This window comes from Vicia villosa, linkage group LG3 (assembly GCF_029867415.1).
Source record: "Vicia villosa cultivar HV-30 ecotype Madison, WI linkage group LG3, Vvil1.0, whole genome shotgun sequence".
Classification (NCBI taxonomy): domain Eukaryota; kingdom Viridiplantae; phylum Streptophyta; class Magnoliopsida; order Fabales; family Fabaceae; genus Vicia; species Vicia villosa.
In genome coordinates this window covers 33,307,777-33,379,865 of record NC_081182.1, presented here as the reverse complement: position 1 = coordinate 33,379,865, position 72,089 = coordinate 33,307,777, and the positions used below count along the sequence as shown (strand labels likewise).

Sequence of the window (72,089 nt, the reverse complement as noted above, 5' to 3'; positions counted from 1 at the left end):
GGATTTTTCGCTGGGGTGACCCTCATAGGGAGGTGGGTAAAGAAATTTTCAATCCAAAACCTTCAAAAACATTACTATTCTCTTTGTCGTTCCTAGTGTCTGGTTAGTGACAAATTTATACAAATCACATAAAAAAGATGCACTTTATGTTTTTCTTTTTACCACTTTTAAGCCTGTCTCTTTTTGGTCTCGATCAATATTAGTTTACAAGTATAAAATCGTTATTAACATTTACAATTAAGTAGGACCTAATTAATCTTCCTTAGGCAACATAGCTATACTAATAAGCATGGACGATTACAATGCTAATTACTGATTTGACAACAAGTAATAAAAAAAATTGGTCGTCAATGCACAATCATAAAATAATTAGATGATAAGTTATATAACTTTTTGAAAATTGAATATTACAATTCGCAATTAATGGTGAAGTGAAACGGCAATTTTCACTACTTATAAGCCATTATAATAAGCTAAACTTTAAAATTACAAATTATTTTTTTTGGGTGTCTTTTTTGTTTCTGTTTGATAGAAAAAGACATGGAGGATTGAAATTAAAATTAAAAACAAAATTAAAATTAAAATTAATTTAAAAAGTATTCTTTTTTATTGGTTGCGCCTAAGAATGTGGATTTAGGGTCGTGTCCATGCAAAAATTGCTTTATATTTTGTTGGGTTTTTCTGCGACAAACAATTTCATTAAAGATTTCAGCCATATATTAAATTGTGTATCGCGCAAGAATTAGAAATGATAGGGTGAATAGAGCGGCAAGATTAACACTCAACATTCAATTCAAGAATTCAATAAGAAGTAAGATTCTTCTAAAAATAAATAGAATATCTAGGACTTGAAGACACATGAACCGCTCCAAATCATCTTATGTATAATCCAGAAGACTATTTGATTAGATCTCACAACAGATATTATCTAGAGGCAATGATCGGGTGTTAGCCTCTTAATCAGTAGGACCACCCGTATATATGGATTGGACTTTTTTGTAGTTGGGCTTAGAGTTGGCCCAAAACAAAATGTTAAACTAAAATTGAATTTTTTATAAATTTTATTAAAATTTACATAATAGTAACATTATAAGATTATCAATTTAAGTATCTAGAATAATTTCCTTAGCATGGAATTTTGACTCATACCAATTTGTGGTTAGTCGTGAATTATGATCACGGTCAATTAATTGGAACATATGGTGACAATGTGTAAAACTTGGACCAATAGAAACTCTAGATCCATCCTTTAGTGCAATTAGTATTCCAAAATTTACTTAAGATCCCTTATTTCTGTTTTATAGCGGTTTGACCATAGATCACTATCATATTGGATACCCAAGAATCAACAAAGTTTTCAATCGTAGAATTTTAAATAAAAATCTATGATAAGTGTCTAAATATGTCAATTAACATGGGTTTGGATCCTCTCCTTCAACATTTTCTCTACAACTTTCTCCTTCATATTATGTGTCTATCTCTCTCTAACATTTTCTCTCTCTTATTCTATTTATCATTTTTTTCAATTCTCTCTATACAATTGCATGTGTTTTGATTGAAGGAGAGGGATGGATGGAAGGAGATGATCCATTGTGCAATTAACATTGTGGAAAATGTAATGTAATTACATTTCAGAGTATATCAATTTTCGATAATATTTGTCTGTAATTCTTTTAATGATTAAAATATGTCTTAAAATCTTAAATGATTGAAAATAAAGAAAATACATTTTAAAATAGTAAAATTCATAAATAAGACTCAAAGTCAAGAAAAGCCGATGATAGAGCGAGAGATTGACAAATATTTAAATAGATAGTAAGGTTTTCTTTAAAAATTTGAGTGACAATATTTTTTTTTAATTCATTTCTAATTTTTTGTAATAATTTTATAGTAAATTAAATAACTACTTTCGAGTAAACTCAGTAATTAATTTATTATCTTTTTTGTCTTTTTTTTTTTCACATGTCAAAAATTAGCTGTAAGATTATTTCGGTGGTTTTAAAATTTTCTACCAACAAAAAAGTCATCTGAAATTTTTATGTTGTTAATGTGTTCCTCCTTTTTCTCTATACTTTATTTTTTTTCCTAACAAATTTTTCCACAACAAAAAATCACAATGCAATCAATAGTATTATTGCGGTGTAAAACCCTGAACAATAGTAAAAAAATTGAATTTGAATTTGACCACAAAACAATAGTAACAAGGTTATTTTGATTTTCACTTAGGATACTAGTTTCTTGGATTCAATAGACAAGCCTTAGACGTGGTTGAACCGACGTGTAATATTTTTAAAAAGACACTTTAACACACAAATTTCCAACCCTTTTTCAATCTTTGAAATTCCACTTTTCATATATATACTCTCCCAACCAAAACTTTTTCATGCTTTTTCATCAACAGTCTCATGGTCGTGTGACTACAAAATTAAACACATTCACTTATTCCTTATATCTGCTTCATGTCAGTTCTTGTTCAAATTTCAAAGTCTATATTCCCACACTTTTTTTTATTTTTTAGCTAGTTTTAGAATATGATACCCTCTTTCTTATACCTTTTTCCTCACATCACATAGATATGGTTAAAAAAAGAGTCTTCTAATTCACTAATTGAGATTCGAGCCTTTCAGGCTAATGGATGGGGTATCATTCACAGACACATTATTATTATTTTTTACCTTTCTTTCTCTTGATTTCTGTTATCCTTTGCTACTTGCTACATGCCATGCCTTTGGTCAAAGTCAAAAATATGTGAAAGTGTTTTCAATTATAACTTAACTAACCTAACCACTTATTTACAGACATTAATTTATATATATGACAGTGTATATTTAACTAGCATTTTCGTATATTAGAAATAATTTCAACCTTAATCAGAGATTCTGAATTCAAACTCAGCCTCAGATACGCATTAGGGTTAAAGTTTTTAAAGAGATCGTTTTGTCACATATTGTAATCCACCCAACTTATAAGATTTATCACTGCATTTCAGGGGTGGTTCTAAGGCCCGGCGAATTCAGGCACGCTCCCGGGTTCAACCTCTATTTTTTTTGTACTCCCTCTAATTTAAAAGTTGATTTTTAGACAAAACTAGAGATAAAATTCTTTAAAGAAAAGTTTCGCCACTTACTGTGATCCATCCAACTTATAAGATTTATCACTGCAGTTGTACGCAAATGATATTTGATTTATGAAAAAATATAAAAAAGTTTTCTATATGAATGAATAGTGATGATTAAACTGTTTAGATATATAATATCTCAAGGGACAAAAATGGAAGGTGAAATATGTTATTTTGTGGTAGGCATGTGTGTAAATACATTCTGTCAGTGAGTATCGTTTTGTGTCATTGGGTTTGGAACATACGTGGTCACGTTTGAACATCACATGCAAAACAATAAACTTGGGTTGGGATATGGGTGTGTTCAATTTTTATGTCACATTGGATCCTAATCTCATTAATTATAATCAACCAAACTCAGACAGTTTCTAACGTTTCTCATATCTTCTTTTAACATGTTGACAATATATTATATTCCATATAATAAGACAATTTTTTTCACTCTTCTTACTTGATCCAATTAATATTTATTTGATTTGATATGAAGTGAACATGAACATATCGTTTTATACATCCATATATAATTTTATTTAAAAGATTTGATGCCTAAAGAGAATTTAATTCCTAAATATAGAAATAAACATGTCAACTAGTTTTAAACAAATGTTTGAGATTTAATGTAACTATATGGAAATACAATGATGCATAATGCCTCATCCTCTGCCACTAATGTCTAGAACATCAACCGTGTCTTCTGCATCAATAAGAAACTTATTTATTGATTATTTATTGATTAATTATTAAAGTTTACAAACTGCTCCGGTAGCAATGTATAAATTAATTTGTGATTAGTTGAAATTATTAGGACTAGTACATGGTTTTATTTTCTAACACAAATTAATACTACTAGTTTGAGACACTTAGAGAAAACTCTAAATAGATTCTCACGTGGGATGAGATTGGTCCTTGTACGGTAATGTCTCCCATTACTGCTTGCCTATGCATCATGATTCTTCCTCCTAACTCTTTTTTGTTTTAGTTGAGGAGTCATTAACACAACCAAGGCATATTATTGAGATGATAAGAAAATTTTAAAATGAGATTATTTTTAGAGCTTGGTGTTTTGGTATGGGCCAAAGTTTAAACAACTTTGTTCCAATTAAATATGTGTTCCTCTCTGCGAGCTATTTTGATAAAAAAAATTTAAGGATGGCTGGACGTGGTTATTGAAGAATGTTGACGTCAAACTAATAATATCACTCTTTTAGAGAACTTATCCATAAGAAAGTTTTAACGCCGTAAGATTTATGATTAAACTATCCTTAGAGAACACCAAATCAAAGTAATCAAAACGTGCAAGACCATCATAATGAAATGGAAAGGATCTTCTAACATCTTCCTTTCTTACAGTTGTCTAGAGCAAAATGTTTTAGATCCCTAAAACTTTGTCTATTATAAAAGTATAACGAATATTATAAAAGTATAACGAAGAGGTCACTTCAAAGTACACATTATTATAACTATAAATACCTCTCACTTTCAAACCTCACCGACTTAAGAGTCAAAGTGTTTGCAGATACATGACCTTTGAGCTGGAGCACCTAGACCTAAAACTACGTACCCGAGTTTGTCATCAAAGACTAGTTCACAACCTCATTTGTGAACCTTATCGATCGCTAGGGGTGGAAATAGGCTAGGTTAGGCTACGCTTTAGAAGGCCTGAGCCTGACCTACGTTAAATTTACAAGGCCCGAGCCTGGCCTATGACCTACTATAGACTCTTTTTCCGGCCTGGCCTGACCTTTTTAAAATTCTGGTATGACCTGAAAGCCTATTTAAAAGTTTGTTTCTCATTAATCCATATTACTTAACAAGCCTTATAGGTCAACCTATATATGCATATATAGGCCGATCTATTTAGTATTTTTTCTAATATATATGCATATATAGGCCGATCTATTTAGCATTTTTTTCTAATATGTAAGCCAGTTTCGTTAGACTATTTTTAATATATATGAAAATATAGGCCGACCTATAAGGCTTCATGGGCTTTTTAAATAGCATAAGCCTGGCCTATTTAATTAAATAGGCTTTAAAAAAAGCCTAAGCATGACCTTTTTATTAAATAGGCCTGGCCTGACCTGGCCTTAAATAGGCTAGGCTATAGGCCCCTGTAGGCCGACCTGACCTATTCCCATCCCTATCGACCGCTTCAAGTTCGTTTTGACACCATATGTGAGAATCGATCTTCAATGTTTATATTACACTAATTAATATCCATAATGGTAAACAAAGAGAAAATAATTGTGTTGGGTGAGAATATGGAGTAGGAAAACAGTCTAGAGGGGGTTAATAGAGTTAAAACAAAAAAATCAATCGATTTTTCAAAAATGAATTATATAAGGTTTTTTAGAGTTTGTGCGCGGAAGATTTAGAGAAAAAAATATAAGAATTATACTTGTATTGAAATTTGATCACGTTAACACTTAATCACTTCACAATTATCAAAGATGATTTAATGATGATACAACAAGGTATTCAATTGATACCAATTATATACTTCACGAGGTATGATTATACAACATTTCAATTTCAACAAATTCTAAACTCAATTTATCAAAATTGAATCACCACTAAAGCTCAATTAGGTACCAATTCTAACAAAACCTAACATTGGGTAATAAATCTCTACCAAAATGGATAAACGATAACAATCCTAAGAATTGAAAACCTAAGTGTTTTCGACTGGGCCGAGCAGGCCCAAGGATGGGCAGACCCAATTCGGGGTCTAAGCCCAAACACTCCTGCCTCCCTTGGTGACCGTTGGAGCTTCAGCCCCACGTGCTCCACGAAGAGAACGTGGTCACCCACCAACGGGAATCTCGGTCATCACCTCCGTACCCTACGGTCGGTTCAACCAGGATATGAATCATTTGCTGACTCTGCCCTACCACATGGGATCCTGACAGTTTCTTATATTTTGGGCCTCCAACAATCCAGCCCAAAATAAGGAAATCTTGGCCCCACGCGGTGGACTATAAATACCTTCTTTCACTAGAGGGTCAGAGATTCATTCATTCTCACATATTCTCTATACTTACACTTGTAACGCCCGTTTTTAGTTTAATTATTTATTTATTATCTGTTTTGTGAATTATTTGCTAATTATGTGATTAATTGACTTTGTTATTTTTGGGAATTAGTAGTAATGACATGGTTAGACTACTAGTTATTCGGTCTAACTTAGAGTTAGTGTTAGTAAGTGAGAGGTGTTAATTACAGCCTATTAGTAATAATAAGTTAGTAAGTTTAACAAAATATGAGAATTGGGAAAATAAAAAAATTAGAAGATCATTTGGTGAAAGAAGAGAAAAGAAGAGAAAGAAGGAAAAATGAGAGAAAGTTAGGTCAAATCCCAAAATTGAAGCTAGAGTTGTCTTCAATCTAAAACCCAAGGTAGGGGTGGGATTCTTTCATGATAAGGGTTTGTATGATGATAGGTTATGGTGGGATTTTGATTGTATGCTTTAATATTCATGGTTGTGTGAGAATTTCAATTTTTATGTTGTTGATGAATGTTGGAATTGGTGAATGATTTGTTGAGTATTTGATGAAATTGATGTGTGTTTTTGTATAACTATTTGATGCTAAGGTTAGACCTGAGAAATTGTAACTTAAAATGAGGTTTTGAGGGTTAAGAATGTGTTTTTGGGGTTTAAGGAGAGGAATCTCGTATGCAGGAAAATCTGGTTTTCTTTTGGGTTCTGCACAGTAGGAACCGGTTCCCAGTTTGGGGGAACCGAGTTCCTGGGCAGTCTGAGCGTGGGGATTGAGTTTTTATGGATGGGAACCGGTTCCCAGTTTGGGGGAACCAAGTTCCCGGACCACTCTGTGCGTGAAAATCATGTTTAATTGGATGGGAACCGGTTCCCAGATTTCAGGAACCGAGTTCCCCTGTGCAAAAATTTGAATATTTTGTTTTAAACTTCTATGAACCATAACTTTTGACTCGGGTGTCCGTTTGACGCGTCGTTTGAACCTCGGAAAAGATGAAATCAATGCCTATCTAATGAAATTGACTTGAATAATTTTTTAGAACTTTTCTTGAGTTATATTTTCAGAATATTGTGATATGTTGTGAAGTGAAATAATGTTGTATGATGATACGACATAGTGACGTGATTGAGAAGTGATGAATTACTATATTGTTGTTGTCGTTGAATTTTGGCATTGATTGATGTTGTGACGTGTTGTGAATGTGTATTTTGTGGATGTGCATCATTGAGTCGTATCCATTGCATAAATGACGATTAGTCTGAAAATGGCAACGACGATGGCCTAAAAATGGCAACAATGACTATTAGCCTGAAAATGGCAACGACGATGGCCCAAATGGTAAATGTTTGAGACGGAGTTTTACTCCAAATGGTACCACATGCATATGCATAATGTTGAGTTGCATTTGAGTTGCATTTTGAGTCGTTGTGTTTATGAAGTGAATGTTATAATTGGTTGATGACATAGTCGTGAATTTGAACATGTTGTTATGTATGATTAATAACTTTGTTGTTGTGATGCAATATGCTTAAAGATGATAAGTGGTGAAATGTGTATGATCTTATATTTGCTATGTGTATTATCATACGTTCCTTTATACTGTTTGATATCTCACCCTTTCTGTTTGAATGTTACCCTTTGTTGGTAACGTGCAGGTAACCAAGATGAGTAGCCGTTGTTGTTAGTAGCTCGAGTTGGTGTCCTTTACTCTGATACGTAACACTCGGAGGGATTGACGCTTGTTTTGTTTCGTTTTGTTATGTTTATGTTGGATTACGATGTTGTCTTTTGAAGAAGTTTGTGTCTTGTGTTTTCGTGATGGACCAAGATGCTATTGTTTGAAGTTTATGAGTTTATAAATTCCGCTGCATTGTTTTAAAGTTGATTTGGTTTTGAATGACCAATGGATTATGAATTCTCCCCATTGATATGTGTTACGTATCTTTATTAATGAGCTTGTATGCAAATATGTTTTAAGTTGATAAATGTGATGCCTCAAGTATGTTGTTTTGAGATTTTTGCACTTTGATTTCCTTTATAAATCGTTGGGTAGATTTGGGGTGTTACAACACTCCTTTGCTCTCTTTCTTACTTTGACATCGGAGTACCTTGAAGGTACACCCCCATTCACTTAAATTTCAACCGTTGAAGGCCATCGACGATTCAGTCTGATCAGGTACAATCACTAAGCATGTAATATCCCATGAAAATTAAATTCCAGAGTAAACAAGAGAAAGAATACACCGGGATTTATAGTGCTTCGGTGTTCGTCCTCGCTTTGCCTACTTGCACTCTTCAATGGTTTCTCATTGGAACCTGCATTGTTTCTTTGTATTTTAACAAATATTGCAAGAGTTCATACAATCACTTGTCCTCAATAATGCTGAGAAATGTAAATCTTCTATCTTGATCTTGACCTGTAAACAACTTAATTTCAAACTCTTTTAGGTAATCTTTAATCAATTCATGTTTCTTGAACCTTCTAGTATCACCAATCTTGAGCGATGAACTATCTGAAGATTTGAGAAGAATTCTACCTTCTCCGTAGTCTTTCACATAGTCACTACCAAGGAAATATGGAGAAAAGAAACTCCTTCTTTTCATTGGAATTTGTCAGTACTAATGACAACAACACCAATCTTGCAAGAACGTGAAAATCTTTACCCGATCTTCAAGAACGATTAGTTTCAAGACAACGTCTCCCTCAATCAATTACAAATCTCTCATTATCGAGTTCTAAAATCAAAACATAGTTTGAAGAAGAAATAAACTCAATTACAAGAGTTTTGAACTTTTTTAAAAGTGAGAGGAAGTTTGTTTCATTGAAAATCACTAAAAAAATGTTTTCACTTATGATTTATTACATGAAAAATGATGACAATGATTTTATATGTGCTTAAGATTAAGCATAAAAATGGATGAAAAAAGTTTGTTAGATTCGAGTCAAGTGCATTTCCTGATTTGATTCAAATGAGCAAGTAGAGTGAAACAAGATCTCATAAAGAAAGTGACTCATTTTCTTGTGATTTGACCGTGATTCGATTCACACATATTCATGATTCGAATCAGGTGTAATATTCGATTTGAATTAACTTGATTCAAGTCATGGATTGTGAGTGATTCGAATCACACACAAGAAATCTCAATTTTTTAAAATTTTCAAAATATTTTGATATTCCACTTTCCACGTGACTTGAATTGATATCACATATGGTTCTTGTTTCATTAACTCGGACAGTTGACTTAAATCATCATGACCGATTCTCAAAAATAACAATTGATTTATGCATCCTAAAAACGAATAAATGAAATGACTCAAACTTTATTTAGAGATGTGCAATCATGAGGGAGACTCAACAAACAATAATAAACAAAAGCGATAAGAAAAGTAACAAAATAACTGTATTGGGGATGCTCTCCCTGAATGTGTTAGGGACATGTAACTACATCATCCCCCCTTTTTGGTGTTTGGCAAGCTTTCACTTGTAATTGAGTCGGCTTTGAGCTAAAAGCAATCAATGCTTGTGCTCCCCTGAGACATTGCACACAAACCACATCATGAAACACATAAAACAATTCTAGACTCATATTAAAACTTTTTCCCCTTTGACAACATCAAAAAGAGTTACCAATTGTTTTGATTCTAAAAACCAAATAACCAACCACAAACAAATAATTCCAAATGAACACAAAAGCTAAACAGCTAAGAAGAATATACAACAACAAAGATCGGATACAGAACACGAAGATAGACATGCTACATGAAAAATAAATGCAAATAGATAAGAAACACCAACGTTCAGCAACATACAATGAAGTGATTAGAACTACTATATAAAGAAATGCATTGACAACATAAATAATGCATGAACAAGTATACAAAAATGCTCGAATGCACATAATTATGCAAATGAGAACAATCAAAACATGCTAGAGATATTAATGAGTAAAGTAAATACAATAATAAGCAAACCAATGAATAAATCTAGAACAAACACACACACACACAATGATATAAACCGAATACAAGAGTTATAAAGACATACCAATGTAGTCAGCAAAAGTATGATTTGCTACAAAATAGTATTCGTGAAAACAATATATATATATATATATATATATATATATATATATATATATATATATATATATATATATATATATATATATATAAAATGAAACTAAATATATAGAATTCTTATTCCATTTAAAGCATGAGGAATCTAATATTCTCAAATCCCTACGGATCTTATGAAAAGGTTATAATGACAATGGATTTGTAAAAAAGTCAGAAAAAAATATAATTATCTAATTTAAAATTTAAATAAAAATGATTAAAGTTTAAATGAAATACCGAACGAATTTAATTATCATATTTAAGAAATAATTTTGTAATTTAAAAAAAGGGTTAAATATACAAAACCCCTTGTAATATAGGGGAAATTCGCTTTTTCCCTGTATAAAATTTTTTTTGATCACCCCCTTGAGATGTTAAAATCTATGTCTTTTACCCTTTAATTGCACAAGTTATTCCCCTATAATATTTTTTTTTATTTATCCCCCAAATTCAGTGTTTTATTTGCACGCTTAGGGGGAGGTAGAATGGTATTAACTCTTTAAAAAATATAAAATATTGACTTTTAAATAAAATTATTATTTTATAAGAAAAAAGTATTATTAACAATTTAAAAATTATTATCATCAAAGTCACCTTAGACCTCAATATCAGTTGGACTGGTCCTGAAATCATGTTATTATTTTGTAAGGATTAAGAGCAACTTGTAATTTGTTTGAAAAATAGGACATGGAATAAATTACATAAAAAGTATTACTTCAAAAAATAGTAGCAAAAAATACACCGAAAAAAAGTATAATAGAGAATATATTCATGAATATATTGTCCGAAAAAATTGTTAGAATAATAATGCAGTAAGTGGGAAAATAGTTTCACATTAGATAAGAATGTGGTGAGTTGAGCATTTATAAGTGGGATAACTCATTCACCAATCATCCTAAGATTTTAGATGGGTAAGTAATGTCTCTCACAAAGGTGCATAATCGTCAACTTTGTATGAATGCTCTATGGAGAAATAGTTTACATTGGATAGGAATATGGTGATAAAAATCTTTCAAAAAGTATGTATTTGTTTGTTTTTGTTAGGTTGTATGTTTATTTTGTTAGGTTATGATGTAAGTATTTGGCTTCATTGAATAAAATTCTAAACTTGGAAATGTGGAATCTTTACCTGTATGTTATGGCATTATCTACCAGCACAATAAAAGTACCGTCGGTTTCAATGTCCATGAGAATTATAGAAATATATATTTGCAAACGGGTATACTCTATTTATTGATGAATGGCTGGACTTGATGATCAGTGCATGTTATGTAAGACTGAAATGAAATCAGTTAAAGCTGAGTGTGTGTGTATGTTAAATGATCATGGTCGGAACTTGGACGCAAGTGCATATAATTAATAACTAGTATACTACAGCCTAAAAGAAACGTTAATATTCCTCTGGCTGCTGCTCTGTATGCTTGTAAATTGGATTCAATTCAGTTTTTTTTAGTATATGTAAAACAAATCCCATTTTGTTAAACAGATATTTAAATTTAACTTGAATCTAATCTCAATTGATCTACGTGAAATAAAATCAATTCAAATTTTAGAAGGAACTTTGAGTTTGAATCTCGTTGTTGATGTGAGAATATCTTTAATAGAACATTCTTTAAATTTTGAGATTTTTCTTAAGTCTCCAACTCGTCTAAATATTTTGTAAGCAAAATCACAATTGATATAACCTTGAATATTTAGATGAAATTATACAACTCTATTCGATCTCAATCAATGCTCTCGAGTTTGAATCTAAGTTATTTAAATTACAAACGCTAAAATTTTAAGAACAAAGTTGTTCTTGTGGTGATTTATCATAATATGAAGATTTAATTTGAATTTTTATTAGAGTTTAATATAATTCATTCTTATAAAATCGACTTAAAAGATAAGGAATGTCACTTTATATAAACTCTTTCAATATTTTATTTTCAGGCAATAAGAGACTTGGGATCTTCCTAATATTTTTTTCACCACAAGTTAGTCTTTTGTGTGTATTAAGAATTTGAATAATTGTGTTTTTGAAAGAATTTTGAATTTTTTGTGTAAAATAATGTCAAATTAACTTTGGAAGATAACATGTTTTATTGTAAGATTGAGTGTCAAACCACATTAAATGTCCTAAATGCAAAATTTAGCATAGGTTTATGATTCTAATTATATACAAGGCCTTTGTAATTACTCTGGTTGTAAGCAACATGTTGTATGGCTCAAGTACAAAATTAAAAGAGTAAGGGTTCTTGCATCTCCGCTTGGATGCAGTGAAAAATAAGCCAGGGTTCCCACATTTTAATGAAAGGGTGTGGGTAAAAAAGTTAGTTTATAAGAGTAGAATTCATTTTGGATCACTCAATATATGCATGCTTACTAGAAAATTTAGGGAAATATTAGACATTATGGTTAGGAGGAATACCAATTTCATGTGCCTACTAGAAACTAAGTGGACAGATGAAAAGGAGAAATAATAAGACAACTCAGGATATAAGATCTAGTACACTAAAAAAGTTAGACCGGGATATGGGTTGGGGATTATTATTGACAGTGAGTGGAAGAATGATATTGTGGATGTAAAAAGAGTAGGATATTAAATCATAGCCTTGAAATTTGTAGTAAAACAAGACACCTTAAATGTTATTAGTGCTTACGCACCTAAGGTTGGGTTAGCACAACACCTTAAAATAAAACTTCGGGAATATATTATCACATATAAGAGTGGGGTGACATGTTTTTAAATAGATTTCTTTCTTATTAGAAAGTTAGATAGGAAGATTTGCTTCGACTATAGATTTATTACAGGTGATGGCTTAACTACCGAACATAGAGTATTGGTTATGGATGTAGGATTCAAGATGAGATCAAAGAGAAGAAGTCACCTGGGAACGTGACGAATTAAGTGGTTGTATTTGAAGGGTGAAAAAGAAGGAAGTTTCCAACACAAGATCTTGGAGGAAGGGTTTGGATAACCACAAGGAAGTGCTAATGATATGTGGAATAAGATGGTCCAAGAAATTACAAAAGTAGCTAAAGATACATTGGGAGAATCAAGATGTTTTGGACCCAGGGAGAAAGAATCATTGTGGTAGAATGAAAGTGTTCAGAGTAAAGTTAGAGTAAACAGGATTGTTTTGAAGAATGGTTTAGGTGTTAAATGCAAAAAATTGGGGAAAATATAAGAAAGTTATGAACGAAGTCAAGAAGACATTGAGTAAAGCAACCCCCCCCCCCCCCCCAAAAAAAGTTTTTGACGGATTATACCAATATTTAAGAATCAAAGAGGGAGAATATATATATATATATATATATATATATATATATATATATATATATATATATACTTTCTAAGGAAAGAGAAAGAAAGACAAGAGATTTGAATCCAGTGAAGTGTGTTAAAGATGAAGAAGGAAAACTATTGGTTTAGGAAAAAAATATAAAAGATGGGTTGAATATGTATTTCTACAATTTATTCAATGAAGGATATGATATCTCACCGGAATCTAGCAGACTCGACATTAGAGAAGAGGATCGAAACTATAACTATTACTAATATTAGATTCAAAAACAAAAGGTTAATAAGCGTTGAAAATGATGAGTAATGGTGAGGCGGTTGGACCAGACAACTTATCTATTAAAGTGTGAAAAATTATTGGAGATATGTGTATTGAATGACACCAAACGCTTTAATGAAATTATGAGGTCAAAGTAAATGTTGGGTGAATTAAGAAGCAGCATTTTAGTTCAAATCAATAAGAGCAAAGAGGATATACAAAATTGTACAAACTATAGGGAGATTAAACTTATGAGTCTTACCATGAAGTTATGGAAAAGAGTGATTGAAAGAGACTAAGAAAAGAGACTGAAGTCACTAAGAATCAATTTGGTTTTATGCTTGGTATATCAACCATAGAATAGCTCTATCTATTACAACATGCAATGAAATAGTATCAGATGGGCCAACAAGACTTGTACTTAATTTGTATTGACTTAGATAAGGCGTATGATATAGTTCCTTGAGAAATTTTGTGGAAAACCATAGAAAAGAAAGGGGTTACAATTGCATATATTCCAGTTATCCAAGAGATATATGAAGGAGTATCGACTAGTGTGCGGACATAGGGAAGAGATAGACGATTTCCCCCATCACAATAGGTTTGCATCAAGGATCAATCTTAAGCCCCTACCTTTTTAGTTTAATTTTGGATGTACTCACCAAAGAAACCCAAGATCTAGCACCCAGAGGCATGCTTTTTGCATATGATATAGTCCTACTTGGAGAGTCGAAGGAGGATACCGAATAATGAAAAAATAGAAGGGGATGTTCATCAAATTCAAGCTGGGTAGATGAAATGAATGATGAGTTCAATGGTTTTATGAGACACAAAGGTACCACTCAAATAGGAGGGAAAATTTTATCGGATTGCGATAAGACCTGCAATGTTGTACGCGGTAGAATGTTGGATGGTTAAAAATCAACACAAGAATAAAGTAAGTGTAGAAGAGATAAGGATGTTGTGTTGAATATTTGATAAGACTAGACAATATAAAATTAGAAATGAAAATATTATAGAGAGTGTTTGGGTAACACCTATAATCGAAAAGATGGTCAAAAATATACTTAGGTGATTTTGACATATAGAGAGAAGACCTAGAAAAACTATAAGAGAAGTTATTAAGAAAGATCTTGTTATTAACAATTTGAAAAGAAGCATGATTTTGGATAGAATATTATGGCGAAAGTTGATCCATGTAGTTGATCCTACTTAGTGGGATAATACTTGGTTGTTGTTGTTGTTCTTTCTCTTGTCTTCTAATTTTTACTTAAAACATTTGGGACAATGTTTAGTTTAAGTATGGAAAAATTTCATAATTTTATGATTTAATAATGTTTTTGTTTTTCTGTGGCTGTTGTTGTTAATTTTCCCTTACTACAAATTGTTGTTGAAAAACTAAATTTTTTTGAAAATTATGAAGAAAAAAATGACTTTATGTAATGCACGAAAAAAGAAAATTAAGGCTAGGGATTTGGGAAAATTTGTTAAATCATTCTTATCTCAATGCCTAAAGCCTTTAAATTAGATTTAAATTTATATTAACTTGACTTATAATCTCTGCTACTATACCAATTTTCTAAGTATTTAACATGATTGATCTATTGATTGATGTGTGTTTTATCTAGTTATGCTTAGAATAAAAATGGAAAAAATGAATGAATAAGGACAGTAAAAGAAATTGCGCTTATTAAGTTAGATAACTCTCACACGATTATTCAATTCAATAGTGAGTTGATCCTCAATATAAATATATATATATATATATATATATATATATATATATATATATATATATATATATATATATATATATATATATATATATATATATATGATGAATAAAGGACGGATAATCGGAGTAAGTCAAATAACCCCAACATAAGATATTTGATTTCTAAGTAATGAATATAAAAAAGAGTTTTTACCTCACGCATCGCACCATATTTTATTGAAATTTGTGTAGAATTGTATGAAATGGCTTAATAAGATCACACTGTTTAAAAAGGAAAAGTGGTAGGTGCGAAGGTTTATGGTCAAGTTTATGACAAAATTGTTATCTTTGAGGGAGACTCTAGGAAGTGTTTCTATAAGAAATTTTTTACTAAACAAGTACTGAAGAATTTAGACTTAGGATAATCAGACTATGTAAGTACATCTGTATACATTTCTTCAAGGTTTTTTTTTATAAAGTATTATTGTTCTAATTTTTTCTATGAGAGCAAAATTGCTTGAGGACAAACAATAATTTAGGTAATATGGGATTTGTTAAGTGGTGTTTGTATTGCTTTAAAGTGTTTAATTTGATTGTTGTTTCTAATTTTTTCCTTCCGTTTTTGTTCAATTTATTTCCATATTTCAATGTTTCAGGTGTTTTAGAAGTACAAGGTCAAAATATTGCAAGTTGGAGCGCAAGAGAATGCAAGAAGACTGCACAAAGGAACTTCCTTCATAGTAAAAATATGGGGACATTTAAGGTCATGTCGTAATGCCTATTACAATCGTAAAGGCCTCGGGCACTCCTCCAATAAAAACTTCCTAGAAGCATTACAACAATTTCATAATGCCTGCTACATACATGTGGTCCCAGCAACAATCGAGAATTCTAAAATTTTGACATTTTCTTTGGCAACCCCAGCACTTTTCAATTGTTTTTCTACAAGTTTAAGGCCCCTGAATGCTTAGGTTTTTCTATCAAGCTTAGGTTTATGAATATAAGCCTATATAAGACCTATGTAATTCCTAAAAGGCGAGACTATCTTACAATTTTACATTTTAGATTACTCTGTAATTTGTGCACGAGTTTACTTTTGCTTTCTTATTGCTTTTGAAGTTCTATAAAAGTCTCTCTGAAGCATGCAGTCTTTTGTATTTCATCTGATACTTCAATTCAGGTTTAATCATATTTTTTTCTTTATAATCACCTTGCTATTATAAATTATCATGTTTATGTCTTTAAAATCAAAGATGCATGCCTTTACCTTAATCATGGCTGAGTAATTACCTTTGGGTTTAGGACCATGAAGACAGTCCAAAGGACAAACCTCATGTAAATTTTCTGTCAAAATAATGATAATGAGAAATATTGTGTTTATTTTGGTTTTTTGGCATTAACATGTATATCTCTACGAAAGTAGAGATATTCACATAAATTCGTTGATATCAATTATATATTGAAAGGTATGATGTATATATATATATATATATATATATATATATATATATATATATATATATATATATATATATATATATATATATATTTGAACTAAACATTGTCTATACTTGAACTAAACATCGTATCTTTTCTCGGAAGGAGGTACGATCCATTTTATCTATTCATTTTTACATAGTACATATTCTCGTCATTGTCAGAAAACAAGAACCTACACGAATAAGTCTATGATAAAAATCATAGTCCTAAACCTTATTTTACAAATTGTTAAAAACCAACCAACCAAACATCACTTTAGATAATTATCGAATACATCAAGTTCGATACTCATATATAGGTCATCAGCGGAATAATAACTTTCTTATATTAATATGGTAGAACCGTGCGCTTGCGGCCTATCTACTTTGCTTTTAAAGATGAGGTTGATGCCACTTCCCATACTCGTGGACGACCCATTTGCAAACATGGTCCATATTACATTTGGCTCTTGGGTGGTCGTTGTCAATTATGTTAGGAAGTATGCAAACACCTTAGCCTTTGTTGTCTTTTTTGGTTCAAAGAAGACGTTGAATTCAAATATCTCAGTTGACCATTTTGTCATTCGCCTTGGGAGATCTGACTTATGAAATATCTGTGTGAGGGGTTGGTCACTCTGGACGATGATAGTGTGTGCCAAAAAATAACGTCGTATCTTTCTCGAGGTCATCACAAATGTTAATGCAATCTTCTCTATCTTCAGGTAAAAGAATATGGAATAATGGGTTTTGAATTGAGCCTTCTTCTCGGGTAAGAATGACACTAACTGCTTTGGCGAATATAGCCATCTAGAGGAATATGATATCTTGGTCTAAACACAAATAGTGGAGTAAATATGGCCACATTTAGTTATATGAACGTCTATTCGCACTCTATGATCCACTTAAAATGTGCTTCTTCCAGCAATTTGTAGAACGACAAAGTGTTGAACAGATCTCGAGAAAAACCTATTTAAGGCTATGAGGTTTTCATTTAGCTTTATTATCCCTTTCTTCATAATCAAAGTCTCCATGTTGATAATTGTTTCGCACTTGTCCAGGTTTGCTTGTCAGCATCTCTCCATTAAGTAGGAACCCAATTATTTGTTAGCTCTAATCCCGAAGGTGCACTTCTCAAGGGTAAGCCTCATAAGGTACTGTTAGACTCGTCTAAACACGTTGGCAAGGTGTTCATCTTGTCGCTCCTCTTCGTTGAATTTTATGATCATATCATACATATATACTTCTAGTATTTCATCAATTTCCTCTTCAAAAATCTTATTCATCATTCGCTGATAAGTTGCATTTGTGTTCTTCAAGTTGAAGGACATGTTGTATTGGTGGTTGATGTGTTTCATCATAAAGGTTGTTTTGTCTCGGTTTGCTTCGTGCATAAGGATTTGGTGCATCCATGAATGACAACAATTTGTAGCAGACAAAATTTTCTACCATTTTGTCCATGTTATGGAGTGAATACAAATCTTTGGGGCAAGGCCAATGTAATCTACACACAACCTCCATTTGTTAGATATCTTTTTAACTATACCAACATTGGATAGTCATTAAATGTATCTTACTTAAAAATAAATTTGCCATGGAGTATGACTCAAACCATGGTATGGTGGCTTCGACTTTCCCGGGGGACTCACTAGCACAATAAAATTAAATCCTCTTATGTTAGAACTCAATATAAGAGAGTTACCTAAAAGATCTTATAATTAAAACTCTGGAATCCCATTATTCCAAGAAACATACAAGTACTAAATTTTATTAGTAAGATCTTTCATATGACCTTATGTTAAATTCCAACAAAATGCTCCAAATCCGTGACGGAATGATTATCCAATAATAGCTTCCTAACTAGTAATACCTTTTGCCACACAAATTTGTGTAAACTGGAGACTATATATGGCACCCTATATTAGACCAAATTATAACCAAGACTCCTTCCCCTGTTAATTAGAGGTTAAGACCAGAAAACTATTACGACCAAATCCTGCTCCAAATTGTAAGTATTAAATTACTTGGAAAAAAAAGTACAATTGAATAGAATAAGATATAAGAAATGAAAGTATATTGGTTTAACTTACAACAAATCAGTTAACTCCCACACATGTAAAACACATGATGCCAGAAATAAGAAATGAGTATCGTTCTCAAAACTATAACGGCTCCACAAACTAGACTTACCAACTACAGTATAAAGATATAATGTTTCAAGTTGTGAAATGAGGATAGTTTATCACACAGACCTCATCTTTGGTATAATACATGAAGCTTTTCAGTTCAGTGGGTATCAGCGAGCCTGCAATGCTTCTTGAATGTGTTTAACAGCGCTGTCGTAGTTCACAAAGCCCATAAACCAAAATTCATGGTTGTCAACAGAGATAATCTGTATAAATTTTTCGGATGGGTTGACTTTGCTTGTGGATGGGTTCACTGCTCTCAGCTGATGCAATGGAATAACCACCTGGTGCATAAGATGAAAAAGCATGCGTGTAAAAATTCCAAAACAATAGACAAAATGATTGAAAATGATATTTGTCTCATGGATAGAAATAACTGTTTCATGGATAGAAATTGTCTTGTAATAGATTTTGCGGGTATTTGGAAAAGTATCAAGTCAAGGTGAGAATCCACATTTGCGTGGAAGTTACAACTACTAGCTTCAAAGTCATTGTACATTAGGTGTACATTAGGCCGTTGCATTCACTATAGTGTGTGCAATTGTGTTTCCGTTGAGCATATTCTACCATCAATAAAAGTCAATTTCTACAATTAAACCGTATTTTTATACCAGTTTCTAACACTAGTATAAGTGCATAAAAATCTTGGTAAGTTTTTTTTCATTGTTCATGCGAGAAGGATGGAGGTGCGCATTGAGGCTTTGTGCCATGGATTTAAAAATCAGGCAGGTCTTGATAGAAAACACCGCAGAAATTAGAAGGCAGTTTGCAGAAATCTGGAAGCATTGAAACGAATTGGATACTATAGAGATGAAACAATTGGTGGGGAGAATAAAATAGACAGGAGTTACAAATGCAGAACAAATTCAGGGAGCTATGGTTGCAATGGAGGGTAAGGCTGTAAATGGTTTTAATGGTAGGAATTGGTTGGGACTAGATGTTGATAGGGAGACGCCAATCTCTGGAATTCTTGGAAGGGAACGTCGATTCTTCGCCATTTCAGTTTTTATCAGCATCAGACCTGTTGGTTTGGTTACTGTTTTTGAGATCCAGACTTTATTATTTGGTACTGTTGCAGTTTTTTTCAATGAGACATATTGTCTCCAAAGGGAGATTCTACGAAAAGAGTTGGATCTTATCCGCATTTCAAGGAGGACCCACTATCTCAACAGAAGAATTGAATGGTAAGAACTATTCGAATTAGTTTTTGGGGCAACATCTTTCAGATCATCTTGTTAAGCCCAAAGATAATGGCACATTTCCGTGGAGGACATGTTATGAAGTTAGGCATAAGGGTAAAAAATCTTTATGCTATCGATAATTAGAAATTGTATGAGTTTGTCAGCGGTTTGGCTACCCTTCAGATGACTGATCAAGATTTATTTGAATTTTTGGCTCGACCTCAGCCTATACTGATGGCCTCAAACTTATGCTAGTAGGGATGATCTTAAGCAGATATTGAAAAAATTTGACAATGTGTTCAAGGTGTTTTTATCCTTCACAGTCTCCCTAGAGAGTATGGCCCTGTTAGAGATCAGGCTTTAACAAATACCATAATCCCTATGGTGGTAGAGGTAATCTCCATTGTACTTATTGTAAGAAAGATGGGCACACTCAAGATCCGTGCATCAGTTTGCATGAATTTCCGAGCAAAACTACTAATGTTGTGCAATCCTTTACAGACTTTGAGTCAAAAGCTGAATTTGAAACTACTTTTTTTGTCAATGAGTATAAAGAAGGATCAAGTGAAGTATGTTAAAGATGAAGACAATTTTAATTCAAGAAAAGGATATAAAGGAGAGATGGAAGACCTATTTCTACAATTTATTTAATGAAGGATGTGAGATTTTATTGGACTCTAATAGGCTAGACATTAGAGAAGAGGATCAAAAGTATAACTACTATCGTGGGATTCAAAAACACGAGTAAAAGAAGCGTTGAAAAGGATAAATAATCGCAAGCCGATTAGGTCAAACAACATCCCTATTGAAGTATGGAAAAGTTTAGGCATCGAGTGGTTTAGCAAACTATTTAACGAAAGTATGAGATCAATGAAAATGTCGTTGAAATAGAAAAGAAACACTTTAATTTTGATCTATAAGAACAAAGGGATATAGAAAATTGAGCAAATTATAAGCGGATTAAATTCATAAATCATACCATAAAGTATGAGAAAGAATGACTGAACAAAGACTAAGAAACGAGACTCAAGTTACGTGGTTTAAATATATTTTGTCCATAGTACAAAACGATTGAGAGATAGAAGGAGATGTAACCAACAATTTCAAGTTGTGTGGTTGAAATGGAGAAGTTTCTCAGGTATTTTATGTGACACCATAATACTGCTCAAACTGAAGAGAAATTTTTATCCGACAACTGTACCCGACGATGTTATACGAGAGAGAGAGAATGTAGGGGAAAGAACCAACGCAAAATAAAATAAGTGTGGCAGAGATGAAGATGTTGTGTTGAATGTGTAGCAAGATTAGACGAGATAAGATTAGAAATGAAAATATTAAAGAAAATGTTTCGGCAGCACCTTTAGTATAAAATATGATGGAAAATAGACTTAGATGGTTTGGGCATGTAGAGAGAATACCTATGAATTCCGTAACAAGAATAGTAGATCAGATGGGGTGTAATCAAACAACTAAAGGTAAAAGAATACCAAAAAAACTATAAGAAAAACTATAAAAAAAGATCTCGAGATTAACAAATTGGATAATAAAATATTATGTTGTAGTTTGATCCATGTAGTCGGCCCCATTTAGCGGGGATAAGGCTTCGTTGATGTTGTTGTTGTTGAGTATAAGGAAAGAGTATTGCAGTTGAAGGCAACACGACTCGCCACCTCTCACTTTTCACACATTGGATGAGTTTTGAATTTTGGTGCTTCGGATCATGTGATTGATAATTTCTCACTTTTCTCTATATTATCAACACACCTAAATTGGCACATTATATCACTGTTGTTGTATTGTGGATGAGTCTAAAATTGAAGCAATCGGGGTTGAACAAGTTTCACATACTCCCTTACTCACTGAGTTTGATAGAAACCAACTGGTTTAGAATAAAAAAATAGGGAAAAAAATACCCTTGAATTGCATAATAGTATCGAAGAACTTTGAGGGTATGCACCTCCCTTAATGCCAAAATAGCCATTTTCCTATCAAATTCCATGATAATGAACTTCCCTCTCTATCTTCCTCTATTTATTCTAAACATAAACTTGCATAATTAATAAAACGTAACTGCTCCTAATGATATAATAATTTCCCATAAACCACTCCTAATAATATAATAATTGCTACTTAAAAACATAACAAAGTTTGAGTTCCATTTTATTGATTCCTAATTGTCTCTTCAATTTGATTTCTACAAACAAATCAATTCATTCCTTAAACTATGCCATAACTTTTATTTATGATTCCTTCTTGTTACAGGACGGAATATAGGATAGACGATTGGAGCCGAAACTTAATCTCATGGCCCTTATTACCTCCATCCTTCTACTTCAATTATATATGCCGTAGCCGAATCTCCCGATCTCCTCCATCAGCGTTCATGTCATCCGAGTATGTTAAAGTTGAGGAAAATAGTGTCTGGTCTTCCTCACCTAAAGTTTTTCATAGTGACTAGTGAGTCTTGCCAACTAGGAAAGCATGTTAGAGTTTCTTTTTCCAATCATATAAACAACAAAGATATGCCTCCTTTTGATGTTATTTATTTTGATGTTTGGGGTTCTAGTTGCATTCCTTTTGTTGTAAGGTACAAGTATTATGTTATTTTTATTGATGATTTCTCAAACATGGGCTAAGATACAAGCTAAGAAGTAACCCACCTGAGTTAATTTCCACTTTCCACTCTTTTTATACTCTCAACCTCAAAAGAATTGTGTGATGGACATTTTTTGTCTGAATTTAAATTTTGAACTATTATTAGGAAACATATATGAAAAAGCATGGATAAATAATAAGAATATGATACATAGACGAAAGGAATTCTTAAGAGTAAGGGCTCAAGCTACAATGCAGCCTAGATACATCAACAAAAGATTATAAAAGCTTATATATATTTTACATAAATGCAGATTGTTTGTAAATTTGATTTATCTCATTAACATGTAACCATATCGAAAGATGACAATCACAGTTTATGAAAATATACTTGTGAATCATGATCACAACAAAAGGTATAGCACATCTTTTGTAATCCCTATCAACTTATACTCTTTCCCCTGTAGGCCTATACACATTTTGGAAAAGTTGCATATTTCACCCCAACCAATATTATAATCACAAAAAGCATCAGCAATCCGATTTAAGAGAAGCCTTATCTCTATTCAATTGCCTACTATTGACTATCCAATACTAATCGTATATATTCATCAATCATATTTACATAAATAGCATAGCTTCTAAGTTTGATTTATAAAGAGACAACTCGGCCAAATTTGATACGTCCAACACAATCATCAAGAGGTTATGCACTATTTTGCAACAACCATAATCTTTCCTAAGACAAAATATAGGGGATGGAGTGCGCATGAACAGAATAGATGCTCTTTTTTCATGTATTTTGTTTCTGTTCAAATAATGAATCAGGGAGTATGTAAGTTGTTGATCAGTTGATGTCATTTCAACTCTTCTCACAACATGATGAAAGAAAAAGGTAGTACAAGAAGCTTTTTTAGGTCGAAAAAGGTTGGGCAATAAGCTATTCTCCCAACAAGAAGCTCTAAGGCAAGTAGCTTGTGACCTGTCCCAAACATGTTGGATTGGAGTAGTGTCAGAATGCAACGGTCGCTAATTTCTATAAAGAAATATTGGTTGATACTCCCTAGATACATCTGATATCAATGGTATTGTACATGGGTACGGGTACAGTACATGCTGATTGATACTTGAGCAAATTGAGAGAACCTAAGTTTCATAGGTAAGGTATGCATGTAACTTGTAAGACTATCCTTAAAAGCTATCCTTAATTTCAAGAAAAGAAACATAACTTGGGATTGATCAAAAAATAATATGATTAACATCCATAATACACATTCAAATTAGTTTCAGCAAGCACCTTACTCAAAATTCCAAAAGTCTCATCCTAATCAAACATCATCAAATGCTGGTGATATTAGTCACTAAGAAGGACTGACATGACTGATATTTGAGGTTCCAAGGGACTAGAGTGTGATTTGCACATTCTCAAATCTCAATGAATAATGATTTCTACAGCTAAATTTATGAGACACAAATTTGGTGTTTATAGTGCGTGTCATTAAATTTTGCTTCAGAAATGAACACTTAAAATTACTTTCCGATGAATTCTATAAAAATAAATAATAAACCTCTAGTTTTAGTAGTTAATAAATAATTACCATAAAATTTTAGAAAATGAAACTGTATACATATGATATTATCAAGTGAGTTAGCTGAATTTGGACGGCAAGAGAGATTCCAAGGGACTAGAGTGTGATTTTCACATTCTTAAATCTCAATGACTAATGAGTTCTACTGCTAAATTTCCGAGACACAAATTGGGGGGTTTATACTTATAGCATGTTATCTTGCTTTCGAAACATGCACGTCAAATTATTTTCTATTCAACTGTATAAAACTAATAACATTAAACATCTAGTATTAGGAAATAATCATAGAAAATGATGCGGTATACATTCAAGAGAGGCAAATATGTTCCATTCCATAAAGTTTACCTTATAATAGCTCCATTGAGTCTGGTCACCGGTTTGGTAAGAGAGTGGGTTATCACTACAAAAGGCGAGCTTTGCAGATGACAAATACAAGACTCCCATGACAGGTCCTGCAGAGGTGGAGAGGTAGCATGCATATGTTTTGAGAAGTTGTTCCTCAGGTACAGTCTCAAAAGTTTGTCTAAAGATCTTCTCATAACCACCTTCGGCTAGAACTTTTGTTCCCTGGGCAATCCTCCCCACAGCAGCATCCGCAAAACTAGGACCCGTTTTCACTATTTCATGGAAAACCAAAATGCACATAACTAAATAAATTAGCACCTAGAAAAACAAGAAACTAACAGTACCTCAAAGGAATATTTTAGGCCATTTACTTATTGGTGTTTTAGGTTTCCATTTCCATTAATAAAATAAACATTACACAAAATGTATGAAGACCATTTTACTATTTTACTGTGGGACAGACAATTCTCAAAGCCGCTTCAAATAAAGTGGTCAAGCATGAGAAAGCGTGTTCCGATGTTTTCACACCATTTGCCTTTGACATTTTTGGTTTTTTAGCACCACAACCAATGGATTTTTTTTTACAGAGAGTACAAATGTTCATGCATAGCAATATTGTTCATGCATAGCTTTTAAGATGATTGGTTTTGTCACCCAAAAAGGAGTAGCGGTGCAGCTTGTTGCCTGTTTGGTTCTTTTTCCGTATAACCTTTATTACATAAAATGGATTGAATAATTATGAAAATTTAAAAAAAAAAAATAAACTCAACACTATTTTTAGTATTTTGGGAAATGCATTCTCTCTCTTGCTAGCATCTATCTTTTCTCTATGACAATTAAAAAGAAAAATCAACAACCAACTGTAATTTCAGGCATGCATGCACAAAAGAAAAGATGAAAATTGAAGATACTTCTAGAGAATGAATAACCAATAACAGTGTATGTAAACAAAGAAGTATTCAAGATCCAGAGCATTTTTAGGTTTATGTTTTAATTTTTGGATCAATTTCATTATTGATGGAAGTGAAAAATTGGGATTGATGATACATACAGTGCTGCCACATATTTCCAGCAAGATCCTCGGCTTTCTTGGTAGCCTCAGCAGCTTTCTTTCCCCATTTTCCAAGAACATCTTTCACAGAATCTAAAGTATCTGCGCAAAATCAAAGAATACAACTACTTTAACACACATGAAATGAATATGATAAAATCGGCAAGAGAGATAGAGAACTAACTCTTTGCAGGTGTGGGTGCGGGGACCGGCGCTGGAGAGACATATGGATTAGACTCGGTGGGCATAGTGGTGGCAGCATCGGTGGCGCGTGATTCAGTTGGAACGGATTGAGATGGTGGTGGTGGTGCGACGTCGTTTGGGTCGATTTTAGGATATGGAGCGTAATCGGAAGGGGTATGGGAGTGAGAATCGGAGGCGGAGTGTTCGGGTTTGGTAGTGGTGTCGGCAGGATGGACTTGAGGTTGATCAACACCAGTCATGGTGAATAAGGTCTTCTTGTTCTTCTTCTCTAAGGATGAGAATCGGATTGTGAATTTTGAAATCGAGGGTTTTCTTTTCTCTTTCTGTCTACTAGTACGTGTTTAGGACAACGTCTGTGAGTGGGACTTCAATTCAAATCTCAAAATTGAATTCTCTAAAACTGTCAAACTGTTTGACTCTTTGCTTACTGCTCTTCGCTGCTTTTTCTAGATCTTGCCGTTAACAGTTTTTTATTGGTTTAAATAATTCAATTTATTCCTAAAATATTCATTTTTACCAATTATGTCGACAATAAAATTTCTAAATTATATCCTTTGTCAATTTGTAAAAATAGAGAATATGTCATTAAATCTTTTAATTCTCTCAGTCGTTTAGTGAAATTGCAATTATGCCTCTTATTTTCGTAAATGCATATTTAGAAATATCTTCTTTTTTTAAATTGTGTTTTTTCGTAAGTACATTTACGGAAGCGTTAAAAAACATAATAAATGTTAACTTAGTTCAAATTATTTCAGTTCAACAATTGTTCCATAGGTACATATACGAAACGTGTTTAAAGCAGGGTGTTCTGTAGATATACCTACGGAACATTCTGCTATCTTTTTAAATCACATACATCTCACTCAAAAACTCAATTTTTATAACAAAAAGGGAAAATCAAATCATAGTAAATTAAAGTAATGCAATTTAAAGGCAATAGTAAATAGTACACCAAAAAAATACATCGTATAAATCGTCGGCGAACATGTCGAATACATAATCAAAGTTACGTACATAAATGAAATCAAAAATACAGATATAAAAAAAATCACATGCATCACTACTGTGTGTGCCGGACATCATCTTGCGTCTCTCCTCTGCCTCTGGCCCCGCCTCCGCCACTGCGTCCACCACGCCGTCTGCTAGCTACTCTGCATCTACCGTCAAGTGCCCCACTTGTCCTGGCACGATGTCGATGGTATAAAAATGCCTCGTCTGCCAGCCTAATCATATCATCCACCACACGTCTGACATCAAACCCTTCAAGAAAGAAACCATCTGTAATGCGCCAATGCCCGCCCGCCCCCATGTCAGCTATCTGACAACATCGAGGAAGAACATCCTGAGTGTGGTCCAAACTGAGCCTGATGAATCTGCAAAATCTCCTTGTGGGCTGGTCTGGGCGGTGATCCCGGTGCAGTGAGAATCATGTATGGGTGTGACACTCTGTAGTACAAGGTGATGTACCCGTCGATGCAACTCCAATCTACCTTTGATCTGGTCGCCCGAGTCTCGTTAAGAACCATGTGATGCTCCCAGTCTGCAAAGACATCATCTAGTTGTCGACGGGTCATAACGATATGAGCGGAGTCAAAAGGGTTGCGAGGTATCGTTTGCTGGTAGCTAAACAGATGCATGACGCGCTCCGAAAGATAACGAACAATAATGGTCGAACTAGCCAACCATCCAAAATATAGGTCGATGTCGTTCCACATAACCGTCTCACGGTGATCATCATAGCAGTCATATCATATGTCCTCAGCGGCCATGCGGTCAAGACAGCGCTTGTAAGGATGTGGCACCTAGTTCCCTCTGGGGGGGGACGAAGACTCTAGCGCGCGGCATGGCCTCAATGTAATCTAGTACCTCTCCCCAACCAATAATGTCTAGGAAATATTGTAGTATCCAACCCTTAAAAATAAAACACGGGGATCAAACATATAATCGCAAATATATAACAAACTTTGAGAAAAAGTAGAAGGGTATAAGATTGTTACCACTATAAGGGTACAGCTGCCTGTCATAATCTTTACCTTCTAAAGGCATCCCTCTCCGAGTCTTTGGTAGGTGTATGCCAATGTAGCCGCTCCCTATTTGTAGTCCCGGATACGTGCGGTATCCGATAAATACGTCAGGTAAATAACGTCTGTGTACGACGAGCTCGTGTCCATAAACAGCTGGGTGCCTAAAAAATACAGAAAGTAACATCTCAGCGCCTGCTGCCCGTGTATATCCACCTCATCATCTCAAGCGCGTCTTCAGGATTAACCCACAGTTCCTCAATCAGCATCTCCCTCGCTTCCTCCTTCGTCAGCCTATCGTGACTAAGGAGGGTACCCCTGATAGGTATATGCAGGAGGCATGCAATGTCGTCAAGAGTGATAGTAATCTTACAGTGAGAAAGATGAAGTGACAGTGTCTCTAGATGCCACCTCTCTGCAAATGCCATTAGCATCCAATTATGTATCGTCTAGAACCCGACTTGAAAAAGGTTCCTCAACCCATAAGTTGTGAGGACATTCTGGAACCGCGCCTCGTCAGGCTGTGCGAGAGCGGCAATCTTCTGGTAGTGGCTGTATAACTTATGGGGTTCCTTATCCTGAAATTTCCAAAAAAACATTATTATTAATAAGCAAATTTAGAAACAATTAATCAGAAACTGAAGAAAAAAAAGTAATAAGTAATAACCAAAGAAAATTTACCTCCCTGTCCCAAATATATCTGGCTGGATGATCTTCATACCCTGTCAACAAGGATGCATCTATAGGACCACCTGGGTAACAGACAGGCTCTAACACCTCATCATCCTCGTGCAGCTCAAGATGTGGCATCGCGTCACAGGCACAGGCACAAGAGTAGAAGAACTGACATCTGCGGGCGGAGGGCATCTGTGGGGAACCCTCAGTATCATTCTGAGGCCTCTGTGATGAAGTAGTAGATGGAGAAGGCCCATCAAGTGGAACGGATGGAGAAGGCCCCTCAATTGGAACGGATAGAGAAGGCCTTGCTGGAACGGGTGTAGCAGGTACATTTGTTGGAACGACAGCTCCATCATTCACCTGTGATACTACATGTATCCGTTAGCCCTTATTCTCTGTGGTATTTCTATAAAGGTAGGAAATAATCAGAGTCCTTAGTAGGTTTATAGCAGTTAGGGCTTGCCCACGACAGTTATAGACCTTGTATGATGGTTTTATAGTGTTTATAGTGGTTTTAAAAGGCCATCTCACATAAGGTGGGAGACTCTGTAAGTAAGCGTTGTGTTTAGGGTATGAATAATGTGTCCTTCTTCTGATAGGGTGAGAGGTACTTATAGAGGCCCTTGGGCCTAGGATTTATTTGGGAATGATAATCCCCCACTAGTCAATGGTGAATCGTTGAATTCCTACATTCTAAGAGGACGTGGATCAGATATTGAGCTTGACTGCATTTGACCAAGAAAAGTTTTTCTCCATGTTTCCCATAACTGGGCGAGTAGGAGACGCTTATGGCGTGGTGATTCTCCCTAGGGGCGACATTATGTCATCGCCCCATCTGAGGGTTATATCCTTCTCGTATTATATAGACTTTTTACAAATATAACACTACACAGACTCTCAACCATAAGGACTTTGATAGAAAGGTGAAGTGTTTTTGGACTACATAATATTGGAGTGTCCCGATGCTCTACGTTCTTTGGTGGTATGATGTAGTTGAACAGTCTGAATAAGCTTTGAGTTCCACATGTAAAGTTATATGGAGCCTGGCTAATGAGACTTATAATTCTCTTAGGTGAGGCGTTGGACTTCTTGGGCAAGACTTCTATCAAGCCATCGGACAAAACTTAACATTAAGTCTCTTAGGCCAGACTTCAACCGCGCCTCTTGTGGGAGATTTGTATGTTTGGTATCGCCCAGATCTCTCAGGTGGGGAGTGTAGATAGCCTGGGAATCTCAGTCCCTCATACAAAGTTATATGGATCATGGCTAATGAAACTTATAAGTCTCTTAGGAGAGGCATTTGACCTGTCAGGTGGAACTTTTATCAAGCCCTCAGACAAAACTTAAAGACTAAATCTCTTAGGCTAGATTTCAGTCGCGCCTCTTGGGCGAGATTTATATGTTTGGTCCTACCCAAGTCTCTCGGGCGAAGAGTTTAAATAGCCTAGAAAGTCTTAGCCCCTCAAGCTAAGTTAAAATCAGAACGATACGAAGAGCATTTTGAAAGTTTTTATAAGATGTGTGATCACTACATAGGGTATAGTGAACAACACCCTAATAAAATGAAAAGAAATAGGCCTTATTATGAGGAAACAAAGAAAATACACAATCAATGCGTAAGGTTAGTCCGGAGATTCAAATACGGGGTTTTTGGCCAAAATGTCGGTGTCTCTCTAATTTAGTGATTTTGTATATAATATGTGCATTCGTATATTAAAATCAAGATGATACGACAAACATTTTAGGATTTCTATAGGGTGTGTGATCACTACACTGGGTGTAGTGAACAACACCATAAGAAAATGAAAAAGAAATTAGCCTTATCTTAGAATACAAAATGCGTACAAACAGGGTTTGATTTTGCCTTTCACTTCAGATATCATGTGGATAAATAATGTGCATTACTCATTACACCTCACATGTTACTCATACACTCTAGGAAAATTTTAAAAATACCCTAAATTTTGGATTTCAAATTCCAGACGCGATCGAAATGTAAAACATTCCCAAGAAAACTCCAAAGATAATTTTAAAAACAAATTCGAATTTTAAAATAAGATTCTTCCTTGATACTGCCACTTAAACAAACCACAAAGTCATCCAGGAGTATTTTGAATTTTGAAATCTGAAATATACCATGTTATCAAAATATCATAATAAATTTCAAACAAACACAAAGTTATCTCAAGAGTATTTCGGATTTTAAAATCTAAAATATACCATATTATCAGAAAAACATAAACAATTTCAAATAAGAGATGAAGAAAACAAAAATTAACATAAATATTCTTTATCACATACACAAAATAAGTAACATTATATAGATCTTTGTTAACATTAAATCTAACATCACATTTCATGATCTATAGATGATTGAGGATGTTTCAACATCTTTAGAATATTGTTGTTCGATCTCGTCACTTTTGCATCCACTTCAATTTGACCATTTATTTTGTAACGAAATACCTCACATAACTCTTAAGTCTTCATCCTTCTTTAACTCAAAAATTTTAAACTTCCTATTTTCTTCGTTATCAATTGTGGGTGACAGAATCTAATGGTGGAGATTATGTGAGAACATGATAATGATTCTGAACCATTAAATTTTAAAATAAATGGTGAAGATTATGTGTCATTCTTTTTCTCTCTCCCCTCAATTATTAAAATAAATAATGGAGGAGAGAGAGAAAAAATAATGACACATAATCTCCACCATTTATTTTAAAATCTAATGGTTCAAATTCATTCTCATGTTCTCACATAAAAATGACATTCTCATATGATACATTCCCCTTAACCAGTAGATTTTAAAATATATGGTGGAGATTATGTGTCATTCTTTTTTTCTCTCTCCTCCAATATTAAAATAAATGATGGATGAGAGAAAAAAAGGCTTAACTGCAATTTTAGTCCTCCTATTTTCTTTATTTTTGAGTTTTAGTCCTCATATTTTAAAATTCTGATTTTTAGTCTCTTTTTCAAGTATTTTTTGGATTTTAGTCCCTCAAACAAATTGATACTCATTTTTATTGACGTGGCATTGTTATTAATGACATGTCAATGCCATTTGTACCCAAATTTATTCCATGTCATTTAGTTAATTTATATTAATTTTTTATTCATATTAATAATATTTGATTTACGTAAATAATTATAATTATATTAATAATAACTAACCATTTATTTCCAATAAAAATATAATAATATTTATAAAGATATTATTTTAACACTATCCCAGCAAGTTTCATTAACCTACAAACTCAAATAACTCACATACTCAAAAATCATGAAAGAAAAAACTCACAACCTCAAATATCAGATTCCATTTCATCCTACTTTTTTTCACTTTTATGAAATTTCATTCAAATCTACTGAGTACCACTCCCAAAATACCCTTCTTCTCTGCCAAAATCGAATCAAACCCATTATTAATCTCGTTTGGATGTTGAGTTATCTTTGTCAGTTTCAGTTTTAGGTATTCTTTTGACAAGCTTTATCACCAACGTTTTGATTTTGAACCATGAGCAACATAACCTTTTGATTTTTGGATCTCCGTTTTAATTTTCAGCCAACGTTTGATGAAATGAAGTTTTGATTTGGAATTCATCTCTCTTTATTTCATAGATCTGGGTTTTCCAGAATTTTTCAGAGATCTGAGTTTTCCAGAATTTTCCAGATCTGGGTTTTGAACCATGAACAACAATTTCTTCTCCTCTTGCTCCCTCACTCATCCTCAATCCTGATTCATTTTAGTTAAATCACCTCTAAATTAGGGATTTAAGATTTCTAATTTGAGATAACAATTAAGATATTGATTATTGATTTGTTAATTTTGAGATTCTAATAATAATATTTTACTTGATGCTAATGAAATTGGTAAGATAATGAAACTAAGATTAATGAGGAAGAAGCTGGCTGGGATTTGAGAGCGCCAAGAACATTATGAAAATATATATTTTTATTGGAATAAGTTAATATTAAAATTAATAACTTATTATTATTATTATTGTAAAATAATAATGATTGACTAAACTTGTTATAGAGAATTACTGCAACCACTTTCTAATATATAAGCTTGAAAAAGAACGAAAATTTTAATCAGATTAAATCTAATGAAAACTTTTATAAAATATTTAAATGTGATTTTTTAATTATTTTTTATCTTTTAATAATATATTTTATTAATTAAAGTTAAAAATCCTTCCTTTAAAAATCCAAATTAATAACTTATTATTACAGTTTTGAATTTATTTTGAAATATAATTTATGTGAAATATTTTTAATATGAATAAGAAACTAGTATAAATTAAATAAATGATATGGATTAAATTTGAGTACAATTGACATTGACACGTCATCATAACAATGCCATGTCAATAAAAAATAGTTCCAATTTGGTTGAGGGACTAAAATTCAAACACAAACTTAAAAAAGGGACTAAAAATCTGGTTTTTAAAATATGGGGACTAAAATTAAAAATAAATAAATAAAAATAGGAGGACTAAAATTGCAATTAAGTCAAAAAAGAATGACACATAATCTCCACCATTTATTTTAAAATCTAATAGTTCGGATTCATTATCATCTATTCATATATTAAAACACATCAAAATGTATCCAGATTACATTGTGAAAAATAAAAATCCAACATTACATACAAAAAATGTGTCACCGTCTAAAATCCATGGTAAGATAAATCTAAAATGCATCAAAACATGTGTCACCATCTAAACCTATATCTATAGGTGGTTCCGCCTTTGACTTTTCCTGATTTGATTCTCTTTCAATTTTGCTCAGCTTGCAAACTCGTCCATCATATTCAAAAAAAATCCAACCAACTTTCAACTTCTTTCATGGAATGAGATGTCCATTAAGAGGATGTTTGTGGTATAGGACATCTCAGTTTCAAAGAAACCTAACAAAATAGTGTGATTTTGAAAGTCACCCAATACATATTATTTGTTTGACTAAATATTGAGGCAACCCACTTTGAAGTGGGAAAAATATTTTTTTAAAATCATTCCTTGTCAAATTAATACACACTATGTTATATGCACTTGCTATAAGATGGCTCATTTCAGGAAAACTCATTTATTTTTCCTCAAGTGCTAGACCACTAACACAAGGAATAATAGATGCATGAATTTCATCAAAATGCTCTTTTTCATGTATAGTGTTGTGTATGATTTCTTATGTTTCTTCAACTCTTTGATTAAATGTTGGCGGACAAGTGTATTGTTATCCTATTTGTTACTTAGCAAAACTTAAAACAATGTGATAATCGTAGTTACTGTCACCGTTGACATCTACAATCTGGTCAATATATTTGTGCATAAAAATCGACATCTCTTCGATGTATCATTTTTGGTAAATGTGGTGAAGGTGATTGTGCACTTATTTGAGCACTTTTGATTTGTTTGGTTTTATATAAGTCTACATCTCACATATTTTGTTATGTGATACCTACACAGTAAAACATGTGATGTAGGAAACATCTTTTCAAATGAATTTTTTAGTGTAATATCGCGATTAACGACAATCACTCGTAGCTTATTTTCTTGATCTTTTAATATGGTCTGATACACTTCCCAAGCCCGTGTAAATTGTCTTCTTTTTCACTTTCAAAAAATGCAAATCCAACTGAAAAAGTCATATATGTAGAAGTAACACCAACAATTTCTAAAAATGATAGTCATTACTTGATAGTCTTATCTGTTGAATCAATTATGAGAACAATGAAAAAAGTATTAAACAACTTGGTGGAATCAGGATGAATCCAAAATATATCTAAAGATTTTTTCATCCTCACAAACTTTTTACCTAGGTACATAATGATCTTCATCCAATAGCTTCAACATCGGTTGTATTTTAGATATTGGACCACTTTTCGCCTTGTTGTTTTGGGTGCAAATATTATACACTTGCTTAATATTTGAGATATTTTCAAGTTTTTTCCTTTTCAAAGTTGCGATTATATTTTTGGGCTGAACTATATTCAATGTCATGTCAGAGACAAGTTTCTTCTCTTAAGAATTCATACGACATACAATGGAGCGAATGGCTAACTTATAACACAAATCATGATTACGTATACTATAAATAACATTAAATGTCCATGTATTATTCTTCTTGAGGTACCTGCACCACTTAAATGGACACTCACGTTTCCTCGTTTTAGTGTCATCGTGTTTGAAGTTCCAGATATAAGTTATATACTCGCCACTTCTTTCACTTCTCATCGTCGCAAATGCATGTTTGTTATCATAACCAAAATTTGACCTTCTGATTACAATGTTGAACCCTAATTTTTCATCCTACGTGCAAACATATTAAAGCATATATTCACGTATAACAAACTCATTTATTTATAAATTGTTTTTCAACATATACATGATTGAATATCACATGATTTAACATCCACAAATAGAGTAGTGTCGGACACAGCATCAAAGTGTGCACCATAATTACAATCCATCATAACATAAGCAAATTCAAATACCATAACAGAAAAGTATGAATTTCAATTCCAATACATAATATGAATATAATCCGTATTTTGAAATTTAGACACGACGGTTATTTTTCAGCTCAAAAAACAGATGAAAAAGTAATGAGCAATTACAGGTACATTACTTGAAATTTCAACTTCTTTGCTCTTTTTGATGCCAAAACACAAAAGAATGTTACTTTGTGGTACAAATCTTGAGTGACAATGGAAGAAAAAATTTGTCAGGTTTTTCAAAATAAGGTAACAGCTAAATTCGTTTTTCCGCTTAAAATTTCAGAGACTATAATTCAGATTGTAGCCAAAAATTGGAATTTGTACCACTTGTTGACAAAAATGGGATGTCTCAGTTATGAATTGATTTTATTGATAGGTGTGTGATCACTACATGGACATGATAGTGAGCACCACCCTAAATATGGGTGTTCAAAATCAAACCAATTCAATAGAAAATTGCAAACCAAACCAAACCAAAACCGCAAAAAATCGCATTTGGTTCGGATTTGTTTTGGTTATCTTTTAACAAAACCGCATGGTTCGGTTCAGATTACGGTTTATATTTTGTAAACCGAACCAAACCAAATCAAACCGCATTATGTTACAACCTAACTTTTACTTAACTCACATCCAACCCAAACTTAAACCTATTATACCTTAGCCTTATGATTACGAACAATTTTCTCATCCTTACACATATGATTTCAGTCTCAATCTTCTCAAATCTCTAATAACATTATCGCGCCTTCTTTGCCACATACATTTTCCCTCTTTTTCTCTAATCTCTTATATTCTTTCTTTTCCACCTTCTCATTTTTATGCAAATGTTCTCTATTTCAGTTTCGTTTTTATCGCACATCTTCTTCTCTAATCTCTCAACTCTTTTGTTTTTTCTTTTTCATCTTCACTAATCTCTCGTCTCTTCTATTTTTGTTTCATTATAATAATTTTATATTGTTTTATGCTATTATTTTATGTTTATTATTTTATTTTTGTATAATTTAATTTTTACATATGTTGTCAAAATATGACGAGTTTTGTTGTTATTTGATAGTGTATGAATGCCTAAATAGAAAGTTATGTTGTCATCTATATATGTATGAATCAATAAAATATTTGTAAAAAACCGAACCAACCGAACCAAACCAAACCATATTGGTTTGATTTGGTTTTTTTCTAAAAACCAACCGAATCAAACCAAACCGCGTGATTTTTTCTCTTACGGTTCGGATGATTTTTTTCGTCAAAACTGCCTAAACCGCACGCGAACACCCCTAACCCTAAATAATAGATATAACATAGGCTAAACGCAGCGAGCAAATATACTTGCATATTCACCTTCCATTTTAGTTTGTCTTCAGCCAAAGAACGTGTCACTAACAATAACAGCATATATAACATTGTGGATGATTCCAATGCAACTGCATATCCCAATCAGAAACAAGTACAACCACATTTATTTGGAAAAAATGTTAATAAATAGAAACAAGTAATCTCTTATTTTTCACATGTTGAGATATTGAACAATAAGTAAAATAATCAGGGAGCCAACCGCTCAATCTTCCACAGATTTTGTCCATCGATCTCATGGGGAACATATTGCAACCTGTCAATTAAATATGCATATAAGTATCAAATGAAACTTTTTAAAGAAAATTTACCTCACATTGAGTACTGTTGTAGGTAAACAAAAGGAAGTGATACTTCTTTGACTAGGATTTCAAAAGCTCTAAGGAAAGGAAATCTCAAATACTTCAATAGAATGCAAAAAAATAAAAATAATGTAGATAGCCACGAGATAAGGTGCAACATGAGGGAAGACTAATGAGGTAAGAAAGATGTAGCAAAAGATTATCATTGTAAATTTTCGGTGTAGCCTGTAAAAAATTGTTTATTTAACTGAATCTGCTATCAAAAACAAACAAGCTATCATACATGTTTGGCTTCATACATGTTAAAATAGGCTATTTGAAAACAAACAAGCTATCAAAAACTAGAGAGTAACCACCTGTCATGCAAGCGAGATTTCTGTCCTTGCCAGAACTCAAAAAGATGTGGTGTTAACCTGTATCCTCCCCAGTTTTTAGGTTTAGGGATTACACTTCTGCAGCAGAAAATATAAGAATTATTTCTAAATTCCCTTGAATTAACAAATGGTAGAAAGAGGAAATGTCTAGGCCAAATGAGACGAAAGTTAATCAGATATCCATGTCCAGGCCAAGGGGAGTTGTAGAAAAATAAAATTTTCAACTATCAACCATCAAATAAGACTATAATATATGTATCAGAATTCAGAACTCAATATTGAGGCAAAATGATTTTAACAAATAACTTACCCATCAGCATATTTTTGTTCCAATTCTTTGTATTGATCATAAAGAACATGCCTACCCGGCACTACAGAACTCTAATGACCAAGAAATTGAAAATATTAGTATACATTAGTTTTGACTTCTATATATAATACCTAGATTAATTATTTGTCAAAAAAAAAGACCCTGGATTAAGTAGAATGAAACAGAAGTAGACCTGCTTGCTGACTATTGCTCCAATCTGACTTCCTCTAGGACGGCTATGGAAATACTGCTCTGATTCCTCTTCAGAAATTTTCTGAACATACCCCTCCACACGTACCTAGAAGAAAGCAATAAAAAGTGAATCAACAGCAAATAATTAAATTGTTCTTAAACATTGTGAGTATCATTATCAATGAGTTACGTAACAAGCCTCCAAAAAAGCAGAGTGACATGAATTATGTAATATAAAGCCGGAACCATCATATTAAATTGGTATACAGACCACAGTTCGAGCAATCCTTTTTTATAAGTAATACTACTGCATTTTGACTAATTTTCTCCAAGTATATATATTCATAGAAGTTATGCTGATGTATAAAAAGAGACCTTTTTGTTTCTTAACCAATAACACAAGTCAGCAAATGCAAAATAACAACAAAAATTAAATTATCAATTTGAACAGCAGAAATGAACTTTAGTTCATATAGATTCACTTCTATTGCTAGTTGTCCGAAGATATAGGTCATGTTTTAACTATCACTCTATAAAATTGGAAGTTTTATGTACTCTGTAGTATAACTAATCAAATGTAACTTTTAGTAGGTGAAACAAAAGATAATAAGGATCAAGAACCGGGTTAGTAATTTGTTCATAAAAGAGCAAAACAAAAATAAGAAGACACCAATCACATCATACATTTTCACGGAACCCTCACCAGAAATTTAAAAATATTGCACAATATTTTCTTGATTAATATTTTCAACTGTCTGAGCAAGACTCATTAATATAGAAAAACAATATGGGAAAAGCTAACATGTGCTCCAAGGGCACAAGTTAATGAGATATTTATAGAAAAATTTTCTTGGAACGCGTGCATTCAATATATCGAAACTTTAAATATGACTTTATTGCATTTAATTATATCTAACTTTTTCTAATTATAGTATCCTTAACATGTGCCCTTAGGGCACATGTTAGCATGACCCAAACAATATTCATGTAGACTTCAAAAAATTAAAAGCAAATCAGCACATTAACAAATCAAGACCTTAAGGACCCCCCAACTGAATCTTAAGAAAAATGGCCAAGCCCCAAAGAAGGTCAAATCTCATGATTTTTAAAAGTAGAGGTGAGGTGACAAGGTTCTCCATGGATTTAGGTAAAGGTCAAGGAGTCGGATACCAACACTTCTCTTTTAATAAAAAACTTAGGAGCTACAATACCAAAATATGCTTTTTCTATGTAATAAATCTAGACCAAAATTTGTGCCTAAAAAAAGCTGGCCCAGAATACAAGAGAAAGAAAAAGAATGTAACAGAAAAATGAAAATAACAGGCTAATATTTGTCTCTGGAATGAATGAAATTGATATAATATACTCCTAGGTACTTCGAGGAACAAGAATCCTTCCACCCTAACTCTTAAAATTGACAGCCGCCCCACCTCAACTTTATTCTTCTATTAACAAGCCTCGTTTCTAACTATTTATGGACAGTTACAATAGCTTTTATTAATTCCTCCTCACTCCTAACTCAATTTCTGCTTATTACGCGCCCGCGCACATACACACTTGCCTGATAGAGAGCATTATTCTATCACTATGTCACTTCTTTGTCTTGATACTCTCATGGATGCAGCAAGATTCATAAATAAAGTTGATTATAGATATTCTGAATTCCCAAGTTATATCATCTGAAAGATTTTTAATCATCCACAATCTTAAACATTCTCTTCAGAAGTTATAACGATCAAATATTTTTCTTATCCCCCTTTTTCATTCTAGATACTCCTTTGCATGAAAAGTCAATGCCGACAGTTCTTTAAACAAAACAAATCAATCTGAAGATGTGGCAAGCTAGAATGAAAACAATAATCACCTGCCGGTTTAAACCATCCCAATAAAAAAGAATTGATGCATGTGGATTTTCAGACAACGCACGTCCCTTTTGACTTTCGTAGTTCGTGAACCTGTACAAAGCAATTGCAGTAGGTGAACACAAATAACAATTTTCTGTATAGCAATGCCAAAGCAATTCTAACATAAAAATAGCAGACTATTACTGACCACACAAATCCATCCTTATCAAAGCCTTTTAGCAATACAATCCGTGATGAGCTGCAGCCAATGGAAGTAAATTAAATTGAAAATGTTCCAATACTGATCATATTATGGTGGGACAGAAATTCATTTTAATTAAATTTAAGAGTTCAAACACAGAATTGGGAAAATATGACTATTGATTATTCTGATATAAACTAGAATTATAGTTCTTATTGCAATGATACACCAATATACAGGGTTTTCCCCTAATTAGGAGTTTCCACCTTCAAAATTCAAACACTGCACAAACGATAAGAGAAGAGACACCCCCATTATCACTCTACGTGTGTATATTTAACTACCGGTAATTGCCATAACCACTCAAATAACTGCCACACCAAATACATACCCGAATACATACAACAAATAAAACTAAATAACCAGAGACTGGGTACAAATAACTTTACATAACCAATAGTTCAAACACAAAATTAGAAAAATGTGGATTTTAAATATTATATAAATCACAGATTCAGAACTAAAGCTCTTACTACAATACTGATCTTAAGACAGTATTTTAACAAAAATATAGAGGCAGATCTTACGGTTTTCCATCCTTCCCTACAGTTGACAAAGCCATAGCATTTGGTTCCTTTAAACTCGCAGCCAGTGCATCATCAAACCATTTACGAAACTGCAGGTAACAAATACAACAGAATACATATATAGATTGACAAGTAGTCATAGAAGATCTGAGTACTCAAAATACTCGAAATGGGAAACTAAACTAGATTATGCTCAAGTCATTAACCACCAACAGGGAAAAGGAAGCACAGCAGTAACCTTGTGAAGTTGTGATAAACAGTTTATTTTACACGAACATTACCTGATTAAAGGGGTCTGCCTCCACCTCGTCTTCAAGAAATTCTGGAGAGATATAGTTCTCTCGTAGAGCTGAAATATCAATTTGAGGAGGCTTTCCGATTCGGACACACGTGGATGTTCCAGGATATGGTGGAAGTATAAGCTTATACTTTTCAGCAATAGCAGGTGGGACAAATCTACCTCCTAAAAAGTGGTGAGGGCCGCCAAACTTTTTTGCACATAATTTTGGTGCTGTCAAAGAGATCTACAAAAATTTGGTATATCAGTGGGTCTGCCTACCATTAGAACGAAATATCTTAGGATGTTATATCTAAATTCCAATGTTTAAATAAACAAACAACAAAACAGATTATGCCCTCGAAACATACCAACATATCAGGTTTAAATCCTATGTCATTTACGTCTCCTTCTTCAACATGCCACCCAGAGGGAATATCTACAGAGACTATAACCGATCTTTTTTGGCCTGTATGGTTATGATTACTTAAAGAAACGAGTCTTTGGATCAAATCATCAAAGGGAGGCCTAGGAGAACCTGTATAATTAGAAGATAAGAAATCCAAATAATATAAGATAAAATGAATTTTTGTCCAGAAACTTAGACAGTAGTTCAGAATTCAGAGTCGTAGCAATCTGATTTAAATAACTTTGTGCAATGAATCCAAACTTTACAAGAAGATTTGGAAAGTCTGCTGCACACTATCGATCATAGTTGTAGCTAGAATTCATATCTATTCTAATAGTGATCCCACAAGCAAGTTCCATAGTGAAAAGGCGTATAAAATATTTCTGAGGAGTTAATAAGCATAGAACAGAAGTAACAATAGTATCACCGTATGATGTTAAATCCCAGTTTTAAAAACATTAGTGAGAATGAAGTCAATATGCAAGGACTGTAAGCAACCATTATTTTAAAATATAAAGTACCATGAAATGAGAATCCAAACATAGCATCTACTAGAATATCAAAGTCCTTAGAGAAATCAGAGGGCAGATCTTCTACCGACAAGAAAGGGATTGACAGCGCTTCAAGCTATGTACAACATCAGCAACTCATATTAAACCCAAGGAAATAAATGTCATGATGATATAACTTATAAGAACTAAAAAACCGAAAAAGTGATTCTAAATCTTGTTAACTTGAGTTTCCATAGTACCTGAGTAACTAACCCAGCATAAAGAGGCTTGGGGGTACGCTTCGGATAACAGACCAAGGGCTTATAACCAAAGTGGTGTAGATGACGGGCAGCCACCAGACCATCACCACCATTGTTACCAGGACCACATACAATAAGAACACGATTATACTCGCTCGGTTTATAAACCTGAAAACGAAAACAACTCAAGAAACTTTCATGATTCAGTTATAGAGTATTTAGAACAACTTAACTGAACTTATCTACTGACATAAGCACTTACGAGAAATCCATAAGTTGTTTTCAGCTTATTTCCATAAGCTCTTTAGGATAGATAATGAAAATAACTTATACAAAAACAGAATGAAACCTACCTCATATATGGATGTAGCAACGCTCAAACCAGCCAATTCCTGCAAATTAGGAATTCAGAGCGAATCAAAATCGAAATTGTTGAGAAATAACATGAAAATGAAGAAGCAAAGAATGCGATGAAGATTAATAACCATGAGCTGATCGACACTGAAGCCAAGAGGACCCATGAGAGTTTCATCAATCTCAGCGGCTTCTTGTTGTTTGAGATAAGTTACAGAATCAGAATCGAAACTCGCCATGGCTTTACACGAAGAAGTGATTGTGGTAGAAAATGATCGAATTGTAGGTCTGAGAATACCCTGAAATAAATGAAAGAGAGGTTTATGGTTGTTGCGGAGAGTGGAAAAGGTGGGGGTAATAAGGGAATTATAGTTATGATGATGAGTGTGTGATGTTGAATGGGTGAAATTGTATAAGCATGTCAATGTCATGCTTCTTGTTCTTTCTTTCAACATCGGTTAGATACTTCCATTTCTGCATCTCATTACTATTCACTGTATTCACTGAACTTAACTTTTCAGCTGCTTATTCCCAGAATCGCGTTTTCTAGAAGGTTTTCTTTCTTTGCTTTGCTGGCATTACCTTATCCGAGTTTTTCAGCGATTTTTAAGTGATGATTATTCACAGGGATTATGTTCAAAACTTTGTACTCCCTGCGTGGTTAAATATAGACAAATATCGTGGTTAAATATAAACAAATACATAAGTATACAGTATAATTGATATTAACAACACAATGCAAAATATTTTACACAGTCATTCAATACAAATATATTATTCTACCATATTATGTAAGTTATTTAAAAGTTTAAATATGACTTAAATTGAAAGAATGTATAGTAGTTAACAATGTAAAATTATTTTAAGATTGATTTTGACATTTAATATTTTTAAGATTTATAGAATTTAAATATATTTATAATGAATAATAATATTGAGTCACATTTTAGATTTCTCTTTTATTTTCTTTTCATTTCCTCTCCTTCTTCTTTATCTCTCTTAATTTCATTCTATTTTTTTATTATATTTTGTTTTTAAATAATGAGTGAGAGTGAGATTAAGAGAGATAGAAAGGATGGAGAATGAAGGTGAAAAAAAATGAAAGACAGGATTAAAGTCCATTGTGTAATATTGTTTATTTTTTTTTCTTTTTTTTTTTATTACAAACATAGTAATGAATCTTTCTTTGAACATTTGAATCTTAGTAAACTTGAGAGTAACAAAGAACATTTTGGTAGAAAATGCATGAAGTTTTAGGTTTATGAACTTTAAAATTGAAGTTTTTCGGTGACTATATTTCAACAAAAAAGGGAGTTTAAGTATGGAGATCTCTTTAGCCAATCAGAAGCTTTTAGCACAACCTAAACTCACAACCGTTAAATCAGCTCAGCACAACCTGAGCAATTGAGGCAGTCGACCTGAGCATACCCGAGAGTGACAGGAGGGAAAATCATTAAGCCATGGGTCGACCTGAGCATTCCCGAGGGTTTCCCAATTTGACATGCGTCGACCTAAACAGGGCCATGCGTCGGCGCATGCTTTTCAAATTTGTTTTCCAAGATGCGTTGACCTATGGGTCGACCTGAGCATTCTCGAGGCTTATCCAAAAATATTGCTTTTGGCATGAGTCGAACTGAGCACTATGTGAGTCGACCTATGCACCTGAAAAGTCCAAAAATGTCAATTTTGTGATCCTTCATGCTTCCTTGTTCATCCTATCAACTAGTAGCACTTCCAAACTGCGAAGACATGTTTTGACATCTTTGAAACCCTTTATTAGAGCTTTGCCCTCACAAGTTGGGTGGTGGATGTCTGTTGGGTGGTGTATGAGTGTTGGGCATTTGATGACAACATAGCTCGTGTGCGTGAGTCGATTAAATACCTCGGGTGGAACATAAAAAACTATTAAGGCATAGTAACTGATTTGTACCAACTCATATAATTTTGAGTTTGTTTCATTTTGTAAGGAGTGATGGGGAATTATATGACATGTTGACGACGCCTCTTCTACATATGACATCATTTGGGAGCGTATTGTTTCCAATTGGTGAAATTCCCTTGGGCGTCGACTCTAAGGAGATGCCATGGTTCCAAACACGTCGGGGGGCCCAGGATTTCTTGATGCATGCCAAACTGCAGTTTGGTATAGTCACTGTGGTGCATCTCCACGACGTTGAATTATATGATCTCTGTTTTTGCAGTCTAAATTTATGCATCTTCGGGGGTTGGGTTGATGGTTCAGACCTAGATATGGTCTCCAAATAAACTGCAAGGAAAATATAATTATTAGATGATAGCTAATATTAAATAAATTACTTATAAGATGAATAGTTTAATGGTAATACATCATCTGGTCCAATGTGATCCAAAAGATTACGATACAGCGAGACATTTCGTCTAGGATTGTTGTTGTAATTCATTCCTCTTCACATAACCTAAACCGAAAAGACAAAAAACAAATTATTACAGTTACTTTTAGTACAAATTGAGTAAAATGAAATAGTGTTATAGGCTCAATTTGTCGCATAGGAAACCATGTAGGCGCTGTTGATCACCTGGTGAACGATGATTCTGAAGATGACGAAGAAGGTCCATTACCTCCAACGCATGTGTACACACCACCTTCGCACATGAAAAACTCGAACTTGAACGGAGATAAGCCATTATTCGATATTTTCTACAACCCAAATATGCAGTCAGAGATGAGCCACCAGGCCTTTCGTATGCCTTGCTCCCATGTCATTGCAGCGTGCTCATATATTCATTGATATGCATTAAGACTGCTATCTCTCGTTTACAAGGCCGAAGCCTTGCTCGCCGTCTACAACAATGGCTTTCCACTTGTAGCAAAATAGGATTATTGGCCTGCGTATGAAGGGGAAGTAGTTTGGCACAACGACAGAATGCGAAGGAAGAAAAATGATCGCCCCAACAACACTCGTATTAGAACCGAAATGGATACGACTGACAAGGTAGAAAGAAATTATAATATATGTCGTCAGGTCGGACACACGGGAACACATTGTCCCAATCGTGCAACCAACTCCCCAACATGATTTTTGTATGCACTCTTTGGAATTTATTTTTAGAAATTAATTAATTTTTTTTATTCAATAAGCAGATGATTACAACAAACCAAACTCAAACAAGACGAAAACAACAACACATGCAACAGTAAAATTATTTAACATGACAAAATATCTAAGAAATTACAACTGTCAAAACAATTTCATCTGATCCATACATCATAGACATTACATCCCTGTCATTTTTGACTTCATCCCACCAACGTTGTGGTTCTCCGATCAAAAGTGAGGTGGTCAGTCAAAGTCTTTGAATTCTTCTAATGAATTCACCATCTTGGATCTCCCCGTCTAACCATCATATCAATGACCTCTTAAGATCGTCCATGAAATGGATGTTCCAAAATTTCATTTTAATCAGGGATTTGGTAGCAGAGAAACAAACATATATTTAGTCGTTATGAATGACTGAATAGTTGGGAAGATGAATAATTTGAAAACTTTTTAATTTATTTTAATAGCTTAGAAATTAAATTGATGAAGGAGTGATAGTTTATAGACTAAATTGCATGTTAATTCTATAAAAATTGTACGACAAATGGTGTCAGATGTTGGATTCTTGTGTCCCATGTTAGGGCTATAATTTAGGGGTTAACACCAAAGAGCATTTACATAGGGGTCTTTTTTTTATGGAAAACATATACCTTGTGAGAGACACACCACATATTCATCCAAAATTTAAGTTGATAGGTGTGTGGGTTCTAAGTCTCCACATTTTTAACCAATGTAAAACTTCCCCACATTAACATTACTCAAACTTGTTATTCCCAACACTTTCCCTCAAGTGTGAGTCTATCCACAATGCTCCCACTCAAGCGGAAACTCTTTTTTATCACATACACTTGTACTGCCGTTAACACTTTTCAACGGGCCACCTCCTACCTAGTTGAATATTTCGATACAAGTAAGTCGGTCCTTTCACTCGACCCAAAGACTCATGATACCATTATTAGGGCTATAATTCGGGTGGTCAACACGAAGGGAGCATTTACGTTAGGGTCTTCTTTTATGAGCAACACACCATGTAAAAGATACACCATATACTCACCCAAAACCTTAAGATGATAAGTCTCCATATTTCTAACCAACGTGACACTTCCCGACACTACTCAGATTTGTTATTCTCAAGATTCACACTATACACATGCAACATACATTTTTATTTTGGTATATTCTTATGTTCCCTGTGAAATATACTAAATTTGAAGCGAAAAACTGATATGCTTATTATTGGCAACAAGGATGGCATGCCGTATACATAACACATGGCTAAAGTTGTGCCCTGCAGCTAAAACAAGTTCTTCCAAAAGTTAGCTGTGAACAACTTGTTTCTATCTGAAACAATGGACTCAGACAGTCCTTGTAACTTTACAATTTGATTCATGAACACTTCTGCCACCGATTTGCTGGTGTAATCACTTTTGAGAGCCATTAAGTGAGACTATTTTGACAGTCTATCAATTACCCCTAAGATAGTACTGAACCCGTGAGAATTCAACAGAGTATGTGTAGTTTCTTGTTGGCAAATATTGCAAGTTTGTATGAACTCTTGAATATCCTATTTCATATTCTGCTAGTAAAATTGAGAATTGAGATACAATTCAGGCCATGGTTCTTAGTATCCCCCAACTGGAGAATTATGGTATTCTTCCGGTGCCATCTGTATCAAGCTACTATTAATTGGTATAACTAATCTTCCTTTCCAATAAGGTAATCCACCCTTTGTAGAATAACTTGGATTTTCCTGTTCCTGATTTAGACACTTATTCACAATCTCCTTCAACTTGATATCGGCCTTTGTTGCTTGTTGCAGCGTCATCAAAAAATCACTTAGAGGTTCTGACCATGCCCTCATCTCACAACCCTTGACAAGGCATTAGCTGCCATGTTTTCCCTGCCCGACTTGTTCTCAATTGTAAAATCATAACCCAAAAATTTATGTAACCACAGTTGTTGTTCAGGTGTCTGTAAATTGTGATCTAACAAGCTTCTTAAGCTCTTTTGGTCAGTACAAATTATGAATTTATGCCCACGACAGGTAATATGTGAGCTTACCAATAACTTCCGATATGGCCAACATCTCTCTGAAGTAAGCACTTGTTTTTATTCCTCGGCGCTGATCTCTTTCAAAATGTACCATTTTCTCTTTTGGCTGAGGATATCGGTAGGGTCTGACTTTGACTGGTGGTGCCCCTTCTTGTAGGTGCATGGCATGAGTGCTTTCCCTGGGCGGAGGTAATCCCTTTTGACTCTCAAATGTTGTCTGGTAGGTATGTAACATATTAGCCAGCTTTGGTGCAATATCAGTAGACAGCTCTTTAAAGATATCTTCAGGTTCTTCAGTTTTCATGACCTGAATGGTAAAAAATTATGCGATTGCATCAGTATGGTGCATTCTCTAGAGTTGGTTCAATTGAACGTGTCTTGGTTCAGTTGGGGAAATTCTTTTGATTTTGGTGTTTTCTATAGAGTTCATTGGTCTTGAGGGAGGGGTATCGTGTATATGTGGGCTATTTTTCTAGTTTATTTATGTTTTGTTGGAATTGATGGGAGTTCTGTTTTGGTATGAACTTGGTGGGTTTTGGTTTAGGTGTTTTTGTGCTTAGTGTTTAGGGTGTATTTTTCTTTTCATAAACTTTGGGTATTGAAACTGCTTTCACAATTGACATTGGTGTGTGAATCATGACATCCCTGCATATTTTTTGGTTCAACCCACTGATATATCAAACTATCAATGCATCATTACTAATTTCATAGACTCTGTTAGCTGATGATGTAAGTTGCAGGCAACATTCATTAACAGTACCAGTTTGATTCAACTTAAACAGTGGCTCTAGAACATTCATGAATTGAAGGCTCAAAATCCAACTCTAATGCTCTAGTAAATTCCAACCAGTAGTTAATTGGATGAATCTCTACATCATTTGAAACCAAGGTACCACATATCGATCCAAATGCACCGAACTAATTGTCAATCTATCACTATTCGGCGCGTCACATAATACCCCCTCAAAACTATTCAGCTTTGAAAATCCATTCCACCACATTTTTACCATCAAACCTAGAAAATCCAGTGTATCATAAAATTACAGTGAAGTCATCAAACTCACAATAATATTTCATAATAATGACAGCAAACTAAGAATAAAAATTACACCTACTCTGAACAAATACATCCATCACTTACAACTTGCCTAAGTGATAACAAAAAATTAAGTATTCAGAATAGCAAGAATGCAAAAATAAAATTAAAAAGCCAAGTACCCGTCCATAAATCATTATTATTTTTTATACAACCGCAAATCATATTATTTGAAAGTTAAACAATCAAACAAACTTGCAGAGTTAGTAAGATTTGGCAAAAATGGCCACTTCTTCGGCAGGATCTCCAGTCATCAAGCATCTTTTAATCCCTTGTGGCTGTTCAAATGGAAAACACCTGATAGTTGCTCCAGTTTCCTCTTTAATTTTTAACTCGTCTTCATCGCTGCCACATGCAAAGCTTAACATTAGAGTTGTTAATCATGGTCTACATGGTTACATGTTAGTTATTTGTCATCATCATGACATATTTATATAAGAAATAAGGGATATAAACACAACCTAGCAGACCAAGGGCCCCTTGCCCATTTGCCTTGTGATATTGCAGCTTTAAGATCATCATATGTGCTCACATCTACAATATTACTGCAAAATAAATATTGTTCATGTCAATTTGCCTATTTGCTGGGGATGCCATAAACATGAGCGCAACATGGTGATCACATGGACTCATTCCAAAATTAGTAGAACTTTAGAAGATCCAAATATCTACCACAAGCAAAAAGTATCTAAAAAAACGAACCTATCTCGAAATGCAATTGCCCTTTCCAAAAGAGAAGACTGTATCTCCTCCAACTTGTCTTTAACATATGCCTCCAAAATTGAAGGCTCCATAGAGATTCCAAACACTTTCCCTTGTTTCCCAGGAATATCTCTCCTAGATATGACCACACTTCCACTAGACACATCCCGGGGGCCAATTTCAATTCTAAGAGGAACTCCCTGAATTAGGAAGATAAAAGTAATGTAAATAGGTTCAGATAGTCAAATATGGAACAATCATCAAGCAGTATAAACAGAAGCAGTGTGTTTGGTTTGGTTTCAGTAAAAAAAAAAACTATCCAAATTTAACACCAAACCTTCATTTCCCAGAAATTGAACTTCCATCCAGGGGTTCTTTGATCGGAGTCATCAAGTTTAACTTTAACGCCGGAGCTTTTAAGAGCTTCTTTTACGGACAATGCTGCATTGAGAACCGCCATTTTTTCGTCATCCTTTTTCCAAATTGGAACAATTACCACCTAATCAAATATGAAAAATAAAATTACAAATAGAAGAACAGATATGGAAAACCATCCTATATTTGGATGTTGAAGTTGAGTGGAAGAAAAAGATTTTTTTTTCATTTCCAATAAGCATTCCCTTGTATGAAAATTTTATAAAATGAGAGGCATGAAATGAAAAAGCATTGTGTAACCTTCTCAGCATTTCATTATAAAATTTGTTACATTTAACAATTCTTACAATTTAGAATTAAAACATTTCCTTCGTCTACTCAAATTCCTTCATTCAAATATACTCTAAATGAAATTCGGGTACCCAGGGCAGGAATATATGCCGTGAGATGTTACACTGAATCAAGTAACATGTATTAAAAAAAATGGCTATAAATCAGAAGTTGCAACAAGCAAACTGATTTCATGGAAGAAAATGAACTGGGGACTAAAAACATGACACTTAAGCAGACTGTCCAAAAGAGGCAGCTTTCATTTTGCAGATATCAGTATATCATTATAACGAGATCAGGTTTCAAATTGAATTGAGTCTTGTTGCTAACTTTCATTATTTACGATATTTTTCTGATCAAGGTCCAGAATATTCCAACCATTCATAAGATGCATTTAACCTAACAATGGTGTCTACACATGATTTCGACACCGATACTATCCAAACGCACCTGTATTGGTGCAATCTTTGGAGGAAGCATTAGTCCAGCATCATCTCCATGTGTCATGATGATGCCTCCCACAAAACGAGTACTGACTGCCCATGATGTCTGCCAAATATATTCCCTTTGTCCATTTTCATCTGCGAACTGCACAAGCATACATTTTGAGCAGCTGCATTCTCATTGAAAGGATTATATCAATACTTATAACCCAAAAAAAAAAAAGATAACAGTGGGAAGAAAACCCTATAGAAGAAAAGAAAATGGATAAAATATCACATAAATGAATAAAAAAACAAAAGAGGGGAAACAGAATCTAGATTCTGCAGCTTCTAAAAGGTTCACTTTAGTCTTTCCGGTAAGAATTTATGCTTTTTAATTTTGATAGCTCGGTTTATTGTAAAAAAGTTGAGTTATAAGATGTGGCACAATCAGTATGTCTTGGATTTATCAGATGTAAGCCTTTGCTAGTAGCTTACTTGTTTACGGATTTTGTATAGAAGTTTTAATTTAAATTGGAAAAATATAAAACTATGAATACTTATAGTTTAAGAGCCTAAATAAATAACTCAAAAAACAAAGCATCTTACAAGCAACTTTATTAAATGGAGGCGCGTAACTCTAAAACATAAACTGAAAAGGAAAAAAAATGCTTCACGGGAATGAAGTATTTTGTGTTCAGTAACAGAATCAGACCTGTGTTTCAAAGGCACGGGAAAAATTTTGCCCAAGGTTGTGGCTGGTTCCTGCTTGCAACGCTTTTTTGTCGCCCATCATTGCCTCAATTGTATAGGTCTTACAAGCACCAGCAAATGTTTCCACTTTAGATTTCCGACCTGGAATAACAGGTATTGCAGCTTCCTCAAAAGAAAATCTGGTATAGATGTCAATCATTTGTTTAGCCTGCAGTTGTGCATAATATTTGTAATAAGATGAAGCCGTTATATAATTTAATGAAAACTTTTTAATCTTAACGAAGAGAATATGCGGACCTCAGTTTCTGCCTCTTCTGGAGTTGCATGAGCGGTATGACCTTCTTGCCAAAGAAATTCAAGAGTTCTCACAAATGGTTTAGTGCGCATCTCCCATCTCGTGACATTTGCCCACTGAAGCACATTCATTCAACAGAAAGAAAGCAGTTTAAATCATCCCATCATAGAAGAAATCAATCAAGGTTTTCCTCACAAACAAAGCCAAGACAACATTTGATTTACCTGATTAATCAAGAGAGGAAGATCACGGTAGCTATGAATCCACTGAGTAAACATGTGATTCACAATGGTTTCACTTGTAGGTCGGACCTGCCACAGCCTCAAGAAACGGAAAAATCAAAGATAAACCTTAGGTCACAGCTTTTCAACGAATACTGCAGATGACTAATTTCTCCAATTCAACATATTCAAAAAAACACAACAATATTTACATAAAAACAATTATAACAAAAGGTTAAAGAGCGCGCATACCACGAGCTTCTCTTCAAGTTCCTTTCCACCCCCAATTGTCACTAGTGCTAACTCAGGACTAAAACCCTCAACGTGACTAGCTTCTTTCTCTATAAACGAGTAAGGAATAAACTGCAGCATGGATTAGAGAAAGATCGTCAAACAAATGATAAGTAATGTAATTTCATGCTATAAACATAAACATATCCCAAAAATTACACTGGTATCAAAAAATTAAGCTAAAAAAACTGTAAAATGCAACTAGGAATAGTCTCATTCTCATAAAGTCATAACCCAGGAGCATAATATGCAAACAAATTGTAATATTTGTTATTAATTAAGGTAATTAAATGGGTAATTAACTATGGTAGTTAACATGTACCTGTGGAAAATACATGTTACTGTGTCCAGTTTCCTTGAACTTGACATTCAAATAGTCCTACAGAAACAAGAAGAAACGGAATTAAACAAATAGAAAAAGAAAATTGAAAGAAAAATTGAATGCGAATGGATAGAGAAAGAAGGAACCTGAATGGATTCCCAAATGGCGTAACCGTAGGGACGAATGACCATTGTGCCGCGAACAGGACCATAATCTGCTAGTTCAGCATGGGCAATGATATCGAGATACCAGGCATTGAAGTCCTGTGACCTAGGTGTGATGACTCGGTCGGGGACTCGGTTCTTGGAGTTGTCGAGTTTGTCCTTGGTCTCCGCCGCAGTGGTTTTGGCGGATGTGGCGATAACTGAGTGGCGAAAGTAGCGGCGTGGGAGAATGAATGGTGAACGGCGGGAAATAGCGGTTGTTGAGGGTGAGGAGAAGAGGTGGGTGAAAGAGGATAGTTTGAGAGACACCATTGGTGTGGTTTTGGAGTGAGTAGAAACTCGGATGAGGTTTTTGTTTAATTTTAAATGTGATTTAGATAAACATTTCAAATCAAACAGAGTGTAAGAAAAATTAATTAATATGAGCTGTCGTGTGAAAAATTGTAATAAAAATTAAAATTAATTGATAGACGATTGTTTTCAATTAGAAAATTTATTTTAAAGTGGAGAGAATATTACATGAAATATTTTTTATGAGAGCCATTAACTAATATTTTACAAATGTATATTATTCACATATTAGTATTGCAGACTTATATATTTAATTTAAGTTACAACTTTTTTTTTATTAAAATTTTAAGTTACAACTTATATCAACCAAATAGGTATGAATTTAATATTTTAAAATTATAAGATTAAATTCTAATAGACGATTTAATGTTATAGAGATTAAATAAAAAAAATACTAGTCTCGTTCAAGATAGTGATAAATATTGGAGGATCCATGTAGTGGTGATTGTTGTATATTGATGGTAATGTTATTTGATAGGCTGATGGTAAAATAAAAGTGATATGTCATTCAATAATATTATTTGATTATATGATAAATATCTACCAACTAAATTTAGATGTTACCAAAGTAGGGGTGTTCGCGGTGCGGTTTGGGTGGTTTTGACGAAAAAAATCATTCGAACCGCAAGAGAAAAAATTGTGCGGTTTGATTTGGTTCGGTTGGCTTTTAAAAAAAATCTGAACCAAATCAAACCAAACAAATGCGGTTTAGTTCGGTTCGGTTGGTTCGGTTTTTTACAAATATTTTATTGAGTCATACATACACATATAGATGACAACATAATTTTGTATTTAGACATTCATACACTATCAAATAACAACAAAACTCGTCATATTTTGACAACAATTTTCTATTTAATATGTAAAAATTAAATTAGAAAAAAGTAGAATATTAAACATAAAATAATAGCATAAAACAATATAAAAATTATTATAATAAAATAAAAAAATAGAAGAGACGAGAGATTAGTGAAGGTGAAAAAGAAGAAAAAAGTTGAGAGATTAGAGAAGAAGATGTGCGATAAAAACGACATTGAAATACAAACATTTACATAAAAATGAGAAGGTGAAAAAGAGAGAATATAAGAGAGTAGAGATTATAGAAGAAGAGGGAAGATGTATGTGGCAAAGAAGGTGTGATAATGTTATTAGAGATTTGAGAAGATCTGGACTGAAATTATATGTGTAAGGATGAGAAAATTGCTCGTAATCATAAGGCTGAGGTATAATAGGTTTAAGTTTGGGTTGGATGTGAGTTAAGTAAAAGTTAAGGTTGTAACATAATGCGGTTTGATTCGGTTTGGTTCGGTTTACAAAATACAAACCGCAAACCGAACCAAAATGTGCGGTTTTGTTAAAAGATGACCCAAACTAATCCAAATCAAATGTGATTTTTTGCGGTTTCGGTTTGGATTGATTTGGTTTGCGGTTTTCTATTGGGTTGGTTTGGTTTTGAACACCCCTATACCAAATGTTCCCTTTTTTTATGTTGCTAACTGTTCACTTTAGATGATCAAAATTCAATGATTAAACCACTTAAATTGTGAGTCTCTCCATTTACTTGTTAGACATTGCGAGAGAACATTCCTCTCACTAAACCTAATATTCCTCACACTCGTAGTACCGATCAATTGCTGTATGGGATTCATATTCTTTTCTATCATTCGAATACATTCACGAGACCACCATACTGTTTATGTTTGAAGGTTCAATATACTTTAAAATTTGTGAATCAAGTAGAAATGAAATACTAATAGATTGGTATATAGCCATAAATCAATTGAGGGCACAATAAATTGTTTCCTTGAAAATACTAGGGTAGGGGTGATCGTATCCGAACCAATCCAAAAGTAAAACCGCAAATCGAACCAATCTAAACCGAAACCGCAAAAAACCGCGTTTGGTTTGGATGATTTTGGATGATTTTTGGAGTGAACCGCGCGGTTCGGTTTGGTTTGCGGTTTGTATTTCACAAAACCGAACCAAACCGAAACAAACCGCATGTTTAACTTAAGTTTTGAATTTTAATAGTTAATTTATTATCTTTCCAAATCCAATTGCATAAAGCCACACCTCACGTTTTGAATTTTAATAATTAATTTATTAACTTAAGTTTTGGCATAATCAACTTAGTTTTTGTATTTTATTGAGCTACATATATATATATGCAATTGTCTACTGTCTAAATATGTATTTCATTTATAATGTATTTTTAGTTCTCTACTGTTCTTATAATATAATTTCTTTTGTATGATATAATATCATATATTATATTGGTATTGAATTACTTTCCTTTTTCCTTTTATTTCAGTACATTTTTATTTTATAGTGTAAACCGCAGTCAACCGAACCGATCCTAACCGCATTGGTTTGGTTTGGTTTGGATGACTTATTAAAAATCAACCGAACCAAACCGAACCGCATGCATTTTTATTTCGCGGTTAGGATGACTTTTATGCTCAAAACCGAACCAAACCGCACCGCGAACACCCCTATACTAGTGGATTAAACTTCACCAAAAAGCACCACATGATCAGAGTGAACTCCAACTAAAACAAATGAAAGCATAACCCAAAAGGAATACTAGTGTGTTTGGTTGGGCGTCAACTTTTCCATGTTAACTCAAAAATCACGTTAAGTAAAAGCTCCATTTTGTAGCTTCTGAAAAATCACGTCTACAATACAGCTTGACGTGCGTTTGGAGGCTTAACCACCAAACCAAACACACACTACATCTCAAAAAAGCCACAGACACATAGACTCAGAAGAATGCGGGAGTAAATATATTCCACCATATCTTGGGACAGTGTGTTCAAATTTAAGAGACGAAAAATTAAGAGAAAACTTAATAAAAATCACAACGGTCTTCTAAAAACAGCCAAAAACACAGAGTCAATGTAAAATTATATCATGGTGATTCAATCTAGCCGAAGGAGTCAGACTCCCACAAAGTAGCAAATCAAAGTTTGCATTCTAGTATTGTCTGACACATCTCAAATAAAATCACCTCCGGTGGAGGGAATCTATGGATAGAAGGAAAAAATGAGGAGCTAAGAGGCACAAAGTTGTAGATAAATTAGTACAAGCGATAGAAAACACCAGACTAAAATCAGGAAAACAAAACAAAAATTGGTGGGAAAAACATAGTATAAAGGCAGTTTCTGTGCACTCAGCAGCTTAACACCAAAAAAATAACTGTCATGTGTCGATTATATTTTTTCAGGCATTATACAAGCTACATAGGATCAAAACTTCTACTTGCACATACAAAGTTGTCTTCAAATTAAGGTTTGGTGAAAGATGGGGCAGATTTCAGCCAAGGGGACAAAAGGAAAGTAAAGAAATCAGACAAACTGTCCGTACACAGTTTCAACTTAATTTTCCTGAAACTGATGACTGCAGCGGGTGCATGTATAAAAAGTAGTTTGACCTTCATCCGCTGATCTCATCTGAAATTAGCAAAATTTATATCCATAAAAATGTAGTACTAAATAAGCTCCGAATTCAGTTGGCAAGGCTTCATTATGAAGTCTAGTAAACATACCTGTCTGGTATAAAAGGCAGCTTCACCGTGACCACATTTTTCACATGTCTTGTTGACCTGTATAGAAACATAACATGAAAATCTGTAAACATATGCTTAATAAAACATGCCAATAAATCTATATTGCAGGATGCATTACCTTGGACAATTGCACCGTCTGTTCTTCGAGTAAATCAATTCCAAGTTCTTTTCTGATATCCTGCCAACCACAAATTACACAGAGTTCATTTGCCAATAATCAATAATATGTGAATATGTATGTGGTTAAAATCACATCACAAATTTTTGTATAATGATATCAAAACCTAAACCTGGGTTGATATTTCTAAAAGGTCTAATTATTTGTTCATATTTCTAAAACAGTAATCTTTTTGCCATACCTCAGCACCCAGAGTCCCAGACAGTAAATCAAGGTATTGTGTACTTGCATGTACCAAAAAATATAGTTTACCATATATATGAGGATTATATGTGCCTAAGCCATAGTGGAGGTGGACATAATCCATTTCATCTAAATGCACTGGCATTGAACATATGATATATGATAAGAGGCGTATTGTGACTCAGTTCAAGAAGGGTTAATCTCCAGAAAATAAAGAAGGGGTCTAGAATTGTAAGAAAGAAGTTTGGACCAAATTTTCCCTAAATAACTATGAGAAGGGGTCTAGAACTATAAGAAAGAAGTTTGGACCAAAATTTCCCTAAATAACTATGAGAAGGGGTCTAGAATTATGAGAAGTGGTCTCATAAGGTCCTGTCCACTTCCTGTGATTCGTGATTTTCAATTCTAGAGATCATTTGTTCATAATAAGGTTTTGTTTGGATCAACCTAACGAAAACAAAGTATAGTTGATATGAAAACAGTTTTATATGATACCTTTGTCGTAGAAATAACTTATATATAATCAGTTATATGATTTTATGTTGCCTTAATTTAAATGTTTATTCAAATAGAGTCTGAATTGGTATCTGCTATGTTAAACCTTTTGGTTTGATCAATTTAGTCTTGAAATTGATTAGAAAACGTTGTCATGGATTATTTTCAGTTCTAGAGATCACTTTTTTAGATTCTAAATTGACCTTTACTATAATTTTGAAAACTACAGTAGTGATTCATTCATTAATTTGTTATCTATAAATCTCAATGATGCTTGAACAGAGCTTAAGCTGATTCCAAACATGCAGGTTTTTTGAGGTGGCTGAACTTGTGAGTGTGTGTTGGTTTGAAATTCGGGGCTGGATCAACACCAGCATGCTATCTCCACAGACTTAGTACGGAGCATATCTTGTATTTAAGCCAAGTGGTTCTGAAACCTATGGGTTTGAATATCAGCCAGTTTGAAGCCGACATTGTCAATGTTGGAGGTGATCATGTCGGGCGAAATGTATTCTTAGACGTAGAAAGAGGAAGAAGGCTAAGATATCAGATTGTTCCTCGCCATTTCTGTACTGGGATATTCAGTCGAGCACGTTTTGTGGAAGCGCCAGTAGCACCCCCAGAGAGTGTTGATGATCTGCAGAAGTATTTGAAGGATAGAGCAGATGGATGGTTGGAGATGGAATTGGGAGAGTACTTCAACGAAGGAGGAGATGAAAAGGAAGTTGAGACAGGGATTTTGAGGTCAAGGGTGGTCTTGTTGTTCAAGGAATTGAAATAAGGCCTAAGCCTAAATCATGTTGAATGAATCGTCTAAACCAAATTAAGAACATGTTTGGATTTGCATCTAGTTGCCTTCACTGCTGGTGAAAAACTCTAAAACTAGTATCTTTGATTACTCAAACACAAACTTGGGTTATTATCATCTCAATGTTTATGATTTCTGTGTTAGGATCTGTTCCATTATATGTCATCCTCATTTTCATGTTAGTACAGACAAATTCATACCAACATTAATATTAAGAATAGGTTTCTTCCAATATGCAATTCTACCCTCTACATAAACACCTAGACCTAGTCACTCACTAAAATGTAGAAACTATAAGCCTAAGTGATAGATAGAGCATAGAGATATAACCATATGTTAGGAATAAGGAGATGGAAATAACATGTTTAAACTGATGAATAAAAACAAAAATCTGCAAAAGCATACCTCGGCAGAAATTGTGTAACTTATTTCCTTCCCTTTAACATCTGAAAAAGACAAGGACATTCCATTAGTACTCATAACGACATATCAAAACACAGTATAATTTCACTTGAGCATACTATGCACTCATTCACAACAAAGTATTTACAAAATACATAAGCACATTAACAATCCAACACACACGCTTACAGGACATGAGTGACAAATATCATACAGATTATTTTGAAGAAGAAAAGATGTACCTTTTATGTTCCGTTTGGTTTTGCACAAGGGGCATCTTGCGTATTCTGTTGAAGAAACCTGGAGCATTGTTCCGCACAAGTTACAGAACAAGAAATCGCGACCACGGGAATAAGCCATTGAGGGAGAAAATGGAGCGTTAATGGTTTGGAGCTAACAAAATATAGGATTGATTTGAGATATGAAGTGACTGCAGATATTTGAACAACTGAAAAAAAAAAAAAGTGAGCAATGTTTTCAAATTTGAGATTCTACGGGAAGGAGAACAATAGCGGTGATATTGTAAATTTAGGGTTTACTTATAACTAGGAAGGTAGTTTCCGGAGAGAAGAGTTGCGCCGCCGCCGCCGCCGCCGGAGAGAAAGGTGAAATGCAGCGCCGTTTGTTCTTTTTTCGTTCTGTTTATTCAACAGGATACGCAATAGCAAAGGGGTTTTATGTGTGCATGGTTAACCGAATCTTATGAAACCAAACCCTTATATGGTTTTTCACTTGTAAAAACCAGCCCATTTTCTATAAAACCGGTTTGCAAGTGTAAAACGGTTCAAAACTGGCTTTGGTATCAAGCAAATTAACAAACCGGTTTTTTAAGTTATGGTGCCGCAAACCGGTTTTTATGCACGTAGGGGGTGAGGTCAGACCGACTAACAGGGGCCTACGACCTAACATACACAGATGCAAATTAGACTAAGGGTTTGTTTGGTAAGTTCCAAGAAAGAGCTTTTAGCTTTTAAATTTTAGCTTGTAGTTTTTTTACTAGCTTTTAGCTTTTTTTTCAAAAGCTATTTGAAGTAGCTTTTGAGCTTGTGACTTTTTTTTTTCATTTATACCCTTATTATTTTAACAAAATATTATTACCTTTATGTGGTATAAAGCCAAAAAAAATGATCGTTTATGCCATTTTGTTAGCTAATTTACCAAACACTCGTGTTAGCTTATCAGCTATAAGTCACCAGCTATAAGCTATCAGCTACCAGCTAGTTTTACCAAACAGAGCCTAAACTTTTTTAAAATAAAAAAGGCTTGGGCTTTTTTATAAGTCTATATAGTTAGAAAGGTTAGGCCTCATGTCATAGAAAAGATCTTTAAAGTCTATCAGAATGACCTGTTTAAATAAATAAGAATAAATTTATTATTATTATTATATTTATATTTTGAAATAAAATACAAAAATAAATTTGAAAAACTTATGAAGATAAGTTAAAAAAAGCTTATGAACAATGTCATTCGCTTTCATAAGTTTTCGGGTTAATAGCTATTTACCCCCCTGACATATGGGGCCTTTACGAAAAACTCCCCTGTAAAAAAAAATCACATGGATGACCCTACAATTTTGAAAAAGTCACTATTAAAACCTTTCCCATGCCAACTCACCCAAAATGCTTATGTGTCATTGTTTTTCTGTTTTTTCCATTTTCTTTAAATGCCACGTGTGATAAAATATTTATGGAAGGACATTTTTACCCTCACGTTGTTTTCTAACCCTATTCTTAAAAACTCAGACATGTGGGTGAAATCCCTAAATTTCCATCTCCTTCTACCGTATTCTCTCGTCTCCTCCCATTCAAATTCAGATGCACCTTTGGTTATTGATGAAGAAGAAGAAGCTACTATGAACAAGCCAAGAATATGGGAAGATATTCATAGGAGAATGACTCAGTAGTTTGCTATTCACCATGTGTCAGTTATGTTTAATATGTAGTTGGTTATGAACTATGTTATTTTGTAACAGGTATGTTTGGTTACCATGTCATGTTTTGTACGAAACCTATTATGCACATTATGTGTCCTTTTGATCCAAAATTGTTATTCACATAATGTGCCATATTGAAGTAATTTTGTATGACTTGTGATCATGCATCATCTTCCTTTACTTGATTGGTATGACACAAATATATTGCACATAATGTGCACATAATGTTTACTTCAAAACTTGGCAAACATCACGTATTACACTGTGCCTCATGCCATTATTTCAAAACATTGTCACACATCTTTAATTGATACAACAGAAATACATTATACCTCATATTCTATTAGTTCAAAACATGGTAAAACATCTTTCATTAACATAACACAGATACATTAGAAATTATCTTCCATTAATTTAAAACATAACTTAAATCTACAAATTATCTTCCACTAACTAGAAACATAACTTAAACCTATTAACTAGAAACATAACTTAAACTTATTATCTGTTACATGAACCCTAACACAAAGAACAGCCCGCCATAAATAATTACAACTATTAGAAAATTCATCTTCTTCCTTAAGCCTTCAACCCTATTCTTCAATTCATCCATCTTTATCGCGATTTTTTTATCCATTTGCTTAGAAAACTCCGACACATCTCCATCTATATTTGCACAGCTTTCACCAAAAAATTCATCATTCCAAATAAATAACTCATTGTCATCTTCTTTACCCCAAAACTTGCACTTCCAATACTTCCTACCAGGATTTGCAACCGATTTTGAAACAAACAACTTCATGGGGAGATTATGACCACATTTAGGAGTTCTTATGTCGTTTGAATCTGTGCTGCAGATGCTTGACTGTGAACAACCTGACTTTTTCATGGAACTTTATAGAAAGTCACAAACAAAGAAGACAAACAAGGTATGGCGAGCAAGGAAGACGAGAAGGAAAACGAACAAGGAAGAAGGATTAGAAATAGCGATGGGAGGAGACGAGAGAATATGATAGAAGGAGATGGAAATTTAGGGATTTCACCCACATGTCTGAGTTTTTAAGAATAGGGTTAGAAAACAACGTGAGGGTAAAAATGTCCTTCCAAAAATATTTTATCACATGTGGCATTTAAAGAAAATGAAAAAATATAAAAAACAATGACACATCAGCATTTTGGGTGAGTTGGCATGGGAAAGGTTTCAATAGTGACTTTTTCAAAATTGTAGGGTAATCCATGCCACATTTTTTTACAGGGGGGTTTCGTAAAGGCCCCATATGGCAGGGGGTAAATAGCTATTAAATATTAGATGAATTGCTTATTTATAAATATTCAAATAAAATAGGCTTTTATGTAGGCTAATATGTCAAACAGGCCTTCGAAAAAGTCAGACTCAGACCTAAAAATAAGCCTATGATAGATCACAGGTCAGGTTAAGGCTTTGTAATTTTTAGCAGACCAAGCTCAGGCTTGGCAAAGCCTATCTCAGCCCAACCTATTCTCATCCTTAGTTGTGTGTAATCGATAAAAACAAATACTATATTAGAATGTATGAATTAAAAATATTATTAATTTTTATTAAAATTATGTTTTTGTTATTTTTATGATAAATAAATTAAAATTTAATTTTTAAAATATCAGGTGTATATATGAAAAAGGTATCTTTTGTTTAATAAAGGATAAATATATATAGAAAAAAAATTAAAAGAAATACAAGCATAAAAAGTTATAAATAGTATGTTCCTATTTCAAAAAACTGAAAACATAGATATTTATAAAGTAGTACAAAACAATGTAATTAACCAACTAATGTTGGAAAATAACTTCCCTGACATGTAATCTAGCGGTGGATAATAAATTCTGAACCGTCTGAAACCGGGCTAACTGCTTGCAAAAACAAAAATATGGATTTGTTCTTTTAAACCGTGGGTTTTTCGGATGACTGTTTTTGGTTTTTTATGGATAAAAACGGTCGGTTGCGGATGCCTTAAATTGATCCACCAATACCCACTACCGTCTGATTCAGACATACAGTTCCTTTAATTAATTTTATAGTAGTAGTATTTTACTGATAGGCTCAGTCATAGAGTGATAGGCTCAGCTTTTCAGATAAAGATAAAGACTAATTTCTTTTTCCAAGTATCTTACTAACTTGTAGTACTACAATTATAGACTGATAGACTTATCTTTATAATAAGATTAAAGTCTAATTTTTTCTGCCAAACTTAACACTTTTGATGAAAGAGTAATTTTAATATTTTTTCTCACATCTTCATATCACACTCAATGACCACTCTCCTTCTCTCTCTAAAACATAAGCTGTTGTTACTTCTCTCCATCTTTCTCGACTATACTTCTTTCCATCTCTTCACGTTATCATCTTTCTTTTAATTTTTAACTTATATATTCTTCTACAAGTGATGATGTCTTCAGTTTTCTCCTTCAATACATATTTATATTCTTATTTGTTTTTATATTAACTCATAATTATTCATTAATCATTCTTCATCCATGTTATGTTACTATGTAATTCTTCATCAATTTATAAAGTTTAACATTTTTTGGAATTTATTTTTCTGGATCAATTGTAAAAAGTTTCAGACTTTTATCTCTTGCCACAACTAAAAGGTGTAAATCTATTTTTTTTTCAATTAATTTGTAACCGATTAAACCCACCCGACGCATCCGACAAATCGACAAACCACCAAAACTGAAACCGATGGTATCAAACGGTCGGTAGTCGATGAAATATTATCATATGTGGGTTTCTTCGAATTGAGTTTTTTTCATCTGAATCCGACCGATGTCCACCCCTAATATAATCGATTACACTTTGAGTGTAATCGATTTTAGTATGTTACTATTTCAAAAAACTGAAAAACTAGATGGGTGGTAATCGATTGCACGTTTGGTGTAATCAATTACACTAAGATTTTGTTTGAATCTTATTATTGTTGAAGGGGTGGTAATCGATTACAGCATAAGTGTAATTAATCACATCAGAATTACCATTTTTTCATAACACAATACCTTAATTCAAGTTTTCCAACTCTTTCATACTCATGTGCTTCTTCAACCTCTTGAACACTTTAATTTTTACTTCTTTGGAAAACAAATAGGTCACTTGATCACCACTTTTGCAATACCTCAACTTCAATTTTCCTTCACTCACAAGCTCTCTCAAGTGAAATATCATCTCTATATGCTTGCTTCTCTCTTGTGCAATGGGATTCTTAGCATGGTTTATAGCAAAAATGTTGTCTATCATTAAAATCATAGCTTCATTCTCTTCGATACACAACTCCTTCAACAAATTCATCAACCATACAGCCTGGCGCACACACATCGACAATGTAATGTACCCAATCTCGCCACAACCAGGCATGGCAACAAAACTCATACCCACCCAAACCCGCCGAAGTTGACAGAGAAAACCCGCTTTGACTGGATTTGGGTTTCCCGGTTACAAAATATGGGGGTGGGTCGGATAATGGAGATTTTAGTACTCACCCTGAATCCGACCCATTTATTTTATAATGTACATTATTATTATTTTTTATAATTTAGAATATTAAATATGTGGCAAATGTTTTGATATTTTGTTTTTTATTTATTATTTAAAATATTTGAAATCTATGTATGGAATTTTTTAAATTGTTTTATTTTACTATTTATAATGTAATTTGATTTTGGAAAAAATAAGTATTTTTATTAAAAATTAATTTCACTAAATAGATGGTGGCGGGGATATCCGAACTCAACTCGAACCTATTTGGGTCGGGTTTGGGTTTTAATTCCCCATCCTCGTTTGGATTTGGGGCGGGGAATAGGCATTGTTTGGGGATTCAGGTTTGGTTTTGGGGGAGGTACTAACCGTCCCCGACATGCCCTGTCGCCATGCCTAGCCACAACTCGTTCCTTCTTAAAACTTCAAGAGATTGGTGTTTCTCTATACATAAAGATGTATCCAACTGTCGATTTTCTATCATTTTTATCTCCACACTAGTTTGAGTTGGTATAATTGAGCAATTTATAGCCTCTACATTTATCCATTGCGGGAAATATAATTTTGTAGCCAATTGAATCTTTGAAGTATCTCAAATTGTTCTTGATTTCTGCCAAGTGTGATGCCTTTGACTTCCCCATAAATTCACTCAATATGTCCACACTAAATGGCCAATCAAAAATTTGTATTACACAAGTACCGCAAAGATCCAAATCCAACCAGCCTCTGGTACTGCATTGGATTAATATCTTGTTCATCTTCTCTTTGACAGTTCCTGTAACACCCTTCTAAACCCCCTCGACAATTATTAAAATAATCAAAGTAAAAACATGCAACCAAGGGTGTCACAATTCATTTTAAACCAAACATGTGTCAACTGTCATGCATTATTAGAAATGATTCATCGAATAAACAACATCATGTTTAACACAGTGGAAAGTACGCATCACCGAATACAAGTAATTGATTAAAATCAGAACCATTAAATAGAGTACGTAAATTGAACTCTAAACTAAATCGTTCCCAGTGTTACACTATCAGAGTATGACTGACACGACACCAACTAACGGATGAGCTCTACAAGCTATCCTCATCGAGCTATGAGTCGCTACTCCTCAATCTGAAAATATCAACATGCAAGGGTGAGTCTCATTCGCAATTAATCAATGTTATAAATTCACAAATAACAAGATATCATGCATATTATCCACTCAATTGAATATATTCAGGTTTACAACAATAATGCACCAAACACATCAATTAAATCAATTGCACCAAGTTATAACATTGGACATCTTCCATTCATGTTATAACCATACATACATCCTAATGCAATGCAACTACATGCATGTGGTACCATACATGGGCTAAACCCATTCGACTGATCTATTCATCACCCAGAAACAGCCCAACTGGCACAAATTCCACACAATGAGAATTATGCCCACCATTTGATCCACAACATCACCGCGTATGAATGAATGCACACATATAACATACTTATAACATCACCGATCCAATGCACCGCATCGTCTCACCATAACTCACCATTTTCATCACCGATAAAGTATGTACATGTCATTAGCATCATTCAAATCAACCACAAATCATCCTAACAATCATTACAATTGCAGCACAATCATATCAAAATCACATTATCACATTATAATCATGTTGTCACAACATCACCACTGGATCAAAATGAACAATGTCATCACCAATTACTCACCAAAAGCAACATCGAACGATATATTTAGTTTCAACACCATCCACAATTATATCATATATAATTCACACCACATATAATGTCAAATCACAGTTATATCATTAAAACATCACCACATTGTCACATTAACCAAATCATGCACATAATGTACAAAACACGCCATAAACGAAATAAATCGAGCTTTTCAAAATAAACTCGGGTCGCTGCCCATTAAACCATTTTATTATATAGAGTACTTGATTATTTCCAAAGCACAAAACGGCAACCAAAACAGACTTACGGTTTGAAAGTTATGAATTTTAGAAAATAAAATATTTTTCAAAAAGCTTCAGCGGTACCCGGTTACCATAATTGGGTAACCCGTTACCCTGTTCAAAAATTAGATTTTTAAACTACTGTTTCTCTGGTAACCAGTTCCCGTAACTGGGTAACCCGTTACCCCATTCAAAACTGCACTTTCTACACCTCAGTTTGACTGGGTAACCGGTTACCATATCTGGGTAACCCGTTACCCTGCACCCAGAATCAAAAATTCTGTAACTTTCTGCTACTACGAAATTCACCCCTTTTACCCAAGATTCCAACTTTTAAACAACAGAAAATCATCCAAAAAGCATATGAATCATATATATATATACGTAACGCAACAATTATAAACGCATCATTGCATCAATTTCTCCAATTCTAATCAATTTAGGGATTAATTTTCGTGACCACTTCTACGAACTTCCATGAACAATTCTACCCCAAAACCTAACATATTCAAATCTAATTAACAACATACCAATCTCCTACTACTCATGAATGCATATTAGAGGTTAAGTAGAAGAGTCTCCCCTTACCTTAGAGTTTGGTTTGGTTCTTCCCCTTCCTATGCTCTTCAGCTCTTTCACGTTCTTCTCCTTTCTCCAATGTGCTCTTTCTCTTCTATTTTTTTTTCAATTTCCTCTATTTTCCTTCTTTTATGAAAATAGACCAAACTTTAGTAAAAGGCCTAACAAACAACACCCTCTCTTTACTAACCACAACTCTGGCCCAATAACATTATTTCGCAATTTCTTCCAATAATCCAATTAAATACCGAATTTCCAAATAAATAATTTAAAATTCCAATTAAATTAATATATGGAAAATATGGGGTGTTACAGTTCCAATCTTGGCTCCGTAGGGATAATTGCCACATTATAATGCTCCTTCGTAACTTTTCTCCAAGATTTCCCAAGCTTGTTTTGAGGAAGTGCATTCACTGACCTTCTTAAAATTATCAACATCAACACATTGATGAATGAGATACAAAGCTTTGAAATCTTTCATCTCGTCCTCCTTGTGGGTGGATCTTTATGCAGCTTTTGCACATTCTACAAGTGAACTAACATCATTCTTGATCATTTCAAGAACATCTTGTTAACCAAACAACACCTTAATTTGGTTGCACCATTTGTCATAATTATTTGCATAGAGAATTAAGAGATTTGCAGGGACACACTCATTGGATATGGAAAGCATTTTCGCATGCTAAGTGTTCGATCAAAGAACCACGCTCTTGATGCCAAATGTCGGGTAAAACCCCAATCATAATAAAAATGGTGAATAGTGGAGAGATCGAGAGAGGGTGAGAGAATTAGTATGAAGATATGGCATTATCACATTAATGACGTAACATGGGTATTTGAAACATCATACAAACTAATACAGCTAACCAACTATTGGGAAAAACAAATTTTCCAGACATGCAACCGATTGCACATTTAGTGCAATTGGTTTCTCTAAATCTTTGTCTAAAACAATACAAAAACTGGAAAGGGTGCAATCTGTTGCATATTTTGGAGCAAGTGATTGCTCCAAATCTATGCGATTATGCCTTGTGTTTAATGCTTGTTAATTATATATTTTTATGGTTGGCTTTATGTTTGGTAAAACTAAATTATGGAAACATGTTGAACAAAATGTTCTATCAACTGCAACTGAAGAAACATATCGAGCCAGATGTCCTATGCAGGATCATCCGACATTATGACTGTATGTACAACTGGATCCTAGAAGTCAGTAAATTTGTTACAGATGCAGAATATTTTGTGAATATTATGCAATCCAATGTTGCACTTAATTTATGGATAAAAGATTTTATTTGTTTTCAAGATGTATTCCTAGTTTCTAAATATGGAGATTATTTAGGAAACTAATGATTGAAGCCCTATCTTTTTGGAAAAGATTTTGGAGATCTTTCAGCAGTACCTTACTGCGATTTAGAAGCCCAATCCAGTCCAGAAGATTGTTATAAATAGAAGGCAACAAACCTAGTTTTGTGGTGGAACTTACTTTGTATTTTGTGTTAAGGTTTGTCTTGTTTGTGAGCCTCTCTCATATCATCCCGATAGAAGAGTTGAACTGTTGTTTTAGAGTTGTAAGTTTTGTTGATCATTCATTAGATGTTAAGCATTGAGTGATTGTGTGTCTTGGAAGTGTATCTTCTAAAGTTTTTGAACTAATTATCACGGTTGTGATTGAGGGGGATTGAAAAGGGTCTCATACCTAGGTGAGTCTTAGGTAGAAGTATATCATGAGTAATGATTAAGTGAAAATGCAGTAAACCGGAGGTTATTTACATAGGACTTCAAATTGATACTTTCATAATGGACTTATCCCTGGCTTGGTAGCCCCCATAGTAGGTGTTGTTATACACTGAATTGGGTAAACAATTATATGTGTTCATTTATCTTTCAGTATTGTTTTTAATTATTTTATACCTTTCCATTGTGTGTTGTTCAGAGATCAGTGTCTCGACATCTCTTAAGACATCTAAGATCTAAATACTAGAATTTCAATGCTACAGAACAGGGGTGTAACATGTTACACAATTACTGCAACCTGTTGCACCGACTTGAATTATATTATTTTCTCAACAACTTTTAACCTTAGTTTAAGATTAAATTGTCACACTTAATTTTTTGTTTTATATTTTAAGAATTTTAAACTCATAGATCCACTACCTGTAAAATATATAAAGATCTACCAAATTTATGTCATGATATGAGTCTAAGAAGCCTAAACTAAAGAACAATTGGGTCACTAAACATAGTGATCCCTTTCATGTGAACAAGAAATACGAAAAATAAATGTATCCATATAGAGAAATCAACGCATAAATTTGATCCAAAGAAGACAAGATGGTGTCGAAGACATTTTTGACATCATCCCTGAAATAAACACAAAACATAATTTGTCATGAAGTTCATTAACTTAATTTAATATTTCACTTTAGTCCCTTATCTAAAAAATGTTACATATTAGTCCCTTAAAAACACTTTCCGTAGTCCAATTGGTACTTCAGTTAAATTTTGTGAAAAATTGTTAACTCCTACATACGTGGCATGATAGCAAGACAATTCGTACAAATTTGAGTTAGCATGTGTATTAAAAGTTTAATTTAAACTGTAGGGGTTTCATTTTTGGAGGTTAAAAACCTCGCAAATCATTAATAATATGTAAAAAAAAAAACTCTTCATGATCAATTTTCATGCACAATCAAACATACAAATAGGATAAAACCACCCTAAAACACTTCCAAGAATGACAAACATCTTGATCAATCAGATATCTGAGATCAAACAGACAGATCAAAATAGAACAAGAGAGTAAGGAGAAAACTTTTATTCTTGATGCTACCAGCTAAAAATCTACCATTACTTTCTCAACAAGGCAAAAGCATATCATAAACAGAATAATCTCACCAACATTGCAACAACACAACTATATAGCTCGGTTACCCTAACAATTTCAAAAACATTAAAATAATATCTCTTCAATAAAACCAATACAATAGAATCTCATTAATAACCAGATTGACATGTCCTTTTGCTTGAAACAAACAATAAACCACATTTAAGCAAACACATTGAAAGAGAAAACAATAGTTGAATAGCAAATCACCATAGAATTTGAAACCTTACAGTAACCTGTAAACATTATCATACAAAGAAATGAGTAAATAAAAAATAATACTTTTTCTTAGAACATACAACAAACATCTTGAAGGGACACAAATCAGAATCGAAAATTGAATTAAAGCTATGATGTGATGACATGGATAGATCAAGGAATCAATCAGTAACATGCTCTTAAAAAGAATTGAACAACCAAATCGGGTTAACGATGAAGGAAACAATGAAAATCACTACAAAAATCAAAGGTTCACCTAACTCATAAATATTAGGAAGGCCCATGGATTTCTGCCTTTGATCAAACTGTCAAACGATACAAGATACTATTAAACCATTAGCAAAGAAATCCAATAAAATATTATATAAATTGATACTCACTTCAGTGTAACAAGATCACAAGAAATAAAATCGATATAAGATTAAAAACAAATACATTATAAATCAAACAATTGAAGTAACAAAACTCAATTAATTTTCGGGATCCAAGTGACCAAGTTTGATGCTCTCATGTTCAATTTTTTAGGTATTAATTTCAGGATCACCCTTTACTAGACATTTCTACCAGTCCATTTGGTCATGCTTGGTAAAAAGAATGGAAATAGTATTATGATCCTATTCAAAAAAAGTTTTCAAATACATTATGATGCTAAAAAATGATAGTCCTTTCAAAAAGTATTTTCTATAAACTCCATTAAGTAGCTTTATACCTACGCTCCTATAACATTTGTACTGACCTATTGATCAGAACCATAAAGGGCCAGGGACGTCCGCTCAGTGTTGGTGATAACGAGGATGAGGTGTACCTGCAATGTACTTTGACGATCAAGTAAGTAGGAGCATATATACGTTTTAGTGTTTCGAGGGTTTGAAATTATGTTACCTAGCCCTCTCGAGTGAGAGGGTTTATATAATGCCCCCAGCGTTTGGCCATTGGTCTGCGCTTTGGGCTGTATCGTGGATCTAGGTCCAAAACGCGTGACTGCCAGAATTCTAGGAGTAAATTTAAGAATCCTGGGAGGCTGTCCGAAACTAGCCGTTGGCCGGGCAGAGGTATGTTTCTGGTCGACGGGGAGTAGGATGCCTGCCTTACTGCTGGCAAGGAGGCTGATCTGGTCGGGTATGGTAATGGGGCGCTGTCCTCTACACGAGTGGGGAGCAAGCCCGACCGTGGGGCAGGGGAGATGGCGTTCCTCCTGTCCTTAAGTGATTGGGCCAAGGCTTATTGGGCCATCCTGGGAGCAGGAGCAGATTGGGCCATGCCTAGCCATTTAGCCATTCCAAAACAACATTCACCAGGCTTGGTTGATTTACACATATCCCCTTGTAAAATTTTAAAATCATAAAATAAAAAATGATGTAATAAAACTTTTGAACAAGCCAACAAACGTAAGATACAATCCAACATAAATGGTGTTTCTACAGTCACTTTAGTTTGAACAAAAAATGAACCTAAACAAGTGAATATTAAAAAGGGTTACATATAGCCATAAAAAATAATTTCCCAACAAGAAAAAGAGAGCAAGCATAAATAAAAAATAGAGAGGATACATTAAATATAAAACCCAATTTCAAAAATAATTGAAAAATCGAATAAGGAATCCATCCAATATCAACATTCCTTCCCTATTTATATGCATATCACCTATAAGAAGACTATTTCCTTCCTCTTTAAAAATCAGGCTCAAAGCATGTTGCCGACACAATGTATCTTTCAGGATGGCGATTTTTCCTTTACGAGGTTCTTCTACGGTTATCATCCTTGTTACGGGTGTTCAAGGCTGCGGGTCGACACACAAACTCGTTGGCCCAAATCAAATCAACCCATAAAATACACTACAAAAAAAACATTGCTTGAGCCACGTGATTTAATGACGTGGCTAAAAATGAGAGTTGCGACGTGATTATCACGAAACTTTATTTTTAAAATAATAAAATATTAAATGTCAACTTTTTAGAGGGAGTGAAGTCCAAAATTTTCGAAAATTATGTAGTGACGTGAAATTCACGTCGCTAAAGAAAATTCAAAATTTTAAAAATTAAATAGGGAAAGGTTTATTGGTGGAATTGATTGGTCTGCCATACTTTAATGCAGCAAAATGAAATTCACGTCGCTATTTCTTTTCCGTTATAACATGCTATCACATAGTGGAATGAAAATCACGTCACTACTTATGTCATGAAAAACACATAAATGGACCGGTAGAAATGAACAGGTCGATTTGGGTCAATTTTGACCTTGAAATTGTGGGTTGAATGATAAACCAAACCCATTGAAGTTTGAACGAGTTGGATAACGGGTTAGGTCAAATTCGGTCCAACCTAATCTGCGTACACCCCTAATCCCCGTGGAACATGGTTGCAAGTTAGGGTTTGTGTTTAAAATCGATCCAATTTCACTGTATACCCTAGAAAAAAACAAATCTAGTTTAGATAAAGAAACTAACAATAAAACATAAATAAAAATTTACAACAGAGATTGTGAGATGAAATGAGGAAGGAGATAAAATGTTGGAAGAAGGAGAATAAAGAAAGAGGTAGAGAGGGAAGAGAGAAAGTGGGGTGGTGGCTATGTTTTTGTAGAAATGAAAAAGGGTTCCAAATGTCAAAACGTGAACGCGTTTTCTTTAAAGCATATACTTATTGAATAAGCTAAAGAAGGCATGCGAGATATTAA

At 33.7% G+C, this 72,089-nt stretch overlaps 4 protein-coding genes across 6 annotated transcripts; all 4 read right to left on the bottom strand.

Moving 5' to 3' along the window:
* Window positions 1-18,987: 18,987 nt before the first annotated feature.
* Window positions 18,988-26,542, bottom strand: LOC131660909 (GEM-like protein 1). Its single transcript, XM_058930267.1, has 4 exons — window positions 26,095-26,542; window positions 25,911-26,012; window positions 24,860-25,131; window positions 18,988-19,433 (listed from the first exon to the last, which is right to left on the bottom strand). The coding sequence occupies exons 1-4, from the start codon at window positions 26,351-26,353 to the stop codon at window positions 19,260-19,262; spliced, it is 807 nt and encodes a 268-aa protein (XP_058786250.1). The 5' UTR covers window positions 26,354-26,542; the 3' UTR covers window positions 18,988-19,259.
* A 10,180-nt stretch (window positions 26,543-36,722) lies between these two features.
* On the bottom strand, window positions 36,723-42,920 carry LOC131660908 (pyridoxine/pyridoxamine 5'-phosphate oxidase 1, chloroplastic). 2 transcript variants are annotated; one of them, XM_058930266.1, is made up of 14 exons: window positions 42,782-42,920; window positions 42,399-42,566; window positions 42,267-42,305; window positions 41,914-42,081; window positions 41,684-41,789; window positions 41,125-41,291; window positions 40,758-41,000; window positions 40,477-40,565; window positions 39,896-39,946; window positions 39,708-39,798; window positions 37,845-37,949; window positions 37,652-37,722; window positions 37,324-37,419; window positions 36,723-36,921 (listed from the first exon to the last, which is right to left on the bottom strand). In XM_058930266.1, the coding sequence occupies exons 2-14, from the start codon at window positions 42,504-42,506 to the stop codon at window positions 36,855-36,857; spliced, it is 1,401 nt and encodes a 466-aa protein (XP_058786249.1). In that variant the 5' UTR covers window positions 42,507-42,566; window positions 42,782-42,920; the 3' UTR covers window positions 36,723-36,854. The 2 variants fall into 2 exon arrangements, with proteins under 2 accessions (XP_058786249.1, XP_058786248.1); XM_058930265.1 differs by having other exon boundaries at window positions 42,399-42,898.
* A 5,678-nt stretch (window positions 42,921-48,598) lies between these two features.
* Window positions 48,599-52,699, bottom strand: LOC131660907 (proline--tRNA ligase, chloroplastic/mitochondrial). The gene is made up of 11 exons (XM_058930264.1): window positions 52,311-52,699; window positions 52,165-52,221; window positions 51,804-51,914; window positions 51,555-51,641; window positions 51,333-51,446; window positions 51,037-51,243; window positions 50,350-50,487; window positions 49,532-49,693; window positions 49,195-49,394; window positions 48,954-49,037; window positions 48,599-48,837 (listed from the first exon to the last, which is right to left on the bottom strand). The coding sequence occupies exons 1-11, from the start codon at window positions 52,638-52,640 to the stop codon at window positions 48,696-48,698; spliced, it is 1,632 nt and encodes a 543-aa protein (XP_058786247.1). The 5' UTR covers window positions 52,641-52,699; the 3' UTR covers window positions 48,599-48,695.
* Window positions 52,700-55,575: 2,876 nt separating this feature from the next.
* On the bottom strand, window positions 55,576-59,000 carry LOC131660906 (uncharacterized). Of its 2 annotated transcripts, XR_009301079.1 has the most exons (7): window positions 58,850-59,000; window positions 58,553-58,758; window positions 58,314-58,354; window positions 56,363-56,422; window positions 56,224-56,280; window positions 55,998-56,128; window positions 55,576-55,939 (listed from the first exon to the last, which is right to left on the bottom strand). XR_009301079.1 is itself a non-coding variant. In XM_058930263.1 (6 exons), the coding sequence occupies exons 2-6, from the start codon at window positions 58,668-58,670 to the stop codon at window positions 56,054-56,056; spliced, it is 351 nt and encodes a 116-aa protein (XP_058786246.1). In that variant the 5' UTR covers window positions 58,671-58,758; window positions 58,850-59,000; the 3' UTR covers window positions 55,576-56,053. The 2 variants fall into 2 exon arrangements, 1 of the variants encoding a protein (XP_058786246.1); XM_058930263.1 differs by having other exon boundaries at window positions 55,576-56,128.
* Between the last annotated feature and the right edge of the window lie 13,089 nt (window positions 59,001-72,089).

Excerpts from the sequence above, each read along its gene's own strand:
- LOC131660908 (XM_058930265.1), bottom strand. The coding sequence starts at position 42,722 with ATGTTGAAAGAAAGAACAAGAAGCATGACATTGACATGCTTATACAAT. Across the intron at positions 39,799-39,895 it reads GATAAGGATGGATTTGTGTG|GTTCACGAACTACGAAAGTC; the intron begins GTCAGTAATAGT and ends TGCTTTGTACAG. Across the intron at positions 36,922-37,323 it reads AAATCTCGCTTGCATGACAG|GTTGCAATATGTTCCCCATG; the intron begins GTGGTTACTCTC and ends TTTAATTGACAG.
- LOC131660909 (XM_058930267.1), bottom strand. The coding sequence starts at position 26,353 with ATGACTGGTGTTGATCAACCTCAAGTCCATCCTGCCGACACCACTACC. Across the intron at positions 26,013-26,094 it reads CGCACCCACACCTGCAAAGA|ATACTTTAGATTCTGTGAAA; the intron begins GTTAGTTCTCTA and ends GATTTTGCGCAG. Across the intron at positions 19,434-24,859 it reads CTCAATGGAGCTATTATAAG|GTGGTTATTCCATTGCATCA; the intron begins GTAAACTTTATG and ends CTTATGCACCAG.
- LOC131660906 (XM_058930263.1), bottom strand. The coding sequence starts at position 58,670 with ATGGCTTATTCCCGTGGTCGCGATTTCTTGTTCTGTAACTTGTGCGGA. Across the intron at positions 58,355-58,552 it reads AACCAAACGGAACATAAAAG|ATGTTAAAGGGAAGGAAATA; the intron begins GTACATCTTTTC and ends TGTCTTTTTCAG. Across the intron at positions 56,423-58,313 it reads GTTACACAATTTCTGCCGAG|GATATCAGAAAAGAACTTGG; the intron begins GTATGCTTTTGC and ends TGTGGTTGGCAG.
- LOC131660907 (XM_058930264.1), bottom strand. The coding sequence starts at position 52,640 with ATGGTGTCTCTCAAACTATCCTCTTTCACCCACCTCTTCTCCTCACCC. Across the intron at positions 51,915-52,164 it reads GTAACATGTATTTTCCACAG|TTTATTCCTTACTCGTTTAT; the intron begins GTACATGTTAAC and ends TCCATGCTGCAG. Across the intron at positions 50,488-51,036 it reads CCCGTGCCTTTGAAACACAG|TTCGCAGATGAAAATGGACA; the intron begins GTCTGATTCTGT and ends ATGCTTGTGCAG.